Raw genomic sequence first — 62,483 nt, forward strand, 5'->3', positions numbered from 1 at the left:
TCTGTGTCCCTTCCATATCCCATTAGGAGCTCTGTGCCCCTTACATATCCCATTAGGAGCTCTGTGCCATTACATATCCCATTAGGAGCTCTGTGCCCCTTCCATATCCCGTTAGGAGCTCTGTGCCATTACATATCCCATTAGGAGCTCTGTGCCCCTTCCATATCCCATTAGGAGCTCTGTGCCCATTACATATCCCATTAGGAGCTCTGTGCCCCTTCCATATCCCATTAGGAGCTCTGTGCCCCTTACATATCCCATTAGGAGCTCTGTGCCATTACATATCCCATTAGGAGCTCTGTGCCCCTTCCATATCCCGTTAGGAGCTCTGTGCCATTACATATCCCATTAGGAGCTCTGTGCCCCTTCCATATCCCATTAGGAGCTCTGTGCCCATTACATATCCCATTAGGAGCTCTGTGCCCCTTCCATATCCCATTAGGAGCTCTGTACCATTGCATATCCCATTAGGACCTCAACCATTACATATCCCATTAGGAGCTCTGTGCCCCTTACATATCCCATTAGGAGCTCTGTGCCCTTTACATATCCCATTAGGAGCTCTTTTCCATCACATGTCCCGTTAGGAGCTCTGTGCCATTACATATCCCATGAGGAGCTCTGTGCCCCTTCCATATCCCATTAGGACCTCTGTACCATTACATATCCCATTAGGAGCTCTGTGCCCCTTCCATATCCCATTAGGAGCTCTTTTCCATCACACGTCCCATTAGGAGCTCTGTGCCCATTACATATCCCATTAGGAGCTCTGTGCCCCTTCCATATCCCATTAGGAGCTCTTTTCCATCACACGTCCCATTAGGAGCTCTGTGCCCATTACATATCCCATTAGGAGCTCTGTGCCCCTTACATATCCCATTAGGACCTCTGTACCATTACATATCCCATTAGGAGCTCTGTGCCCCTTCCATATCCCATTAGGAGCTCTGTGCCCCTTCCATATCCCATTAGGGGCTCTTTTCCATCACACGTCCCGTTAGGAGCTCTGTGCCATTACATATCCCATTACGAGCTCTGTGCCATTACATATCCCATGAGGAGCTCTGTACCATGACATCTTCCATTAGGAGCTCTGTGCCATTAATTGTGTTGTCAGACTCTTTGCACCCTTGGGAGCTCTCTGCTCATATTTTTCCGGCCCAGTGAAGATCCCAGTGCTCTTACTAGCCCAGTAAGATTGTCGGTGGTTGTGGGGTGACTGCCGTGTGAGTGGAGTGACCGGCGTGGACAGGTCTGTGAGTCCCGCACACTCTGGGACAGGGGACAGGGGACTGAGTCCATCATAGTATCCAGCTCTGTTCCACACAGAGCCCTAGAACACGAGCATCTCAAGACGACCCTTGTGTCATTAGCACTTGCAAGACATTTAAGACCTGGAACACGTTTCCTTTTCAAAACGAGATCATTCAGCGTTACAGGTAATGTGTCGCATATGCAGGGAAACCGCACGCCTGCAGACACCTCTGTCACTTGACTCACTGTTGTAAACTCCTACTTGACAACACCTTCTACACCGAGAACAAAGCGCACGTGGTCTGTGAGTGAATGCGCACAGACAGAAACAGAGGGCCGCGTGCTCGCGGCTCCTCGCGGCTCCTAGCCGGCTCGGCTGGGCTCGGCTCGGCTCGCACGTGCCCTTGCGCTCGCGCCGCAGGTGACACCTGCTGGAACCCGGGGGCTCCCGCAAGTGCGGGAGGAACAGAGCCGGCACGCGCCCGAGCACGGGGGGCGCCATTCTGACAAGCGGAGGAGTCGAGGCACGAGCGGCTCTCGAACTTCTGGGAGGGAATCTGCGCGCCGGCGGCGCGTGCCCGTCTGTCAGCGAGGAAGAGGAGGAACGTGGCGGGCGGAGACGCCCAGTCGCGAGGCTATTGAGTTTAAGAGCTTTATATTAAAACAGAGTTAATATTTCATAAGCAGAGACAAGCACGGCGGACTGAGAACAGTTAGCGAGCGGTAAAGTTTCATTAACGAGGCTGTTTGGCTGCGAGGGAAGGCTTTTGTTGTTCAATCTGCCTTCCAGATGTACCATCGCTTTTATTGTAATAATACAGATATCTTTCTCTCCGCACCCCCCCTCTCCGTCACCCTCTCTCCCCCTCACTCCTTTCTTTTAAATATAGTAATAAAAACATACCAGATCCTTTTTAAATGCACTATTACTTATCCCGGCCTTTTCATATTGTACCATCACAGGCACTTTGGAGACGCTATAAAAGCGAGTCATTCATTATTCAGGAGCGCCGTCGTCTTTTGCATATTCTCGGCGCGCTGGCCCGGCTCGCCAGACTGCCTTTGAAAACGCTCGGCGAAATTGATAACAGCAGACAGCGCGCGCAATAAAAACATCGCCCTGGGCCGAGACACGGACCCCCATTATGCAGATGAAGCAGCAATTTCTCTAACAAAGCACGCGCTCTCATTCTTTATACTTCCTTCTGAAGGGGGGGGGGTCATGTGGTCTTTTCTTTATTTCCCCCTCAATTCATCAGTTTGATCCGCGACCCCCGCACTGCCGCCTCTGCTCTCGGGGCCGCCTCTCCCCGTCTCAGGGACGGCGGGGGTTATGGGAAATGTGGGTGGGGTGGAGTGGGGTGGAGTGGGGTGGGGGGAGACCCATCCATCGGGAGCCCCCGAGATAATAGTGTGACCCTGTCCTGCGCGGGCCGCGGTGCTCGGGAGTGAGCGAGGAATTGAGACAAACTGCTGGAAAGAAAGTGACAGAGGAGGGAGGAGAGAGAGAGAGTCAGTTTCAGGGCCGGCACGCTCCTCTCTCCTCTCTCCTCTCCGGCACTTAGCGGCTCGTAGTCTTTAAATCCAATTAGCGCCACTCCGCAGGAGATCGCAGTAATGAGCGCCCGACACCGCCGCGCGAGCGAGAGGAGAAAATCCAATTAAATCCCCCTTCCGCCTCCCAGGCCGCGCGGGCCGGCACGAGACAGTGCATGGAGGAGTGCTCACTGGACACGAGCAGAGGGCAGGAGTGTGTGACAAACTGTACACACACTGACACGGTGTGTGACACGGTACACACATACACACATATTGATATACTGCACATACTGACACACTGTATACACACTGACACACCCACTGTACACACATACACACACTGTACACACATACTGACACATGGTACACACACTGACACACTGTACACACACACTGACACACTCACTGACACATGGTACACACATACTGACACACTGTACACACACATTGACACACTGACACACGTTACACACATATTGATATACTGCACATACTGACACACTGTACACACACTGATACACTGTATACACACACTGACACACGAATATTTTATTCTCCATGGCTCGTGAGCACCCCTGTGAAACTCAGATTTAGAAACCGGACCCCCTGAGAGCCCCAGCAGCCCTGAGCGGGAACGCGCACGTGAAGGGCACGAGACCGCAAGTGCGGATACGTGTGTCCACCGATACCCCGGCACGCGCACACGGAATGCCCCGGGCCGAAGGGCGACTAGACCCTGAATCCTTCGACCCTACAGATGTAAAACCCAGGTTCAGAGCACACAGAGCCCTCGCGCCAATTTCAAAACCGGACATAATACCAGCTCTGCCGAATAAGATATTCGTCGAAAGGTTCAGGTTGTTTCAGGGCTGGTAAGTTCACTACAGCCACTCGAGTGCGGCATCCAGGCTTCAGGACACAATGTGTGGACCTCCCCCCCCCGCGTGCGCGGCCGCCCGAGTGTCGCGGGCATCGCGTCCACAGACTGACCTGCGCGTTCATGAGGCCCTCGCTCAGCAGCAGACCGCGCGCTCAGCCCTCGCGGACGCCACGTGTGCGCCGGTGCAAGGCAATTGGCGCACCAGACTGGAGGTAACGCGAACACCTGAACAGCGACACGCGCCGAAGCCTGCCTTCAGAGCTCCTTACACCGCGAGCCTTTTTCCGCGTCTGAGACCCACCTGCGCGTGGAGCCTCATCGCTGCCACCGGCTCCCGAACCGCGTTCAGGTCGAGTTACTCAGTTTGGAGCTTCTCGCTCAACAGCGTATCCTAAAAGCAGCATCTGTAATACTAATACATAGAATTCTGATTATAGGTTGTTTTTCCATGGACAGACAGCAAGACCGCAGCGCTAATACCCAGCATACAGATAGATGGCCTACAGACAGATCGACAGGGCGATGGAAGAAGGTTTGGGTTTGACTAACATTAACAATGATTTTTTTACAAAAATATAATAAACTAAATTCTATTTAATACAGACATCAGTTACAGCATCAACATTTAAAGTCGTTTGGCTCTTATCAGAAAAGTCTAGTCAACCATATATTCCACAGCAGACAGACTAGACAAACTGACGGACACACATACTGAGACACACATACTGACTGACAGATATAGTGACGGACAGACTGACTGTCAGACTGACAGACTGACTGACAGTTATAGTGACGGACAGACTGACAGACTAACTGACATATATAGTGACGGACAGCCTGACGGACGGACAGATGCAGCAGATCTGTGCATCAGTCAGTCGGTCCGCCCGCCTGTCCGTCAGTCCGCACAGAGAAGCCAGCAGATTCCACCAGAGCAGGCGGATTCCGCGCGGGGAAGCAGGAAGAGAGAAGCAGCGCGTGAGGACCGCGTGAAAGCTGGCCCTGGGAACGCGGGGTCCTTATCTCAGCGTGGAGCTAATGTCGGCTTGTTCCTCAGCGTGCTTGGGACCTGAAGCGACACTGTCTTCTACAAACAGCAAACCTGTCCAGCCCGCGGCGTCGAGATCAAGACAAGCATCGCGGCGGGAGGAGAATCGCCGGCAGTAAATCGCTCTGATCGTTCCTTCCGGAACACTTTCCTGTGCGCGTGCCCAGGTTCTGAAACCACAGGCGTGGTTCTCATCCGCCGAGAAGGACCCCGGGAGGACTGCTGCTGGAGCGGTGACGTCAGGCCCCCGGGGAGCGGGGCTTTTCGGGATCAGAGCTAACGGGCTGTTGAACTATTAACCACTTCAAAGACGCGACCCTCAGTCCCGCCCCCCGCAGCTCTTCAAGAACGAGGCACCGGCGAAACGGCCGTCATGCGCACCGCCACCGGGCGCTTAGGGCCAGTTGAGGCCCGACCCGTCTAGTCACCTCACTAAGGAAAGAGCTCACATCCCAAGAGAAACAGCACACTGCCACACTGCACTGCTGTAGTCACTGTCTCACTCTGACACACTGTCACACTGCACTGCTGTAGTCACTGTCTCACTCTGCACCTGTCTCACTCTGACACACTGTCACACTGCACTGCTGTAGTCACTGTCTCACTCTGCACCTGTCTCACTCTGACACACTGTCACACTGCACTGCTGTAGTCACTGTCTCACTCTGACACACTGTGTCCCCTGCCCCCTGGACAGGAGACACAGTGTACTCCACACACAGTGTTCAGAGTCTTTAGTATTTTACTCTGTGCTGCAATATACTTTTTACTGTAATCTGTATTAAAATATACTTGTACTTTAGTCTGTATTTTAATATACCTGTACTGTAGACTGTATTCAAATATATATCTTTACAATAGGCTGTATTATAATATACACGTTTCAGGTGGGTAGCTGTGTCAGCATGCGTAGGCTACAAAGGAACAAGTAATAGGTTTATTCCATGCTGAAAAAAGGAGAAAGAGAACACAACGTTTCGGCCGTGGAGCCTTCTTCAGGTGTGAGCCTTCTTCACCTGAAGAAGGCTCACACCTGAAGAAGGCTCCACTGCCGAAACGTTGTGTTTTCTCTCTTCTTTTATCAGCATGGAATAAACCTATTACTTGTTCCTTATGATATACATGTACTATTATCTGTATTACAATATACCTATACTATAGTCTGTATTATAATATATTGTACCTGAACTATAGTCTGTATTACAATATACCTGTACTATAGTCTGTATTATAATATATTGTACCTGTACTATAGGCTGTATTATAATATACTTGTACTGTAGTCTGTATTACAATAGATCTGTACTATAGTCTGTATCACAATATACCTGAACTACAGTCTGTATTATAATATACCTCTACTATAGTCTATATCACAATATACCTGTACTGTAGTCTGTATTACACCTGTCCCATTGTCTGTATTACAATTGACCTGTACTGTAGTCTTTATAACAATATACATGTACTATAGTCTGTATTATAATATACCTTTACTATTTTCTGTATTACAATATACCTGTACTATAGTCTGTATTACAATATACCTGAACTGTAGTCTGTACTATAATATACCTGTACTATAGTCTGTATTAAAATAGACTTGTACTGCAGTTTATATCACAATATACCTGTACTATAGTTTTATTACAATATACCTGAACTATAGTCTGTATCACAATAAACTTGTTGTGCTCTAGTCTGTATTACAATATAGTTACAAATTGTGCGTCCCGGTCAGAGTCAATAACACCACTGATCTACAAAAGAAAGGGCGAGGATGTTTAGTGTCTGTGCTTTTTTCGTGAATTGTGACTTCTTCTCTCGTCTTAAAGCACGTGAGAATGCTGTCAGCAAGCGCAGCTGTAATTATTGTTCCCCGGTGCGCCTCGCACAGTCCTGGACGCCCAGACTCTCTCTCCCGCGCTGGGTATTGTTGGCATGTAAATGCTTCGGCGGTTGTTGTCGTAATTGAATCCGCACCTTTTAAACACTAATAATCCGGCTCGGAGCCCCCGCGCCGCCCTGCCCGGGCCCGTCCCGCGCGCACAGCGCGTGTTCTGACAGGGCTAAACCACATTAGCGGGTCAATTCCAATGCGCTTCTCATTTCACCGTCCTAACGCGGCGGCGATGAATGCCTTCTGAACATGATTTAATTTTTTTTAAACGCCTTTAGCCTCTCGGTCTGCGTGCGTGTTATTGTCTGTGTGTTAGGGGGCGTCTCTCAAATGTGAAGATGAACTGGCCGTGGAGAGGGACTCACCTGCGCTCGTGCCTGGGTGCTTGTTCCGCCCGCGTGTCGTGCCGCGTGGGGGGAGCCGCGCGCCTGACTCCTGCGCAGGAAGTCTCCGGCCATCCCAAGCCAGATCAAGCTGGAGCCCTGGAGTAAATATTCCACAGTCTCCTCCGTGTGCAATGCCCCTGGCCTACTGCTACAGCCCAGAACACCGTCATCTCAGCAACACCACCATCATCATCACAATCTTCAACACCAATATCGTCATCATATTCATCCTCATTGTCATCGTGTTCCTGATCCCCACTAGTATCATTAACATCACCCATCTTCATCATATTCATCATCATCACTATCAATTTCATCATCTTGACCATCATCATTATTTATAGTATAAGCACTAGTAGCAGTACTAGTAGCAACGGCAGATATTGTAGGAGCGATACTTTAAGTAAGAACTGTACAGGAACTGTAGTAACAGTACTAGTAGTAACAGTAGATACTGTAATATCAGTACTTTTAGTAAGTGTAGGAAAACTACATATAGTAGCAATACTTATAGCAACAGTTGAACTGCACTAGCATCAACAATATTACCAGTATTACTGTAGTAGTAGTACTAGTATTAACAGTAGGAACTGTAGTAGTAATAATAATAATTGCTCACACTTATATAGCGCTTTTCTGGACACTCCACTCAAAGCACTTTACAGGTAATGGGGACTCCCCTCCACCACCACCACTGATGTGCAGCCCCACCTGGATGATGCGACGGCAGCCATAGTGCACCAGAACGCTCACCACACACCAGCTATCAGTGGGGAGGAGAGCAGAGTAATGAAGCCAGTTCACAGATGGGGATTATCAGGAGGCCATCATGAGTAAAGGCCAGGGGGAAATTTGGTTAGCCGGGGTTACTCTTTTCGAGAAACGCCCTGGGATTTTTAATGACCACAGAGAGTCAGGACCTTGGTTCTACATCTCATCTCAGGACAGCACCTGTTTTTATAGTATAGTGTCCCCGTCACTATACTGGGGCATTAGGACCCACATGGACCGCAAGGTGAGCGCCCCCTGCTGGCCCCACTAACACCTCTTCCAGCAGCAACCTTAGTTTTCACCAGGTCTCCCATCCAGGTACTGACCAGGCTCACACCTGCTGATTGTGATTGCCATATCACTCTGCAACGCACACCGGCTGCCAGTTGTGCGTTGCAGAGTGATATGGCTGCTGGCTAGTAGTACTAGTAGTAACAGTAGGTACTGTAGGAGCAGTACTAGTAGTAACAGTAGCAACTGTACTAGCAGTACTTGTAGTAAGAGTAGGAACTGTAGTAGCAGTACTAGTAGTAACAATAGGGACTGTAATAGCAGTAGAATAAGTAGTCAGTATAATTTTAATTGTATTTGTTGTTTGTTCGTTAATTATTATTACTGGTGTTATTATACAGCACACGAAATCATCGAAAGCCTGACGCTACTGTTCTTGTCGTTTTATTTGTTTATTCCTAATACAACCGTTTTTTGTTTTAATTGTTAATATTATAAAAAGCTGGCTTATTATGACAAACTATTACTATTACTGTAGTGTTATTATTTTTAGTACTGAGATCCGTATTATTATTCTATTATTCATAGCAATGTATGAAAGACTCTTTAAATGCATTGTAGGGAGGTCCATATTTTACGCGTCTATGTAAGAGTTTTGGTTTGTTACATTAATGCTGACAGTGAAAATAAATTGCGCTAAGCCCAATATGAATTGATAAAAGATTACGAAGCCGAAATACGTCTCCCCCGGAATAACTGACTCTGATCCCGTTATTTCGTTGTTCCTCCGTTCACCAGCATTTCTTCTCACAGGAGATAAGACCACACACACGTAATAAAAACACTGTCCAGACCTACAGAAACAGCCTCTATTTTTCTTGATGCCTGTTCGTTTTTTTGTCGTTTATTGAGCTGTTTTAAAAAACAATTTAGCGCAACAATAAAATACATTAATACATTTATACATTCCTCCCTAAACGTATTATTATTATTATTATTATTATTATTATTATTATTATTATTGTAGGTATCAGTACAAGAATGTTGTTAATAATTTAATTATAGGTGCCAGTGATAGCATTGGTATATTAGTCCCAGTATCAGGGGAAGGGGGGTGTGGTTTTCACTAAGGGTAATTGATGTCTCTAATAAAACAGCGATCATAACATATATATTGCTTCTTGTCCAAGGCTAGGATATCCCGACGCTTAATGAATTTGACCTATTGTGCGCTTTCTTAAAAATGATGTCACTTTGGAACGCTCCCTAAGCTCGGTTCGGTTTCGCCAGTCATTGTTAACGCGCCAGCCAATGGGAGGGCAGGGGCTTGCTGGGCCGGGCCAATGGGAGGGCGGGCCGGGCAGCAAGGAGGCGCGGGGCCGAGGTGGGTGTAAAACAGAGCTGCCCGCCAGCCCCGCTCAGCCCTGCTAAACTTTCACTCGCGCATCCCGGCCGAGGCTCGATGGACCGCGCGGTCTGGCGGAGGAGGGTGCCCGGGCCGGTGTGACACGAGGCGGCGCGCTCACCTGCTCAGCCTGTGCACGCGTGAGCCTCTCGCCCAGGCGGAGGAGCTGCGGCAGGACAGTGGGGAGATCGGAGAGACACGCGCACCAGTTTTTAGTTGGATTTCCTTCCCGTCCTCCCCCCTGCACCCCACCCCACCCACCCCACCCCTGTATTTTCCGTGCCTCCCCCCCCACCCTTCCTCTTGTCTGTTCCCTGTGTGCGGGGCGAGCCGAGCCGGACCGCTGCCGGCAGGAGCACTGGGACGGGCAGGATGGACGAGTCACCCAACCCCGGCGCCGGCGGGCCCAGCCAGGCTCCCGCGACCGCCCAGCACGAGCCCATCAGCTTCGGCATCGACCAGATCCTCAGCGGCTCCGACCCGGAGGGCCCCCCGCCGAACGGCGCCCGCAGCGGCTCGGACAGCACCGGCGGGACCGGCAGCGGCGGCTACCACCTGGGCAGCCCGGCCGGGGCCGCCTCCGCCGCGGCGCAGTACCCCTCGCTGCCCGCCGCCTTCCCGGGCCTGGCGGCGCCCTTCGAGGAGTCCGGCTCGTACGGGGTGAACCTCAGTCTGGCCCCCGGCGGGGTGATCCGGGTGCCCGCGCACAGGCCCCTGCCCGGCGCCGTGCCGCCGCCCATGGCCAGCGCCCTGCCCACCGTGCCCGGCTTCGGCAGCCTGAGCTTCCCCTGGATGGAGAGCAGCCGGCGGTTCGCCAAGGACAGGTTCACAGGTGAGCGGCTGAGCGGCGCGTCCTGACCCACCCGGGCGGCGAGCGTGTGAGCACCTGTTCGGGCAGGGCTGGCCAGCAGAGCGGTGATATTATTATTATTATTATTATTATTAATAATAGACTAACGCGCACTCTTGCGAGAAAGCAGGACCAGTTCTTCCCGGACTCGCGCGAGCGGGTGGACCGCGAGGGGCGGCTCGCGGGTCGGACGCCGGTTCTGTCGCGAGCTCTGTCGGAACCCTGACAGGGACGTTTATTCGAAATGGCCGTTTTTTTTCGTTTATATTTAAAGAAAATAACAGCTTTGTTTCCAGGCGAGATAGTTGTCGGTTCGTTGTCTTTTTTTTTTCGTTCGGAGAGGTTAGCTGTGTGATTTTTCGCAGTTTCTCCTCTCTGGAAGAGCGCGTGTAATCACCGAGCGCTGCGGATAATTGTTGTCAATTTTGCCGGAGGAGACATCTCTAATTCCTCGTCCTGCCGTTAATTACGACCAGAAAGGCTTGTCAGCGAGTAGTGACAGAGAGAGTTGGAGTGGGAGAGAGAGAGAAAAAAAAAACAGCGAAAGCAACTTTATTCCTCCAAACTTCTCGCTCCAAACTTCCTTTTGGCGAAATTCTCCGCTCGAAGCAGCAGCCCTCGCTGCAGGGCCGGTCCGGCTCGGGAGCTCTCCAGACGCTCTCGGGTCGCAGTCGAGGAGGGGACGATGGTGGTGGCGAGGGTCCGAGGGAGACATCACACTGACGGCGGGCAGGTGGCAGCGCCGCAGACACTCGGACAGAAACGCGCCGAATCGACCGACCGCTTCGACGCGCTGAAACGATTCCCTGTCTTCCTGAAAAGCCCCTCGGACGAAGCTGGAAACCGCAGAAAGTCTGTCTGGGCTTCACAGCCGCCGGGTCACTGTCTAAATCTCGCTTTCCCCCTATTACTGAAGCCTTTTGAACCCACACACAATATTCGGTGGTTCTTCTCCTTATTATAAAAATTATTTAACGGAAAATATTTGTAGAGTATTTTATTCCCGCACACGGCCGCGTGTTTATTTTTACACAGCGGGCCCGTCTGCGGTCTCGTCTCGAGGCCTCTCGGCGCCTGGGTCCGGGTTCGGCCGCGCGCGCCTTCGCTCAATCCCTCCCCGGGAGTCTCGCTCGTGCCCCCCTCGCCCCGCTGCAGGGGAACCCGCCGGTACCCCGCCTGGGCGCTCGGGCGCCAGCACCCACCTTTCGGTTCGGGGTGGTTTTTCAAATCTGTCCCCGAGCAAACCCGTTTCACCGGGAGCGACCGTCCGCTTAGACATGTTCATCACACTCGACAGAAAGAATTTCGATGAGAGTGAATTGGGTGCGGAGATTATTATTATTATTAATAATAATAATAATAATAATAATAATAATAATAATAATAACATCGATATTATTATTACCCTTATTATTGTTATTATTAATAATAATAATATTTTGTTTTGCCCATCAAATTGAATTCCACACATCACTGTTCTATTCTTAAAATTGTCATCTCGAATTGAAATTTCGCTCGTGATGGGATGGTCGCGTCAGCGCGAAGTTTCCTCCTAAACGTTCTAATTCTGTTATGCTGGCGGAATGAAATGAATTGAAACAGATGTGCCGAATTGAATAAAAAACATGTTTTGAAATGTTTATTGATAAAAGGAGAGCAAGAGTATTATTTCAAAATATTTATTTTTTTAAAGTAAGTACATATTGTGTGACAATAACCGCTGTAAAGAAATTTTGTTCAAGATGTTCCTATTATTATTATTATTATTATTATTATTATTATTATTATTATTATTATTATTATTGGTGTTTGTGTTGTTGTTGTTGTTGTTGTTGTTGTTGTTGCTGGGGTCTCTTTGCTGTCCGCGCGGAATGCGTGAGCGCTCACGCGCCGAGGCTGTGCCCTGGGAGTCCGGGCGGCCGGCGGCTCGCTCTGCTCTCGAGCTCTCTCACAACACAGCATCCGCTGGGCGGAATTTCTTAATAATAATAATTATAATAATAATAATAATAATAATAATAATAATTAATCGAAATTCTTATAAAACATTCAAATATCAAAGAACATAGCAGATTCTATGTAATATACAATGTTTATTTTTTCTTATAACACACATGATAATGTTAAAATGTTACTGTGTAACTGAAAACCCAGACTATAATAATAATACTTTTTATTTATTATTGTTGTTGTGATTTATTACAAATAATCACATAATCCGAAGCACCGGTTACGCAGTATGTTCGCTTGCCGTTTTGAAATAGTTTTGTCTCTGTAACACTGTCCCAAAAAACACGTATTAAGATAAAAGTATGCTTATAAAATATATTTAATTCCACAGATTTCGGAACGCATTTAGCATACTGTTTATTTCAAATAAACAACAAACATAGACAAACATAAACTAAAAATATTTAGAAATAAAACATTAAACATAAATACAGCCTTGGTCTACAAGGAGTAACTTTTTTTTGCGAAAGTTAAAATAGCATTTGTAAATATTTTGTTTTGTGTTTATGTCGGAATAATATGAACTGCCCTATAGATATTCTACTTCACAAGCAGAATCGACTCTGCCTGGTTCCGACTCCGTGTCATTGTTGTCAGCCACGCAACACGACCCGCTTCACCCCCGAACCCGGGCCACGCGCTGCCCTCGCGCCCCAGGGCGACCGACGCGCGGAACCTGCGCGTGGAGCACCGCAGCTCTGCGGAACCGAATTTCCTGGACTCAGCGGGCTACTCTGAAAATTGATTTTAGTCAGTTGGTGTCCCCGTAGCTGTTACTTTCGACCCGAGTCTTTCTTGTTAGACCTGCAGTGTTGAATTTGAGTTTCAGGGGTGGTGTCGTCCCCGGTTGCTCTCGCGGCGCGGGGCCAGGGGCTCTGGGGGCTGGCGCGTGCAGGGCGCGAGGGTCTCGCAGCTGCACGAGCAGCCGCCACGCTCCTGTCGGAAGCGCTGCTCGGTGACAAATACGCGGATTTTCACTCACAACAGCGGCTGTCTGCTGTAACTCAATCCGCCCGAATTAACCCCGTGCAGGGTCCCAGAGCCCCGGGCGCTCGCGGCGGCTTGTCTCTCAGTGCCTGTAGCCTCGAAGCGGCTCAAAAATTATTTCAGTTTCAGTTAACACACGGGCGCCTTTCAGACAGTTCGGTTGTTTGTGTTTCGGTATAATATTTGCTCCGTTATTTCGAGTACATAGATATAGGTACATATATTATTATACCTAGAAACGCCAGCGAATAATTCTAAATATTAAATGAATAATAAAAAAAAATAATTTCTCGTATGCTCGTATTTTATAATACTCTGTACATTAATTTGTAGATTGTTAAAATTTGTTTTCTGTATGTTTTTTTTTTTACATTTTGTACTCTGGACGATTTGGTATAATTTGTACTCGACATTGACTCGAAGAAATCAGCGTGTGCGCGAGAACAAAACTCGGGGTCCTCGTGCCAAAACCCGCCAACCGCCGATGGATGCGACTCGCGCGACTGTTTTTGCTCAAATCGATCAATTCTTGCATCTTCTTAAACTGAAAGATTCACTTTTAAATTGAAATAGCTACCTATGATCAATTACTTTATTATGTAATATATTATATCGTTTTTATAAATGTTTTTTTAGAGAGAATGAGGAGAATTTTAGAGAAATTTGGAGAATTCCCTTCCTGCAAAAAAGGACAACGAAAATTAAGAGCAGAAGTGCGACATGCGATGGGTTTTGAAACAGTCTAGTTATTGAAATCAGTTATATAATGAAGTACAACTCACGATTCAGGCCTTTCAAATCACATTTCTACGAACGAGAAAAAAAACAGTGGGAATCCTATCGAATAAGTACAATTACAGCGTCGAAATGTGACCGTTCAGACACCACAAGAAAGACCGCTATGGACAGAGCGGGACTCCTCTCGGCTAGATAACAGTCATCTGTGAAGCATTTTAATCTTGCGCGCTGCACAAAAACGAACGCCGCACAAATTTCGTTTTCGGCCTGAGTATTTCTTTTAATAAGTACAGATGAAGGGAGAAATGGATCGGCAGTCCGGGAGAGAGGTTATATCGGATCAGTTCCGTCCCGAAAACCGGCGTTTCGCACAGCGGGATGCGCTGGAGTCCGGTTCTCCCGTGTTCTACAGATGTTCCGACCCGCTCTCGGGTACGAACACGGCCCACGGGACCCGGGTACCGTTACTCCGGAATCCCGAATTCGTTTCCTGTTTGACCACCGACTGACATTTTTTTTTAAATCCCTTTTCTGTAAAAAAAAAAAAGGACTAAAACCGAAATAATGCGATTTCATGCTCATAATGTTCTCAGGTTTCTCCTGCAACAGCGCGCCGTGCCCTGTAATTGTGCCACTAGGCGTCTCGTCCCCCGCGTGAACACGGATTGTATTAAACATAATTCAATTCGCTTTTTTGAGAGCGGGAGAGTTTACACTGACAGCTGCTTCATCTCAGCCGGGTTAAAACACACACATATATTCAACGTCATCGGTTCCGCTTTCCCGTTTCAAACCTCAAGAAATCCTTTTCCTAGAAATTCCGTCCCGCGCCGCTTATATACCACGTAGTTACACTGACGTTCCAAAATCTATTTCTGTTCTTTTACAATTATTACAGTTTTTTAAAAAGTAAGTAATTTAGCACACAGGTTGGATCAGTAAAATAGTATAACAGCGGAATAGCCCGACACGCCGCGTAGTGAAAAGATGTCTGACAAATACCCAGTCTATTATTATTATTAGTGTTGTTATGGTTATTATTATTAATACTAAATAGCATAATACAGATATTAATATTTAAGATATGTTAAGTATATTAACGAACGTATATTATTTGTGTAACAATAACAGCTGTAAAATTTGCATTTTGCGCAAGAGTATTATTATTATTATTATTATTATTATTATTATTATTAATCTGAACACGGTGGGATTATGTGACAGTCACTCAACGTGGACAGGACTCAAGACAGACGGCAGACCTCAGGATTGCAATGTGGATTGTGGGTAATATCGCTAAGAACGCCGGTTAGGTGTCAGAGAGCGGAGAGTATTTTGGATAGAGGCGAACGCCTGAGCAGAGGGCAGTTATTCACAGAGGCCAGTAACCAGGGGCACACAAAGTATTGTTGTCATATAGCACAGGTGCTGACGATCTGGCACAGACTCGCAGAGCTGGGCTGCAGGTTAGAAGGATATGTCCTAGGGCAGGTGGACAGGTACACTGTGTGACCTCTGGTGTCCACCTGCTGGGCACAGTGAGGTCAGGGTCTGGCTGGACACTGCTGACCCGCAGTGGGGCTCCCTCTCCTCCTGTGAATGACCAGCTGAAGAAATGACCATCCATCTGGCCACAGCACAGCCATTCTGCCAGCCCTGAGCTGACCACAAGCCCTACAGCCCACAGGTAGATATTCAACCCCACTCACTCTCCCACCCCACACCAGATACCCCACACACTCACCCATCCCCCACACCAGATACCCCACACACTCACCCATGGGCCCAGGGGAAGTGGGTGGCGCCAGTGTGGCAGAGCTGTGTCAGTACAGCTGAAGGGGTCTCTCTGCTCCAAGCCAGAGCAGATCCAACAGTCCAACATGTCCCCAATCTCCCACTGGCTCACTGGCGCCCCCTAGCAGGGCAGGCTGTTGTCTCTGCTGTGCTTGGCGTAGCCTCAGGCCTGTGTCACTCACCCTATTCTGAGAAGAGCAGACGCAGGGCTCCTGTCAGGGGTATGTGAGGCACGGGGAGGCACTGTGCTCTGGGGTGCCCACTGCAGGAAAGGCGCTATATAAAACCATCCCACACACCCACAGTTCCCAGTCCTGGGACGAACACAAGCTATAGGTGCTGAAGAGCTGGGGCTCCTCCCTGCAGGCAGCTTGTAAGGCGCTGTATAGTCTTAAAGGGGAACTGCAGTGCTATTTTTATATTTCAGGGTTAGAAAGACTCAGCATTGATGAGCGCATTTCAAACCGCAATGAAAGTAAAATGTAACACAGTAACGTGTAAAACCTCCAACTATCACAAAATAGACAACATTTCCAGGTATGCGCAGCACCTTGTTCTGCGATTCAGAACGGGGCAACAAAACTTCCGGTGACGAGTTTCCATTGTAAACCAGCAGGCTTGGGAATATATCTCTTTGAATCCAATAGAAATAGTGCTCTGGACTTCTAGACAGTTTTGCCAACAAATACAATTTACTTGTTAACTCTGCATGCCAATCACATTGGAACACGTCTGCGGCACAGCCTGTATTTATATGGCCCTACATCCCACGACATTAGTTCTTACAGGGACTAGTGAGCAGGAAGGGCAGCATCCCATTGCAATCCGTAGGAACTCAAATGAGGGTTGGCGACAACAAAGCGACTTACAGTACTTTCACAAAGCTCACGATTCTGTGCTAAATTCGAAATGTGTCATTTTTTTTCCCCTGTAACGTCAATTTATTTTGTTGCCGAGGTTCGAGAACCGGTCGGAGGGATTAGGACTGCTGCCCCCCTCTAACCCGACCCCTGCTCTCTGCCTGTCCCCCCCAGCTGCGCTGACGCCCTTCACGGTGTCCCGGCGGATCGGGCACCCGTACCAGAACCGCACGCCGCCCAAGCGCAAGAAGCCGCGCACGTCCTTCTCGCGGGTGCAGATCTGCGAGCTGGAGAAGCGCTTCCACCGGCAGAAGTACCTGGCAAGCGCCGAGCGGGCCGCGCTGGCCAAGACCCTGAAGATGACCGACGCCCAGGTCAAGACCTGGTTCCAGAACCGCAGGACCAAGTGGAGGTACCGGCCCGCTGGGACGCTGCCGGCCGGGGGTGAGGGGAGGAAGGGGATGGGGCCGCAGGGCTGAGAGGTTGTGCACATGAACATGATGGTATTGCCAGTAATACTGTACCTGATGCCACTGTTACTGCTGGTCTGTTAATACTGCTGCTGCTGTTATCACTAATACTGCTCCTGCCGCCACCGTTACTGCTGTTAATACTGCTACTGCTGGTTTCACTAATACTGCTCCTGCTAATACTGCTACTGCTGGAATCACTAATACTGCTCCTGCCGCCACCTTTACTGCTGTTAATACTGCTACTGCTGGTTTCACTAATACTGCTCCTGCTAATACTACTACTGCTGGAATCACTAATACTGTTCCTGCCGCCACCGTTACTGCTGCTAATACTGCTACTGCTGGTCTGTTTATACTGGTACTGCTGGTATCACTAATACCGTTCCTGTCGCCACAGTTACTGCTGCTAATACTATTAATGCCGCCACTGTTACTGCTGCTAATACTGCTACTGCTGGTCTGTTAATGCTGCTACTGCTGGTATCACTAATACTATTAATGCCGCCACCGTTACTGCTGCTAATACTGCTACTGCTGGTATCACTAATACTGTTCCTGCCACCACCGTTACTGCTGCTCATACTGCTACTGCTGGAATCACTAATACTGTTCCTGCCACCACCGTTACTGCTGCTCATACTGCTACTGCTGGAATCACTAATACTGTTTCTGCTGCCACTGTTAGTGCTGCTAATACTGTTCCTGCCACCACAGTTACCACTGCTAATATTGCTACTGCTGGTACTACTAATACTGTGACTGCTGCCAACAGTTATAATTACAGTCCTATTGCCACTGTTACTGCTACTATACTGCTACTACTGCTATTACTAATACAGTTCCTGCCACCACTGTTACTGCTACTTATTCTGCCAACATTACTGCTACTGTTACTGCAAATTCTGGAATTGCTAATACTCTACCTGCTGCCAACATTACCGTACTAATACTGCATGTGTTCTTACAGCTGTTAATATTGTTACTTCTACTAATACTGCTAGTGCTGCTACCGCTATTAATACTGTTGCTACTACTAATACTTCCAGTGCTGCTACTGGTATTAATACTGTTACTACTAATAATATTGCCAGTGCTACTATTGATATTAATAATGTTGCTACTTCTAATACTGCAATGCTACTGCTGATAATTATATTACAAGTGTTATGTTACTGCTAATATAACTGTTACAAGTATTCTAGGAACGCTACTGGTTATAAATACTGTAACTATACTATTAGTGCTGGTACCGTTATCAATACTGTTACTACTATTAATACTGCTAGTGCTGTTACTGAGAATAATTAAAAACGTTAGTTTACGAACTTAAGACACAGACAAAATAATAATAATAATGATAGTGCTGCTACCCTTTTAATACTGTTACTATTACTAATACCTCCAGTACTGCTCTTGCTGTTAATACTGTACCTGTCACCACAGTAACTAATAATAATACCACTAATGCTGATCATAATATACTCACTACCATCACAGTTACTACTAATAATACTGATGCTGATAATGTACTCGGTACTGCCACTGTTAGTACTAGCAATACTCGTAATGGTGCTTCTGCTGTTATTACAGTACCTACCGCAGTTATTACTGATAATCATCCTGCTAATTGTCACTGTTATTACTACTGTTATTCCGGCCTCTATTACTTCAAATACTATGAGTAATGCTACTACCATACTGTATTTTCCACTACTGCAGCGTCTCTTATCACAACTGCTGGCACTGCTGCTATCATTCCTGCTCTCACCACTGTTTGCTGCTTAGGATGTCTGCTTTCAGTAATAACACTTATAAACTGAAACAAACCAGAATTCCACTTTAGGGTTTTGTAAACCATTACAGGTGGTTGTAAAGCCTGTAGTGGATCAGACTGCTCTGCACTGGGAATTGGATTGACAGCACTGTAAAGCCTGGAGTGGATCAGACTGCTGTGCACTGGGAGTGTGACTGACAGCACTGTAAAGCCTGGAGTGGATCAGACTGCTGTGCACTGGGAGTGTGACTGACAGCACTGTAAAGCCTGGAGTGGACCAGACTGCTGTGCACTGGGAGTGAGACTGACAGCACTGTAAAGCCTGGAGTGGATCAGGCTGCTGTGCACTGGGAGTGTGACTGACAGCACTGTAAAGCCTGGAGTGGATCAGGCTGCTGTGCACTGGGAGTGTGACTGACAGCACTGTAAAGCCTGGAGTGGATCAGACTGCTGTGCACTGGGAGTGTGACTGACAGCACTGTAAAGCCTGGAGTGGATCAGACTGCTGTGCACTGGGAGTGAGACTGACAGCACTGTAAAGCCTGGAGTGGATCAGACAGTTATACAGTGGAAGTCTTGTCTGTTACTCTGAATTGTGTTGGTAGTTGTAGCAGTAACAGTGCTCCAATATAGCTGCAGATCCAATAGTGATGACCCAGGCGTGGTGCAGAGGAAAGTGTCTTTTTTTCAGGATGCGCTCTCCCACATACACACAACTCACCGGCTCAGGCGCATTATTAATGGATTATTGTGTTCGTTGTTAATATTGTAAACGAACTTATTTCGCTCGCGGTGTGCAGCTGTCGGCTCTTGCTCTGATGTTTTCTGCGGAAGTGGGAAAATCTGAACTCGCGGCGCACGCGAGACCCACGTGGGTAGTGCTCGAGCGCGGGCTGTGGCGCTCGTGCAGTCACACGTCACACCTGTGAACCCCGTTGTAGACATCAGGGAAGAGGCGGACACAGCTGAGCTCGGTGAGGCACAAGGACACCGGCGCTCCGCTGCGCACGGTATTCATTGTGATTTAAATTCACTCTTACAGGTTCTATTCCGACAGGTCTGTGTCAGTGGTGTCATTACTGTTATTATAGCCGGAACGCAGCGCGGATTCTCGGGGCTGAAGGTCCGGGCCCAGCCAGCGTGCCCGGGGGGAGGGGCGGCGCTCCAGCTGCCGGCAGCTCGGGGAGGGGGGAGGAGGGAACGGCCCCGGGCTGTGCCGGCTCTCACCTGCGCCAGATGGCCGTGATGGAGGGTCGGCTGCCCTCGCACCCGCCTAGCAGGTGACCCTGCGTTATTAGGCGCTGCGCGGCAACAGCTGCCGAGATATATCACTGGGGGGCTCGCTAGTAAGCCCAGAGGTCACTGGCTGAGGCGAACTGAGCGAAATACAGGCATGCATCACTATATACTATATATCACTATATACAGAGATATTGCGCTATATATACAGACGTGTGTCACTATGTATGGGAAATATCACTATATGTACAGCGCTATATATACAGACATGCATCACTTTGTATGGGAAATATCACTATATATTCAGAGATATTGCGCTATATATACAGACATGCATCACTATATGTACAAAGAAATATATCGGTATATATAGAGACGTATCACTATATGTAAATAGAAATATAGCACCATATATACAGAGATTTAGAACTATATTCAGACGTATCACTATATATACAGAGATATAGCGCTATATATACAGGCATGTATATCTGTAAAAAGAGATATATGTACAGGGATATCTGGACAGACCCATAGACAGGTAGACAGACAGGCAGAGAGGTAGATGTGATAGATACGCAGACACAGGCAGATGTACCGACAGACAGATGGATTGTAGAGCTATAACCTGTAATACTTGGCAGTGTGCTGTGGTAATATGTGTCGGAGAATATTCCAAGTACAGAACTGATGACACTGGAACTGAAAGAGAGAGCAATGCAAACGAACCGGTGTCGCGTCGCCCTCGGTAATTTACCCTCGGCTCAGAGTGGGAGAGACTGGGGGGGACGAAAAACAGAATCTGGTAGACCTCGCTGCTTTTCACTCGGTTGTTATAGATATATTATTAATATCACCTATTGTCTTACGATAACGAAATCTAAACTAAAACTAAAGACACCATGAAATATTAACGATGTGTATCTCTCGCCTCTATCTGCTCCATAATATAACGTCAATAACCCGCCATCAATAATTGACGCCTTTCAGGTCGTGATAAATGAAGAAAGACGCCCCCGTTAAGGATGAATTGGTGCGCGCTCACGCGGAGCTGGCGGGAGCGCGGACTGCAGCGCGCCCCTTCCGGAGGTGAAACCCGGCAGCCGGCTGGACTGCCCGGGACTGACTCGGGAAAGAGAGACAGGGGGAGGAACGGGCGGATAACGGGAGAGAGGAGAAAGCGGGAGATATTGAGACAGAGGGCTAGAGAGAGGAAGACATGGGCAGATAATGCGAGAGAGAAGCAGAGACAGAGATACACTTTCTGCGGCACTGTGAGAAATACTCTGGGATGAGACAAACAGTATTCCCTAAAATAGCGAATCTAATCCCAGAATTTCTGCCAGAACCAGAACAGCTTCCGATCCTACTGGGAGAGGAAACTCAAGAGAGCTGCAGCCCAGCGTGTGATCTCCTGTCACAGCCTGAGGACAGACAGTGAGCCCGTCTCTCAATACTGCTCTTCTGTGTTTGATGTGTTGTAACTGTCCAACTACATGCCTGTATTGTGCAGTTGATGTTGTTAATTGTATTCGCTTTGGCAACAGATCATAGCGGAAGATTATAGTTCAACCATAATCTTCCGCCATTATCTGTCGGTGTGGCTGAGACAACTGTGGCACCGTGACAGAATCGCGTACAGGGCCGGACACGCAGACATGAGCGACGCGCCTGGTTTCCCCGCTGGGAGTCCGTGTGTTCAAGCAGGCAGCATTCGTCTCCGGTACGGGTTAACGCCGCGTGGAAACAACACACGCGCTGAGAGGATTAAGGAGACAAAAACGACCATATCCTGTGTGCGCGAGGTGGTCAAGGGCTCCGCGCTCACAGGGGGGCTCCGTGGCGCGTGGGGTGTGAGAATGAATACACCCGTGAATCAACTGGCACGCGTGGCAGCTAAAGTCAGGTCAGACATGTGCATTCGTGGAAAAATTCCGCTCATACGAACTGGGCGCTCAGCCGAGACCCCATCCCCACATTAGACCAATACCAGCAATAGCTGTTATCATCTTGTATGTCAAAGGATGAAGAATTGGACGGATTTAAGTGAAAAACGAAGAGAAATAAGCGAATCCAGTTAAATTAATTAAAAACAGTAATCTGGCAAAAGAAAGCATTCTAAAACTGTTATTGAGCCGTTTTTTTAGAAGTTCTGATCTGCGATCTCACGCAGCTCCTCTGACCCGTGAACAACACGACAATGTCATTTTCAGTCGGACTCGTGTGATGTGTGCTCTTTTGAGTAGGCGCTATACAAAGTCTAATGAGCGGCACATGAAGTCGATCGCCAGGAGTTGAAAAGCTCATATTATTTCTTGCACTTGTGTGTTGGAGATTTTGTTTCTTTAATTTGGGTTTTAATTCTCAGCTTGTTGGTTTGTTTTATCACAAAACTTGTGTGGCGCTTCATCAGGTGGATACTATCTGACTGACCTCTGTGTGTGTGTTTGTCTGTCTCTCTGACCTGTGTGTCTGACCTGTCTGTCTCTCTTACTTGTGTGTGTGTCTGACCTGTCTGTCTCTCTTACTTGTGTGTGTGTCTGACCTGTCTGTCTCTCTTACTTGTGTGTGTCTGACCTGTCTGTCTCTCTGACCTGTGTGTGTGACCTGTTGGTCTCTCTGACCTGAGTGTCTCTCTGACCTGTGTGTCTGACCTGTCTGTCTCTCTGACCTGAGTGTCTGTGTGTGTCTGACCTGTGTGTCTCTCTGACCTGTGTGTCTGACCTGTCTGTCTCTCTGACCTGAGTGTCTGTGTGTGTCTGACCTGTGTGTCTCTCTGACCTGTGTGTCTGACCTGTCGGTCTCTCTGACCTGAGTGTCTGTGTCTGTCTGACCTGTCTGTCTCTCTGACCTGAGTGTCTGTGTCTGTCTGACCTGTCTGTCTGTCTGACCTGAGTGTCTGTGTCTGTCTGACCTGTCTGTCTCTCTGACCTGAGTGTCTGTGTCTGTCTGACCTGTGTGTCTCTCTGACCTGCGTGTCTGTGTTCTGTCTCCCAGGCGACAGACAGCGGAGGAGAGGGAGGCGGAGCGTCAGCAGGCCAATCGGCTGATGATCCAGCTGCAGCATGATGCCTTCCAGAAGTCCCTGGGCGATTCGCTGCCGCCCGACCCGCTCTGCATCCACAACTCCTCCCTCTTCGCCCTGCAGAACCTGCAGCCCTGGGCAGAGGAGGGGGGCAAACTGCAACCTGTCACCTCGCTAGTGTGAGAACGGACCCTGACCACTGACACACTGACCAGCACACTGACTGACACACTGACCAGCGCACTGACCGACACACTGACCAGCGCACTGACTGACACACTGACCAGCACACTGACCAGCGCACTGACCAGCGCACTGACCGACACACTGACCAGCACGCTGACTGGCACAGAGACTGACACACTGACCAGCACGCTGACTGGCACAGAGACTGACACACTGACCAGCACACTGACTGGCACAGAGACTGACACACTGACCAGTGCACTGACTGGTACAGAGACTGACACACTGACCAGCGCACTGACTGACACACTGACCAGCACACTGACCAGCGCACTGACCGACACACTGACCAGCGCACTGACTGACACACTGACCGACACACTGACCAGCGCACTGACTGACACACTGACCAGCGCACTGACTGACACTCTGACCAGCACACTGACTGACACACTGACCAGTGCACTGACTGACACACTGACCAGCACACTGACTGGCACAGAGACTGACACACTGACCAGCACACTGACTGACACTCTAACCAGTGCACTGACTGACACTCTGACCAGCACACTGACTGACACACTGACCAGTGCACTGCCTCACACACTGACTGACACACTGACCAGCGCACTGACTGGTACAGAGACTGACACACTGACCAGCGCACTGACTGACACACTGACCAGCACACTGACTGGTACAGAGACTGACACACTGACCAGCGCACTGACTGGCACACTGACTGACACACTGACTGACACTCTAACCAGTGCACTGACTGACACTCTGACCAGCACACTGACTGACACACTGACCAGTGCACTGCCTCACACACTGACTGACACACTGACCACCGCACTGACTGGTACAGAGACTGACACACTGACCAGCGCACTGACTGACACACTGACCAGCACACTGACTGGTACAGAGACTGACACACTGACCAGCGCACTGACTGGCACACTGACTGACACACTGACCAGTGCACTGACTGGTACAGAGACTGACACACTGACCAGCGCACTGACTGACACTCTGACCAGCACACTGACTGACACACTGACCAGCGCACTGACTGACACACTGACCAGCACACTGACTGACACACTGACCAGTGCACTGACTGGTACAGAGACTGACACACTGACCAGCACACTGACTGACACACTGACCAGTGCACTGACTGGTACAGAGACTGACACACTGACCAGCGCACTGACTGACACTCTGACCAGCACACTGACTGACACACTGACCAGCGCACTGACTGGTACAGAGACTGACACACTGACCAGCGCACTGACTGACACTCTGACCAGCGCACTGACTGACACACTGACCAGTGCACTGCCTCACACACTGCCTCACACACTGACCACTGCACTGCCTCACACACTGACTGACACACTGACCAGCGCACTGACTGGCACACTGACCACTGCACTGCCTCACACACTGACTGACACACTGACCAGCGCACTGACTGGCACACTGACCGGCACACTGACTGACACACCTCTGTCCTATGACACACCTCTATCCTATCGAAAACACACTGTTCTCTCTTTGTGCTCCTCTTTCTCTGAAAGAAAGAGAGGAAAGGAAAACTGTTTTAGAAACTAAAAAGATATTAAGAAGATATCTGAATGCATGAACTCACCCCTAAAAAAAGCAACAGAAACGGGGATACCCGAGCATCCTCCTCCAGCTGCATTGCTGAGAGAGGGACCCATAGCGCCGCCCTGCTGGGCCATGTGGTACCATGTGGACTTCCAGAAGCACTCATGCTGGGGAAGGGGCAGCAGTCCAAACCAGGAGCCTACATCCAGCTGCCCCCCTCCTCTGTCCTGCAGAGGGTGGCATTGTAACCATGGAGCAGATCGGCCCCCCGAGTCACAGCTTTTCTCCCTGGGTAGGGCCCACAGTGACAAGGGAGCTGCTGGGAGCTCGGCGAGAGACGTGCCTGACGTGGACACTAGGGGGCACTGTGGATCACAAAACTGCCTGGATTCAAGACTGCTGCAGTATGACGAAACTGTCCAACCGCAGGGGTGGATCCACCCTGGACATTTGAAGGGTGCTCCAGGAGTCATATGCCAGTGACCTGTGCATCGTGGGGCTCTGATTGTGTTTGTGGGGGGGGGATATTGGGCTTTGATACGACAGAGGGCTCGTAGATACTGTATCTCAGCATCATCTCTGAACAGGTGGAGCAAATCAGAATGTTGACCAATAACGCCAATTAATTACCAGATAATTAATGATGCAGAACATGAATGAAAACCAGATAATCTCGAACTAATATCTGCCTCCAGCCCTGAAAAAGTTCTAGATTTTACCTTGAGTCCATTTTTAGTACTTCACATCCTTCAAAAAAAAATACAGTAATGAGTTCAATTGAGGTAAGAATGTTTAAAGTTAAGAAAACGCATTTAGAACTGAGACTTGGGGTGGGCGGGGAGAGAGGGAGAGACGGACATATCTACACAGAGTTGTGGGAGTGTGGAACAAGCTGCCCAGCCATGTTATTGAAGCCGATACCCTGATGTCTCACAAGAAATCCTTCTGGATGGCAGCTGGATGAAATCCTGGGATCAATTGTCTACTAACGATTAAATGCACTGGATGGGCTGACTGGCTCCTCTTGTCTGCGACAGAGTGATTTTCTCCGATAGACTCAGCCTCGACCCACAGCAAGGTCTCCCTGTTTATCAGGTTCATTTGGGCTTTCCTGGGGTCTAAAACGGAGTAGTGGCGAATGAGTGTAAGGGTAAAGGGAGGCAGGAAGAGGAAAAGAAGACTATTGTAATTACAAACATTAATTTGATTTTGCATTTTAAAATGTCCTTGGGTTGTAAAATCACGCTACTGTGGACTCCGAGTGACAGGGTGTGGAGTTACACTGAAGACTTGTATTATAATTTGTATTTGATAAATATGTAAATAAAAGTATGTTCTTTTTTTCTTTAAAAGAGAAAGAAAATTGTCTCTTTGCTTTACTGTACCTATAGCACTGATCTAAAACTCATCGGTGTACCTGCAGCACAGCACCGATCTCAGACACACCTGTACCTGCAGCACAGCACCGACCTCAGACACACCTGTACCTGCAGCACAGCACCGACCTCAGACTCACCTGTACCTGCAGCACAGCACCGACCTCAGACTCACCTGTACCTGCAGCACAGCACCGATCTCAGACTCACCTGTACCTGCAGCACAGCACCGATCTCAGACTCACCTGTACCTGCAGTAGATCACCGATCTCAGACTCACCTGTACCTGCAGCACAGCACCGACCTCAGACACACCTGTACCTGCAGCACAGCACCGACCTCAGACTCACCTGTACCTGCAGCACAGCACCGACCTCAGACTCACCTGTACCTGCAGCACAGCACCGATCTCAGACTCACCTGTACCTGCAGCACAGCACCGATCTCAGACTCACCTGTACCTGCAGTAGATCACCGATCTCAGACTCACCTGTACCTGCAGCACAGCACCAACCACAGACTCACCTGTACCTGCAGTAGATCACCGATCTCAGACTCACCTGTACCTGCAGTTCAGCACCGACCTCAGACTCACCTGTACCTGCAGTACAGCACCGACCTCAGACTCACCTGTACCTGCAGTACAGCACCGACCTCAGACTCACCTGTACCTGGAGCAGAGCTTCAGCCTTTACATACACAACCACACTCTTACACACACATACTTGCCTACATACACATGGACACAGAAAATACTGACAGTCAAAACGTTTTATTGGCATGACCAATAAATTACGTTGTTGTGAAAGCAAATGAAATACACACAGCTTTTACTTAAAATTCCAGTACAAACATGCCATTGGACATTTCTGTAGATCACATAGGAGACTCAGAAATGCGGTCCCTGACTAAGCCTGTGTTGATTCCGTCTGTCGGGATATGATCTTTCCATTTTCTTCTGGGGGACAGAGACAGACACAGAGAGCCCAGTCAGCCCTAATGACAAACATAACTCCCAGCCAGCATTGCACAGGACTGGGCTGAGCTGAGTCCCTCCTTCTCTGCCTCCCCCTCTATCCCTCCCCATCACTCTGCCTCTCTCTTCTATCTCTCCCCCTCACAAACCCTCAATCAGCCTCACACACTCTCAGTCACGTTCCAGCAGTAAAGCCCTGTTCTGCAGCGCGCAGCAGGAAAACCACTTTAGTCCGGAGTGTAAGAGCTGGGATCAAGTCCACAGGGAGCGGCTAAGAGCCTTCCCCTCCCCCTCCTCTCTGCAGGCCCATCACCCCCAGGGCTGCCGACACACTCAGCTGCTGTGTGTGTGTGTGTGTGTGTGTGCTAGGCTCAGTCCCACCATAGAGCCTCCCCAAACCAGACAAAACCAGGCACAACACAGAGCCTTCACAAACACTGCAGCCACTACAAGTGAAAGCCGACGGACGAGAGGAGGTTATTTGGATCAGGTTGTTTATCCAGGGATAGAGGGCAGAGCCGATTCCTCTTCCTGCCTGTGACAGAGGACTGGGTGAGAGCGGAGAGCTGGCACTCTGAATCCCTGCTTCCCCAACGGAGCACAGGGCCGGGGTGGGAACATGGAGGCGAGAGGAGACCGGAGAGCCATCACTCCTCCTCTCCAATCCCCAACAGAGGACAGGGCCGGGTAAGAGTGGAGTGTCGTCACTTCGAATCCCTCAGAACAGAGTAGTTACAAAATTGGGCAGCGGAATCCCAGCACCTTGAGTAAGACTACAGCCAGAGAGCCTCTTCTTCTAAAGACACATTTGGTATTTAAGCAGAAGAGACAGTCACAGCTTATAAAGTATTTGCGTGTCAGCACTTGCATCAGTTTTTTCTAAAACTATTTTACCGAATTACCATCCTCACTGCAGACGCTGTTTTACCACATAACACTGCACGATTGACCATAGCAAGACCATAGTAATACATGTGAACACAAACTGCTTCAGCTTCGCAACAGTGCCCCCTAGTGGACTATCATGCCACAACCTGCAGTCTCACTGGCTGCTCAACTACAAAGACCACAATGCCTTGCTCTCCTACAAGCACAGTACAGCAGCTTCCATTAGAAATCCTTCAGCAGCCTTATAAACTGCATAGCACCTCACTTCTCTACATTGGGGATCCCACTGTCTGCCACGGTTCACCTATACAGCACCCAGGGTAGAGAATTGAGGTTTGTGTGATGTGGGGTGTCAGGAGCCGTACTCCACAGTCCCCAGGATGACCCCTGTGAAAGTGAACCCCAGTACCTGAGGGGTGTGCAGTCACCCCAGATTGAGGTCCCAGGGTGTGAGAGAGACGGTCATAAACAGACCTACTGACCCAAAAGACAAACAGGGAGACAGCTGACATTTTATTTCGGCAGTAAAAACACTGAAGAGGGACAGCTGGTCCACTGGACGTGCTGGACCCCTGACCCCTCACAAAACCGGACGGCACTGGTCGGCAGGAAAGGGGAGCTTCCCCCCGGGAAAGGGCAAACCCGCCCCATGTGGACAGACGGACAAAGGAGCAAAAAAAATAAAAACTTAAAAATAATAAAAAAAAATCCAATCATTTCTTGTCTTTCACAGTCTGTCTCCACTTCCAGAGCTCCTGAATCGTCTGTAGGAGGGGGAGAGAGAGAGAGGAATAAGTCACACACCGGCCACAAGGGGGAGACAGCACAAAGACATGGTGGCGGCCACAAGGGGGAGATGGCGGGACAAAAAATTAAATGCTCACATTTTTATCGTCCACCTTGAAACCGTTCTTCACAAAGTTCTCAAACTTGGCTTCCACTTTGGGCAGCATGACTCCCTGCGGGGAAAGAGAGAGAAACGGACAGGATGGCTGAGGACCAGGGGGGCCAGCGCGGTCAGGGAACTGGACACAGGGCCACCACGGCACCCACACTGACCTTCTCCACGCCAACCATCATCTTGGCCTTGATCTCGGCCAGGCTGAGGGGGGCACGGGGCGTCTGGGGCTTCCGGTCTCCTTGGCCCTTGGTGTTGGGGGTCTTCGGGGTCTTGGGAGTCTGCTGGAGATGGGGGAGAGTGTGGTCAGCATCCCCAATACTAGCCACACAACTGGGCTGCTAGCCCACAGGGGAAGGAAAAGAGGAACAGAACGCTTCTGGGTCAGAACCCCCCCCCCCCATCAGTGATCAGACTGAATCCGAACAGAACCAACTCCAACTGTTCCTACCCCCACTGCTCCGAACCGGGCCGGAACGCTAACTGAACCAGATTCCTTAGACTGCCGCACCCAAGGACTCCTCTCCCCAAATGGGAAGGTTCAGATGTCCCACAGGTTACCCCACCTCTCCCCCCAAAGCAGGGGCTCATGGTCCTGGCTGGGGGACCCCTGGGTGAACGAGGTTCTCAGAAGAGCATTGTGTGTGTGTGTGTGCGCACCCCTCCTGCCTCTAGCTGGCAGCTCCAGCCCAGCCACTAAAACCCACTGGAAAGAGCTCCCCTTTCACACCACACCTCTTTCAAAAACCACTTGACCCAGTACAGAGTCACGCCTGCTGGTTAGGCTCCAGCCCCCCAACAGACAAACCAGGGTACAGACGGGCTCAAACACACCCTCACCCGGGGCCAAAACTGCTCATGAACCTGCCAGCATGTCTCAGGCCTGCGATAGGAACACACAAACTCCAGTTCACCACCCGAGCATCACAGCCGGCTAACCGACGGACCCAGATCACTACAGGAGACCGGGAAGCGTGCGAGGAAGGCGTGCACAGTTGTCGCACGAGGAAGATCTCGGGGGGCCCCTGCAGGAGCAGCACTGATCCCCCCCACCAGTCTAAACTCTCCACCCCACAACCCAATGGCCAATCCCAGCAAACTACGACAGCCGGTGGACCGCCCTCAGCTCGAACCCGCAGCCGCGCGCTCGGGGACAGGGGGCACACCGGGAGTCAATCACTCGCAGACCAGCACAGCTCTTCGCACTCGGCTTTATTGTCCTTCTGTTTCAGTCGGCAGCGACACATCGGCACCGTTCCCCCGCGGCCTGACGATGCAAACAGCTGCCCCTGGGGTTAAACGACTCCGCGGGGAGGAGAAATAAAATAAAACGTCATCGCAACGGGAAGACGTGTCCGAGGAGAACTGGACACTGGAGAACTCCCGTCTGCTGAGGGCACCCAAGGCGGGGGGCTCCCCACTGTCCAGCCGGTGTCACGGGTCACCCCACGGATCACGGGTTCAGCTGAGGCAGGAGTGGAGGGCCCCAAAGCTTCATGGACCGTTGAAATGGGCGACTCGCGAGAACAGAAGAGTCTCCAGGCGCCCAGACAAGCGGGCCCCGTGCGAAACGGGCCACACTCGGCGCCTACACCTGACACCTCCGGCTCGGGGCTTTCCGGGCCACGGGACCACTGGGGAACCCGGTCAGTACCTGGTTCTGTTTCGCGGCAGGAGTGGCTGGGGTCTGCATCTTCCCATTCTGACTGGGGGTCTTGGCTGGTGTTTTCTTCTGGGGCTGAAGGAGAGACAGAGAGAGATGGGGGGAGATGCATCAGCAGGCAGGAGGTCAGTGAGACAGGGGCAGGCCAGAGAAACCGGACACAGGCGGATCAGGCTCAGTGAGCCCATGCACCAGCAGGCAAGAGGTCGGTCTTACCTTCACTGGAGTTTCTTCTTCCTCCTCACTCTCCTCTTCGTCATCCTCGTCCTCATCGTCCCTGTTGGAGAAGCCAGGTGAGAGGGTTAGACACCAGGGTGCGTATCAACAGCAACAGGGAGGAAGACAGGCCAGGGGGCAGACACAAGACTTACTCATCGTCATCCTCCTCCTCATCTTCATCGTCATCATCATCCTCATCGTCCTCTTCCTCCTCCAGCTTCATCTTTTTCTATGGATACAGTGGGGGGTTTAGGTGAAAAAGTGAGGAATTATAAAGCAGGGTGTGAACTGGGATGAAGGACAGGGGGTCTTCACTGACCTGCTGCGGTTTGGACTTCACCGCTCCAGCAGGCCTCTTGACAGACTTCCTGGACTCTTCTTCCTCTTCCTCATCCTCCTCCTCCCCAAAGCACATGTCTTCCGACACTGCAGGAGTGGACAGGGGTCAACACCACAGGACCCAGAACATCAGCTAATTAAACCCCAAAGCCCACCCACTTTTAAAAGCCTTACAATACTTGTTTAGAAACCACAACATTGCTAACAAAGAAAGAAGCACTTTAATCCTACAATAAGGCACCATGGAATATTTTAAATTTTATATTTTAAAACATCTACAACTGCAGTGTATTTCTAGTGCATAGTTTCCCATATTTATATTCTTACTACCTGCATGCAGAACCCTAAATTTGTGTATATTAAACTTCTTGAACTTGATCCATGTCTTTCAGAGTTTGGTGCGCTGCTTCTACAGCGCTTGCTTACCCTTTCAATGGAATCATCATTGAAATCTAGCAAAAACTAGATTGTTGGTAGAAATTAGGTTGAGCAGTGATCAGAGCACAGTGTTGACAAAGTAAAGATACCATATTGTACAGTCAAGACCAACTTCTAGCTCTTTGCTGTCCAGACTATTCATTTTCTGAGATCCTAACACTGGCTATTGTGTAGCCAGATGCATTGTGGGAACCCACAAGCACCAAAACACTGTGCCCCTCCCCCCCACGCCGGAGAGTTGGACTCACCCATCAGATGCTGTCCGCTGATGTGAACCGGACCAGAACCCGCCTTCAGCCGGAAAAGCACTGGAGGTGTGATCTCAAACCCGCCCAGGCACACCTGTAAGTCAGACAAGACTGGTCAGCCGGGACGGACCACAGCAGGAGCCCTGGTGGACAGGCGGGTCTCACCACCCAGGGGATGTGCATCAGGCCCTACGCCCCTTGGCCAAGCGTCGGCAGGCTACATACTGCCCACCTGCCCCAGGGTCACCCTCCCTCAGCCAGGCCCACAGGGCCGTTCCCTGGACACTCACGCTGGGCAGGGTGGACGGCCGCAGGGAGGCCAGCACTGTCCGCACCGTCTGGCCCTCGGAGTCCTGCCCCTCCACCTCCACCACGTGCAGCTCGTCCTTCGTGCTGGGGTCAACGCACACCTGGGGAGACAGAGAGGATGAACAGGCTGCGCCGGGGTCAAAGGTCACCCACTGAAGCCAACCAGAGGACACTGCTGGCAAGCGGATTCAACACTGAGAACAGGAGGCACTTCCTGACGTCTTGACACAGAGCTGTGGGAGTGGAACAAGCAGCCCAGCCATGTTGCTGTAGCAGAGACCCGGAGCTCTTTCAATAGAGGGCTGGATGAGATCCAGCCCAGTTTTAGCCTGTCGCGTCTTTGGTAGTGTATGTTTGGCTGTCTGTATATGGTAGTGTTCTTAAGTTTTTTTTACAAACACTGGAAATTTAACAGTGACCTTAGAATTTCTTCCAGGTAGGCCACCAGTTTTCATACAACTCAAAACTTCACAAAAAATAAGTAAATATCAGCACACATTGTAATGTATAAACCTTAAAACAGGCAAATTATTGTTTTTAATTAAATATCGACCTGATTCATTCAGTATGAAACTGTTCGGCCGCTTCAGTGAGAAAAGGGGGCTCTTTACACAAAGGGTGGGGAGAGTGTGGAACAAGCCCCTGTATTCTCTCAGGAAACGGCTGGGCCGGAGAGGAGAGACTCACCATCCTGAGGGACAGCTGGTGCTCATATTCGTCGTCCTCGGGGTTGAAGACGGTATCCTTGCCCGCCTTCAGTTCACACCCTGGGAAGACAGACAGCGGGTAAGCAAGGGTGCCACTTCCCGGCAGCCTCCCCACGGCGGCGCTCAGCCGTCGCCACGGAAACGGGGGGGTGGAGTGGGGGAGACCGCGACTCGGGAGCACGTGGTAGCCACGTGCGCGGTCTGGGGTCCGAGTGGGTAAACCGAGGAGTCCTCTCGCGGGACAGCAGGTTTGGAGAAAAGGGCCTGAAACTCCGCCTGCGCAGAGAACCGACTTCTTATCGTCGAAAACCGGGTCCAAATCAGAGACCCCCTCGATCTCGGCGCAACGCGGCTCCTTGGTCACCCGCGCCAGTGCAATCAAATGCCTTTGCTCCTTCTCTCCCTTACTTTACTCACCGCGGAGTTTTTTTAAAGCAGCTGCCCCGTGGCGTCCCGAGAACCGGCGCCACGCACAGCTCCCCGAGCCGAGGAGCCAGGTCCCGGACAGCCCCCGAACCCCGTAGGCGCCATTCCCCCCACCCGCGGCACAGCGCACACGTGTTCGCCCGCTTCCTCGCCACACGGCCAGCGGCTCACTTGGAAACCGACATTTCTGGACTTTAAACAAAAGGACAAAAGAGAAGCGACGGAGGGTCGCTCCTCTAGCGCCTACGCCGCTCCCAGGCCACAAACAGCGATCAATCAGGTCTCCTCTGCCCGCTGCGGGGCGCACGACTCCCGGACCGCGGCACCGTGGCCCCCCGCTCGGCTCGGAGCGCGGAGACCAAAGAGAAGCCTCGGCTAGAAGACCACTACAGGACGGCCTCAGATGTTGCGCTTCCCAGCTCCGCTCAACTAAACGAGCTCGCCGGCTCCTTACCGTACAAAAAGTTCTGCGGGCCCATCTGCTCCGTATCCATGCTGCTGTCCATCTTCAACTCGCCACCCCTCCACAGGTCAAAATGAGCTCCGCAGCGACGCACACGTCCCTGACTCCCGCGGAAATACGCCCCGCAGGCGCAGGGAGAGTGACGTCCCGAGCTGATTATCCAATCACAAGCCTTCTTTAGGGCAAGCCACTCCCACACTAGTGGAAGCGGCTGCGCTCTTTGCTTCTCCCCAATCGCAGCGTTTCTTCGCTAGACGCCACACCCCCTAAATCCCCTCTGATTGGACACAGGCAGACTGTGCCAAAACGATGGAGAGGATTCACCGTTGTAATGGCCTCGCTGCAGTAGAAGGAATCAAGAGGCCATATTGGGTGGGTGTGAAGGTCAGTACAAGCAGCAGTGTTAAAGATAAGAGTTGCCTAATAATCATTAATTAAAAAAGCATGCCCAGGGGAGGAAAGAGAACACTTCACCAGCAGAAGTAAGAGGAGTTCAGTCCTCCTGCAGCCCCACGACACACAGATCAGGGGAGGAGAGAGAAACTGTACAAGACCAGAGTGGGGTTCAGTCCTCCTGCAGCCCCACGACACACAGATCAGGGGAGCAGAGAGAAACTGTACAAGACCAGAGTGGGGTTCAGTCCTCCTGCAGCCCCATGACACACAGATCAGGGGAGGAGAGAGAAATTTCTGCATGAAGGGGAGACTTTAGGGAGGACAGGCTGGCTGATCTCTGTGGTTTTGCCATGAGAGCACACTTGGAGTATCCTGTGTTGGAGGAAATGGCCTCTGATGGATTTACCTGCTTCAAGACAACAGTTGAACACAACATGTGGAGAGGACACGTGTGTGTCAGTGTATCAGTATTTCTATCAGTGCGTTTATGTTAGTCAGTGTGTGTAACAGTTTGTCAATGTGTATCATTGAGTGTATCAGTGCATGTTTGTGTCAGTATATCAGAGTCTCAGTGTATGTGTAAAAGTGTAACGATTTGTGTTTGCATAAGTCAGTGTCTATTAGTGTGTGAATGCGTATCAACGTGTATGTGTTGGTCTGTTTCAGTTTGTGTCAGTGTGTGCTTGTGTCAGACAGTGTGTGTAGCAGTGTATGAACGTGATTTAGTGTATGCAACAATGTGTATCAGTCTGTTTTTGTGTGTGTCAGAGTTTGTATATCAGTGTGTGTCAGTCTGTGACAGTTGTGTGACAGTATATGTATCAATGTACAGTGTGTGCCTGTTAGTGTGTGTGAGCATGTCAGTGTGTGTAACACTATGTACTGGTGTGTAACAGTGTTTCAGTGTGTGATTCAATGTGTCAGTTTGTGTATCACTGTGTGTGTTAATGTGTGTACCAGTTGTGTTTCAGGGTGCTAAAGTGTATAACAATTTGTGTTTCAGTGTGTGACAGTGTAAGTATCAGTGTGTAATAGTGTGTTTCAATGTGTGTAACAGTGTGTATCACTTTTTCAAAGTGTGTCATTGTGTCTCAATGTGTTTTAATGTATCAGTGTGTAAGTGTGTAACAGTGTGTGTGTCAGTGTGTTTCAGTGTGAAACAGTGTGTATTAGTGTGTGTTTAAGTATGTATCAGTGAGTGTATCTGTGTGTATCAGTGTGTGTTTCAGTGTGTGTCAATGTGAAATAGTGTGTATCAGTGTGTGTTTAAGTATGTATCATTGAGTATATCAGTGAGTGTATCAGTGTGTTTCATTATGTTTCAGTGTGTAACAGTGTGTGAGTCAGTGTGTTTCAGTGTGAAACAGTGTGTTTCAGTGTGAAACACTGTGTATCAGTGTGTGTTTCAGTGTTTATCAGTGTGTGTTCCAGTGTGAAACACAGTGTATCAGTGTGTTTCAGTGTGTAAGAGTGTGTGTGTGTCAGCGAGGGAGGAAGAATAACAATCCCAGATCTCTCCTCGGTGTCCGGGGACGGAGGGGCGGATCAAAGCGGCGGTGCTGGGAATGTGGGAATGTGGGAATGTTAGTGCTGGAGCGGAGCGCAGGAATGCAGACGGAGGAGTGTGAGAGTCTGACCCAGACAGCGGGCCACTCCCCGGCCCTGGCAGAGCCCGGCAGAACAGAGCGCGGATCCTTTTTCACCTCGCCTCTCCGCCGGGAGCGCCTGTTTGCGCAGCTCAAATTGGCATCAGGTGTGAGCCGGGGGGCCCGGTACGGGGGGGGCACAGCGTTCCTCCTCCCCCCGGCCGCGAGCACAGCTGCAGCCCCAGCCTGCCAGCTCTGAGTCAGAGCCCCTCTCCTCTCCCACCCCTCCTCTGGCACACCCGCCGACACACTCCGTCTGGGGGCTCCGTCTGGAGCGGGCTGCCAGCAGACTGCCGAGCCTCCCCGGGGCCCGGCGACATTAAACATGCAGTTCGCCTTGCCACCACAAGGTGGCGCTGGTAGACTACATAAAATAGCGTGCAGAGACCAAATAGAAACACCAGGGGGCGACAAAACTGCTCTCCCGTTCTTGGCAGGTCAACTGAAGTTTTTGTTTCAGAATCTGACTTGGTTCCAACAATATTAAACTCTCCCTGGCATAAAGAGATTACCAGACATTTTATTTCTTTTTTGGATTGTTTGGTTTCCTATTTTAGTCCCAGTTATCTTTCACCATTTCAGAATAAAAGTTTTCCTTCAACTCGAATGACTGGTCTTCTGCGCACTGGTAGCTCAGCATGGCCTCAGTTCATAGGAAAGAGTTTTTCACTCCCTAATCTAACACAGGTGTTTCCAGCCAAGAAAAAGATTCCGAAATTTCCTTGAAAATGAATGCGCTCCCACGCTGACCACCTGCTGGACAGAGAGCGGAGCTGCTGAGAAAAATCTAAATATTTACTCTCTCACAGGTGTCAGGATGAAGGCTGGTCAGCATGTTCCCCTGCCTGTTGATCAACTCTGTGCCAGGACAGAGTGTCTGGCCCTGTGTCAGCACAAAGTCCAGAGCCCGGGAGATTCCTGGGACACAGTGAGGAGATTCCTGGGACAGAGGGACAGTGGTGAAGAGACACAGTGAGGGGATTCCTGGGACAGTGGTGAAGGGACACAGCGAGGAGATTCCTGGGACAGAGGGACAGTGGTGAAGGGAGACAGTGAGGAGATTCCTGGGACACAGTGAGGAGATTCCTGGGACAGAGGGACAGTGGTGAAGGGACACAGTGTGGAGATTCCTGGGACACAGTGAGGAGATTCCTGGGACAGGGGGACAGTGGTGAAGGGACACAGTGAGGAGATTCCTGGGACAGGGGGACAGTGGTGAAGGGACACAGTGAGGAGATTCCTGGGACAGGGGGACAGTGGTGAAGGGACACAGTGAGGAGATTCCTGGGACAGGGGGACAGTGGTGAAGGACACAGTGAGGAGATTCCTGGGACAGGGGGACAGTGGTGAAGGGACACAGTGAGGAGATTCCTGGGACAGGGGGACAGTGGTGAAGGGACACAGTGAGGAGATTCCTGGGACAGGGGGACAGTGGTGAAGGGACACAGTGAGGAGATTCCTGGGACAGAGGGACAGTGGTGAAGTGGTGTAGAGATTTCTCTTCCTACTTCCTCCTACTGAGAGTAACAAACACACTTCTCTCCCAGACTCTTTTCCATTAGCATTTTAATGATTGAGGCAGTAATAATTGCTTTAAAGGGACAGCAATATACAGAGGTGAAATAAATAGTTTTATAATAATAATAACATCAATAATAATATTTTTACTTATTCCCTTTATTACTGGTTTATGAGGCGTTGGTAAATTCCACCGAATGTCTTTGTAGCAGCATTCTGTACTCCGATAAATACAGGAACATTTTGCTCCCGGGTCCCGTTTACAAAAAACACAAGTATAGAGATAATTGCCCCCCGTTCAGAGTCAGGGCGCTGATCTGCCCCTGCAGCGTTCCCCTGTAAGCCCCCCTGCCGCTTCTAGGGGTCTCCCGGGGGGGGGCGATGTCAGTAACATCCAGTTTCTTTGGTCGATATAATTTTTGGTACGATTCCCAGCTCCCAGGTTCAGTCCAGGCAGTGCTGTTCTGGGATGGGATACTGGGGGGAAGAAGAGGAGGGATCTTGTGTGGTGTGTGTGTGTTGTGGGGGGGGAGCTCCCAAAATCCCCTCTCCCTGCCTCCCTGCGGCCCCTCAGTCTCAGTTTTTCATTTCTGAAAGGCATAGAAGTCAGTGGTGGTGGGCGGGGCATCCACAGCCTGGCTTCTCTCTTCTGTACTGCAGCTCCTCTCCGGTCTAGTCCAGTACCACACTTTACTATCTACTCCACTCCAGTCCAGGCTGGTGGTAGTCCAGTACCACACTTTACTGTTCACTCCAGTTCATCCAGTACCATCATTTTGCTGTCCACTCCAGTACTGCTTTTTACTGTCCACTCTAGTTCAGTCCGGTAACACACTTTACTGTCCACTCCAGTTTAGTCCAGTCAAGTCCAGTACCACACTTTATTGTCCTCTTGTGCCCAGGACTGTGCTGTATTGTCCACTCCAGCCCAGGACTGTATTTATTGTCCACTCCAGTCCCGGACTGTGCTGTACTGTCCACTCCAGTCCAGGACTGTATTTATTGTCCACTCCAGTCCCGGACTGTGCTGTATTGTCCACTCCTGTCCAGGAATGTGCTGCCCTTAGAGCTTTTGCAGTTTAAATAACCTTCTTCACTTGTAATACACTACAGAGTAACATGTATATGCAAAGCAGTGTCTATACATTCCTGTTCATGCTATACTTACGATCTGTTCCTTTTGTATCAGTGAAACAGTACTATGACCTCTATAGTACTCTAACTGTAAACTGTACTGAATTGTCTCTTATATAACATACTGTCTAGTGTGCACTGTACAGTCATTAGTGCACAGTACTGTCTATAGTGTGCTGTCTTCTGCACACTGTCTACACAGTACTATCTGTAATGTACAGTCTTTAGTAATTGTCTGCACTATACTATCTATAGTATACTGTCTTCTATGTAGTGTCTGTAGTATATTCTCTACACAATACTATCTACTGTCTTCTGTAGACTGTCTAAAGTGTACTGTGAACAAAGTACTGTCTATAGGGTACTGTCGATAATGTACTGTTTATACTGGAATATCTCTTGTGTGCTGTTTCCTCTCTACTGTCTATAATGTACTGTCTTCACAGACCTATCTACTGTTTGCTGTGTTCTGCATACTGTCTAGAGGATACCATTCGCATTGTACTATTTATAGTGTACTGTCTTGTGTGTTCACCCTACACTGGACCATCTACATTGTGGTGTCTTCTCTGTAATGTCTACACAGGATATCTATAGTGTACTGTCTTTTCTGTATTGTCTAATAATGTACAGCCTTCTGTGTACTGTCAACTCTCTACTGTTCTGTTTAGTCTGTTTTGTATTGTCTTCAGTGTAATGTCTTCAATGTATTGTCATTGTATCGTCCAGTCCTCTCTAGTCTTGGACTATGCTGTACTGTCCACTCCAGTCCAGGACTGTCCTGTATTGTCTACTCCAGTGCAGGACTGTGTTGTATTGTCCACTCCTCTCCAGGACTGTGCTGTACTTTCTTCTCAAGTCCACGACTGTGCCGTATTGTCCACTCCAGTCCCGGACTGTGCTGTATTGTCCACTCCTGTCCAGGAATGTGCTGCCCTTAGAGCTTTGCAGTTTAAATAACCTTCTTCACTTGTAATACACTACAGAGTAACATGTATATGCAAAGCAGTGTCTATAGAGTATCGTCTACACTGCAATATCTTCAGTGCACTGTCAACACTATTCTATCTGTACTGTCTACACTGTACTATCCATAGTATACTGTCTAGTGTACTGTCTGCACTGTACTATCCATAGTGTACTGTCTGCTGTGTCCTGTCAACACTGTACTATCCATAGTGTCCTGTCAACACTGTACTGTTTATACTGTGCTGTCCATAGTGTACTGTCTGCAGTGTCCTGTTAACACTGTACTGTCTATACTGTACTGTCAACACTGTACTATCCATAGTGTCCTGTCAGCACTGTACTGTCGATATTGTACTGTCTACACTGTACTGTCTATAATGTGCTGTCTGCACTGTACTATTTATAGTGTACTGTATACACCATACTATCTATAGTGTACTGTCTACACTGTACAATCTAAAGTGTACTGTCTATAGTGTATTGTCTACACTGTACAATCTATAATGTGCTGTCTACACTGTACTATCCATAGTGTTCTGTCTTCAGTCTACTGTCTACACTATATTGTCTATAGCTTACTGTCTACACTGTCTATTCACTATCCACTATAGTGTACTGTCTATACTGTAATGTTAATAGTGTACTGTCAACATTGTACTATCTACAGTGTTCTGTCGTCAGTGTATTAACTACACTGTACTGTCTATAGCATACTGACTATCTTGTACTATCTATGATATACTGTTTTCATTGTCCTCTCTATACTGTACTGTTAATAGTGTACTGTCTACACTGTTCAATCTATAGTGTACTGTCTACACTGTACTGGGTATAGTGTACTGTTCAGTGTAGTAACTATAGTGTCCTGTCTATAGTGTACTGTCTACACTGTACTGGGTATAGTGTACTGTTCACTGTAGTAACTCTAGTGACCTGTCTACTGTGTACTGTCTTCAGTGCATTGTCTACACTGTTCTATCTATAGTGTGCTGTCTACACTGTACTGGGTATAGTGTACTGTTCAGTGTAGTAACTATAGTGTCCTGTCTATAGTGTACTGTCTACACTGTATGGGGTATAGTGTACTGTTCACTGTAGTAACTCTAGTGACCTGTCTACTGTGTACTGTCTTCAGTGCATTGTCTACACTGTTCTATCTATAGTGTGCTGTCTACACTGTACTGGGTATAGTGTACTGTTCGGTGTAGTAACTATAGTGTCCTGTCTATAGCGTACTGTCTACACTGTATGGGGTATAGTGTACTGTTCACTGTAGTAACTCTAGTGACCTGTCTACTGTGTACTGTCTTCAGTGCATTGTCTACACTGTTCTATCTATAGTGTGCTGTCTACACTGTACTGGGTATAGTGTACTGTTCGGTGTAGTAGCTATAGCGTCCTGTCTATAGCGTACTGTCTACACTGTCCTCTCTATAGTGCAGTGTCTTAGCAATATGAGGACAGCACACACACAGCAGAAAGAGAGAAGAATCACACAATGCACTGGCTGGAGAAGCATGGGTGCTGCACGCTCTCCTGTGTACCTTCCTGTCTGCACTGCCCAGGGCCGTGGGGCAGAGAGGGGCTCAGCAGTTCGCAGTGCTGCCTGCGGGGGGCGCTCTATCGGGGGCTGGGCGTTCGCAGCCTCTTGGTGCGCTTGCTGACGGTGGTGAAGCGGAAGGGCTGGGGGTCGGGCTGCTCTCCCGAGGGGTACCGCTTCATGAAGTGGACGTCCTGCTGGTTGGGCAGAGTCTGGGGGCCCCGACGCGGGCGCCCCTTCTTCGTGAAGCCCACGTACCAGTCCTTGTACCTGGCCGACATCAGGGCAGTGTAGTTATTCTCCAGCACCTTCTCCACAAACACGCAGTCGTCACTCCTGTTGTTGGGCTTCTGGGGAGACAGACACACTGGTGGACACTGGTCTTCAGGTGTCACGCCTGAAGATCGCTCCACGGCCAAAACGTTGTGTTTTCTTTCTTCTCTTTTCAGCATGGAATAAACCTTTACTTCTTCCTTTGCACACCAATACACACTGAGATACACTGATGCACACACTCAGAAATACACTAATAAACACATACTGATACACTGAGATACACGCACTGATACATACTGATATATACACACTCAGATACACACTGATACACACTGTAACAGTAACACTCACATTGTAACAGTAACAAGCTCATACTGTGACAGTAATACACACACTGTGACAGTAACACACACACACTGTGATGGGAAAATACATACTCACACTGTGACAGTAACACTCACAAACTCACACTGTGACAGTAACACACAGACTGTGACTATAACACACACTGTGACTGTAACACACACTGTGACAGTAACACACATACTCACACTGTGACAGTAACACACAGACTGTGACTGTAACAATCACACTCATACTGTGACAGTAACACATTTTCACACTGTGACAGTAACACACTCACACTGTAACATAACAGACTCTGACAGTAACACATTCTCACACTGTGACAGTAACACTCACACTGTGACAGTAACACACACACACACTCACTCTGTGACAGTAACACACATAATGACACTCTTAAAGTAACACACACTGTGACAGTAACACACATTCTCACACTGTGACAGTAACACACACATTGTGACGGTAACACATACGCACTGTGACAGTAACACACCCTGTTTAGCCAGTTGTTTGTGTGTATATCTGGCTCTGGTTCGGGGGGTGACATGCTCACGATGGCTGACAGGGGGCGCTGCTGAGCAGGAAGCTACAGGCTCTGTGGCTGCCCAGCGCTGTCCCCTCGGTCTGAGGCCAGGGACTGGGCTCAGAACCAGAACCAGCGCCAGGCCTCTCCCGTGCCTCACCTTGCCCACCAGCTTCCCGCGCCGGGTCATGCACAGGTAGAAGTTGGTCTCCTTGCCTCGGATTCGCACCTGACTCCCGAAGGTGTCGGCCTCCACTACGAGCTGGGCTTGTGAAGAGAGGGGGGGGGAGAGAGAGGGGCGTTAGAGGGCACTGGGCGCGAGATGGAGCTCAGCAGGACTGCAGGGGGCACTCTTGTGTTGTGTGTGTGTGTACCAGCGGATGGGGTACTGGTGTGTGTGTCCCAGTGGGCGAGGTAGTGTTGTGTGTTGTGTGTGTTTCTCAGTGGGGGAGGTAGTGTTGTATGTGTATCCCAGTGGGTGAGGTAGTGTTTTGTGTGTGTTCCAGTGGGTGAGGTAGTGTTGTTTGTGTTTTGTGTGTGTCCCAGTGGGTGACCTAGTGTTGTTTGTGTTTGTGTGTGTTTCTCAGTGGGTGAGGTAGTGTTGTGTGTGTTTGTGTGTGTGTCCCAGTGGGTGAGGTAGTGTTGTGTGTGTCCAGAGAGGACAGGCTCAGTGACCACAGCCTGGCATTGAAACTGGACACAGACAGACCTGACTGTCCAGAGAGGACAGGCTCAGTGACCACAGCCTGGACATAGAAACTGGACACAGACAGACCTGACTGTCCAGAGAGGACAGGCTCAGTGACCACAGCCTGGCCATAGAAACTGGACACAGACAGACCTGACTGTCCAGAGAGGACAGGCTGTGCTCCCACTGCCAGCATTGAGAATCAGAGACATTTTCTGCTGCAGTTAAGAAATACTCTGGGATTAGACAAACATTCTTCCAGAAAATAAATCTAATCCCCAAATTCCCACATCTGCCAGAATCAGAATCCAGTCCATTTGGGAGAGGAAACTCAATTGAGCTGCAGCCCAGTATGTGACCTCCTGTCACAGCCAGAGGATCAAACCGAGAATGGCAAATATTGTTTTGTGTTATTTTTGTCTGTAAATAATAATATCAATGTTTTTACTTAAAATATCTGAATGCTCTGTAAATGGTATCTGCTTTGGCAACACTGTAATTCATCAGCCATGGCAATAAAGCTCTTTGATTTTGAATTTGAGAAAGAGCCATAGAGGAGGGGAGAGACAGAGAGGGAGAGGAGCACTGAGCAGCAAGCAGGAGTTTAACACCCAGCTGACAGGAAGGAACACACAGAGAATATAGGAAATCAATATGGTGATCGATGGAGAGATTGTGTCTGAGGTCCGGGGGGAAGTCACTCAAGCACTGATAAACACATAGCCTATCTCTCTCTCTCAGTATACCGATAAACACACAGCCTGTCTCTCTCTCAGTATACCAATAAACACACAGCCTATCTCTCTCTCTCAGTATACCAATAAACACACAGCCTGTATCTCTCTCAGTATACCGATAAACACACAGCCTGTCTCTCTCTCAGTATACCGATAAACACACAGCCTGTCTCTCTCTCAGTATACCAATAAACACACAGCCTGTCTCTCTCTCAGTATACCAGTAAACACAGCCTGTCTCTCTCTCCCAGTATACTGATAAACACAGAATCTGTCTCTCTCAGTATACCGATAAACACACAGCCTGTCTCTCTCTCAGTATACCGATAAACACAGCCTGTCTCTCTCTCCCAGTATACTGATAAACACATAATCTGTCTCTCTCAGTATACCGATAAACACACAGCCTGTCTCTCTTTCAGTATACCAATAAACACGGAGCCTGTCTCTCTCTCAGTGTTCTGATAAGCACACTGGCTGTCTCTCTCTCCCAGTATACCGATAAACATACAGCCTGTCTCTCTCTCAGTATACCGATAAACACAGAGCCTCTCTCAGTATACTGATAAGCACACTGGCTGTCTCTCTCTCCCAGTATGCTGATAAACACACAGTCTGTCTCCCTGTACATCTGTACTGTGTGATGAGTGTGTCCTGTGTGTGACTGGTGTGTACTGTGTGTGACTGTTAGTACAGTGTGTGTCTGGTCAGCACAGTGTGTGACTTGTCAGTACAGTGTTGTCTGGTCAGCACAGTGTGTGACTGGTCTGTACTGTGTGTGACTGGTCAGTACAGTGTGTGTCTGGTCAGCACAGTGTGTGTCTGGTCAGCACAGTGTGTGACTGGTCTGTACTTTGTGTGACTGGTCAGTACAGTGTGTGTCTGGTCAGCACAGTGTGTGACTGGTCTGTCCTGTGTGTGACTGGTCAGTACAGTGTGTGTCTGGTCAGCACAGTGTGTGACTGGTCTGTCCTGTGTGTGACTGGTCAGTACAGTGTGTGTCTGGTCAGTACAGTGTGTGACTGGTCTGTATAGTGTGTGACTGGTCTGTCCTGTGTGTGACTGGTCAGCACAGTGTGTGACTGGTCAGTACAGTGTGTGACTGGTCTGTCCTGTGTGTGACTGGTCTGTACAGTGTGTGACTGGTCTGTCCTGTGTGTGACTGGTCAGTACAGTGTGTGTCTGCTCCGTACAGTGTGTGACTGGTCTGTACAGTGTGTGACTGGTCAGTAGTGTGTGACTGGTCAGCACAGTGTGTGACTGGTCAGTAGTGTGTGACTGGTCAGCACAGTGTGTGACTGGTCAGTACAGTGTGTGACTGGTCTGTCCTGTGTGTGACTGGTCAGTACAGTGTGTGTCTGGTCAGTACAGTGTGTGTGTGGTCAGCACAGTGTGTGACTGGTCTGTCCTGTGTGTGACTGGTCTGTCCTGTGTGTGACTGGTCAGATTGATGTTTAACAGGCCTGGGTGAAGGGTCTAGGATCAGCACTAGGGTTGCAGCTGGACAATGGCTCTGGTCAGGAGTAGGAAGAGGCTCCCTGTTGGCTTCCGTCAGCGCGCCTCAATCCCGCCCGGAGCCTGCCTGTGTCCTGTGGACTCTGGGTCTTACCATATTTGTCTCCGTCTTCGCCGCGGGCGCTGATCCTGCGCCCCAGGACCTGCACGTGCTTCCCGCTGGTGCGGCTGTACAGCTGGTAAACGCGGGGCTGCCGGCGGCTCATGGGATCTCGAACCCGTGTCTGGTTCTCCACGTGCACTCGGAAGTTATCACTGTCCTCGCCCAGTACCTGCTGGGGCACAGAGACGGGGAGAGACAGAGAGGAGGAGGTGTAGAGAGACAGAGAGGATGAGAGAGAGAGATGGAGAGGTACAGAAGGAGAGAGATGGAGAGAGAAAGGGATAGAGAAGAAGACAGAGAGAGATGGAGAGATAGGAAGGGGGAGAAATGGAGAGATTGAGAGGAAGAGAGAGAGGGGGAGAAACAGAGATGGAGAGAGAGCTGTTAAATAGCAGGAGGTACTCGCACTCTGTTATCACACAAATTAGTCTGGTCTCTCTCACATCTGCTCTCTTGAACAAGTTCATCTTCTGGTTTTCACTGCACTCTGTATACTTGTTACAGGACAGTGACATTTCCCGGGCTGGACATCGTGAATTCATGGCTGCTAAGATTTGTAGACAGATGGTGACAGATGTAATGGCAACATAGTGCACAGCGCCACCTACCTGCAAAGGACTGCACACCACCAGAAAAGCCTGGACACATCTGGAAGAGACACGCAGGGTTAGGTTTAGGGTTAGGGTTAGACAGATATCAGTATAAAACAGTCACAGATCACTGTCTGTGCAAAAACCATCAATAATTCTGATCAACACAGCTGTCAGACAGCCCTAGCAACCATAATCAATTATTGAGGCTGTCAGGGAGCCTCAATAATTCTAATCAATAATACAGTCAGACAGTGCCATGCCAATAAAGCTGATCAGGTAAGGTGTCAGACAGGCCCAATAACCCCTATCAATAAAGCAATCAATAAAGCAGTCAGAGGTCCCCAATAACCCTGATTAATAATGGTATCAGACAGGATAAACAACCTTGATCAATAAAGCTGTCAGATGGGATCAATAGGCATGATCAGTAATGCTGTCAGACAGTATTAATAGCCCTGGCCAATAAAACTGTCAAACAGGATCAATAACCCTGATAGATAAAGCTGACAGTCAGTATGAATAACCCAGATCAATAACACTTTCAGATAGTATCAATAGTCCTGATCAATACGGCTCAGGAAGGATCAATAACCCTGCTTGATAAAGATGTCAGACAGGATCAATAACCCAGATCAATAAAGCTGCCAGACAGGAACAGTAACCCTGAGTGATATAGCTGTGACAGAGCAGCAGAGCTCCAGCTCTCCAAGGTACCCAACCCCAGACCTGACCTTTGACACTGGGGGAGACCCTGAGGCCTCAGCACTGACACCCACAAGGGCTGAGCTTACCTACAGAGTGAGGAGCCAATGACAGCGAACTGTACTCAAGAGTAACTGTAGCACATAGAGTAACTCCGCAGGTCTAAGAGTAACTGAGCAGTAGTCAAGAGTAACTGTGTAGCACAGAGAGTAACTGTGCAGTAGCTAGAGTAACTCTGCAGGTCTAAGAGTAACTGAGCAGTAGTCAGAGTAACTGTACAGTAGTCTGAGTAACTATGCAGCAGTCAGAGTAACTGTGCAGTACTGAGTTGACTTCCTCCACAGTGCCAGCAGAGACTGTGGGGTTTGATGGGATTGTGCATCAACACCTACTCTGACAACAGGAACTCAATACTCTGACACCGTCAACCCAGCAGACGTCTTCAGATCCAGACACTGAGGGGACAGCAGTGGAAACTACAGGGAACGGGCTCTTCGACAGACTGGACGCTGCAGCAGCTCCAGCTCTCCGCTTATAGCCCCGCACCGGACAGAGTGGGACAGGGGTCTGCTGCTCCCTGTCCTGTCTTCAGGACAGTGAGCGATCCACTTCAGCTGAACCAATGGGCAAAGTGCTGCAGGAGCGGACCGGCGTCCCCCTGTGACAGACGCCCTGCTAGTGAGCTCTGGGAGTCAAGCCGCAGAGAGACACACGTGGAGCATGCAGTCGCCCAAGCCGAGCCCCGCCCCTGCTCCCACCCCTCTGCACTTTTGCCACTCTCGAAGAGTCACCCCAGCTTCATGCCCCTGTCTGGGATTCTCCTGCACCCCCCCTCCCCCAGTACCGCCCCGGTCAGCCTGCCAGGACACGGCGTGAGGACACAGTCCGCTCCGCGCCGCGCGGTGACAACGCAGCTCCGCACATCTGTTCCCTTACTGCCTGCAGATGTGAGCTGCGCTTGGAACCCAGCCCACAGCTGGGCTAAAACGAAGACAGATGTTCAAACGTTCTTGCGTGAAACATGGAACCAGAAACGGCACCACAGCCAGGAGCTGTGTGGTGTTCTGGCCCGAGGTGCGGAAATGTCGCCCCTCTTTGGAGTCCGGACCGGGTGTCTGACATCAGCTCGCGCCGGAAGGGACAGGACAGCCCGTTCCCTTCGGAGACTGGAGCTCTGCTGTCGCAGTGGGGGAGTATCCACCCCTGGGTGAAGACCCTCAGGGGTTCTGCTTCCACAGACACACCAAGATTCCCAGATCCATCTCTCTGTGCCCCCTGCAAAGCCTGGCCCTCAGAATATCCCAGGATGCTTAGTTGCCTCCGGGCTCGACTAGTCCTCATCGAGCAGAGGGCCAGGAGGAATTACTGAGATTGATTGATTAAGCAAAGGTTTCAGTTTCGATCTTGAACCTGATGTCATTTCCTGTTTAAAGGACAAATCAAAAGCCCTTCCATGCTCTCAGATGGTGATTTATGGTCAAGGGTCAGGGGTCAGGGGTCAGCTGGGTCAAAGGTCAAACCGGAGGTCATACAGCCCTCTGTCTGAAGAGAATATCTCAGCAACCTGGATCTAGCACTTTCACCAAAAACCTTCGGTTTTTCCCAACAGACACTTACAGAGGTCAAGTTAGTGCAGATACAGTATGTGCGTGGAGCCTAACTGTACAGTTTGCAGGTCACTATGATAAAAAATAAAGAATTGCCCAGGGCGAAACGAAACGTCTAACTTGACTATTTGCCAGGCTCTGTCTCCCCACGCGTGACAGCAGAGTTTCGCGTGCTCATCGCTCGAATTCCCTCGCGTCTGGGCAATTGACGGTCCGACGCTTGTAATAGGGGCTTCCCGGTTCGAACCCGCAAGCTATGCCCCCACCCCCACCCGGGCTCCATCAGTCAGGGTGCACCTCGGGCTGAGGTCCTGCCGGCCGGCAGACTGTCCGACAGCTGTCGGTGCCTCAGTTCACCGGACGTCCCGCGTCTGAGCCGGCCTACAGCTGGCGGTTTGCATCGCGAATCCTGAGCCCGTTTGCGCCCGCTGACTGTGGACGAGCTGCGAACAGACACGATTACGAGGACGACTGTTATTTCCTTACAGAAAGGCCAGTGTGGAGAGAAGGGACCGCATCGCTCTGGCCCGTCGCTGCCCCCTCCCGACCCCAGCGAACCGGACACGGAGCGACTGGACTCCAGGCGGTACCGGTCCCAGGTCCGCCTGGTTGTGGTTCGGACGGCGCCCTGGGTCAGAGACGCCCTTCACAGGACGGGTCGCACCGGAGAGGTCTGGATCTTGTCGTCGCGGCGCGGGCGATCCGGAGAGCGGGGACCGGGCGCCTCTCCGGGGCTCATGCCCCCCGGGTGGGTCGGGTGGGGGGCGGGGCGGGGTGGCGGCCGGGTCCGTGTCCTCCGAGGGCTCAGTCCTGAATTCCCGCCGCGGGAACGACAGGTAGACGGGGCGACAGGTGAAACCCAGATCCAGGCTGTGTGCTGCTCAGGCAGAACGACAAGTATTCACGGCTCTTAGCCCCAGAGGCCCGGGCGGTCCGCCGTTATAATCCCTTGTGTTCCTCCTGGACAGCTCCGGACTGGGGTCTCCAGGGGCTGTTGTCCGGCCCCTCGGTGATGGATCTCTCCGCCACCCGCGCGCCCCCCGCCCCCCTTCCAGAAGCAGGTCCCCCGAGGCTGATCGCGAGCGCTGTCCGGGAGGCAGAGACGGGCAGAGGGACCGGAGAGAGAGGCGAGGGGAGGGGAGGGGGCGGGGGCGGGGAGATTCGGCTACTCCTGTCCCGGCGGCGCAGGGGTCAGCGCCGGCAGCGGTCGGGTCCCTGTTTCCGGGGCAGGGAAGGTCGGCGAGAGGACGGCGGCTCCGGGGTGGTCGGCTCTGCGGGCTCCGTGAGCAGCAGTCTGGGCTCGTTCATGGTGATGCCCGCCCGGGAGGCTGGGCAGGCGGGGGAGAGAGACCCGCAGCGACCGGCAGGCAGCATCTACAGCCCGAGCCGGTCCAGCTCAGAGGAGGAGGAGGAGCGCAGGAGGAGGAAGAGACGGGGCAGGAGGAGGGGTGGTGGTTATGGTGGGTGGGGGTGGGGGGGGGCAGGTCAGGCAGCCCCGCCGGCACGGGACGGTGACAGCGCGCGGGCAGCTCCGACCTCCCGCGGTCCCGCGCGCCGGGCTCCCGCGGCAGGCTGAACGGCGGTCCGCGCGCCGCTAGGAGAGGGAAGAGGCCAGCAGACGGGCGGATGACATCACCGGCAAAAATTCCCCTTGAAAAGGCAATCCGGGCTTCCAGGAGGAAAAAAAGTTCGCAGGAAAAGGAGCGCAGGCAGGCAGCTCAGCGCCTCGGAAGACGCCGCCGAAGATCGCGTTCCGGGCGGAGGTGCAGGACAAGAAGCATCCGCGCCCCGGTGACAGGGCGGCTGGCCGCACTGACAGATCGCGCCCCCGATTCCTCCCCGCGCCTCTGCCCCTGCACTTCCCGCAAACCGCACAGATCGCCGGCACCGCAAGGTGCGTGTTGTAATCGGCGGGCGAGTTTCAAGAGTCAAGTTTCTGTTTTGCCCTTCTTCCCACCCCCTGTTCTTTATTGCAGCCGAGGCTTTGTACCGAGATGGCTCTCGGGGAGAAAGCGAGCGCAGCGCCGGACCGATCCCTCTCTCCCTCTCTCTCTCTCTGTCTCTCTGCCCCGCTCTCCACACACACCGCCGGGGTGCAGGGCTATCCGACCGGCCGCTCTGACACTATTGTCACGGCAACTTGAACGATGGAGACGAGGCTGCGAGCACACATCCGACAGGAGCGAGGCAGGGGCGTAGAAACCGGGGCTCCCGCCTGCTCCCCGCTACTTCTCCTGGAGAGCTTTCCCAAAGAGCCGAGCACGGCGGTGCGATCAGTGGAGGAGCGCTGTGGTGAAGTCGGGTTACCCCGAGAGAGCCCTGGGCGTTCAGAGACAGAGAGAGAGAGAGGAGGAGGAGGAGGAGGTGGAGGGGGCGGGCAGCGCTCGGCACAAAATCCCACCCCCCCTCCTCCCCAGTTCAGACTTGAAAGCAGTCTGCAGAGCGCAGCGCACACCGTCCACCGAGCCGCGCCGGGAGGGAGAGAGAGAGAAAGAAAGAGAGAAAATTACGACTCGCACCAGTTCAGTATGAAACAGGAAGCGCTCGCTGTAATTACGACTTTGAAAGTGCTGCGCCGCGATCTCCCGTTTCAAGGCAGGACTTGGAAAGAACAGAAAAAACAGTCAGAGGAATGAGAGGGCGTGAGGCAGGTATGTAAGCAGGGATCCAAAACGAATATTTCCCGCGGCCGATCAGACGCGCCGCCCTGGGACCGACCCGCCGGACCGCAGCTCGGCGCGCCCCCCACCAGCGCCTGAGCCGCAGACTCCCGGGCCGGCCAGCTCGCCTGCCCCGCTCTCACAGCCCGGCAGAGAGGAGGGGGGGCTGGTCGGCGCGGCACTGCCGGCTCTCCGCGCCAGGCTGGTGCCCCAGGACAGTCAGGTCCTGCAGGTCTCCCACTGGGGCTCTGTGTGGGCTGGGAGCAGGGAAGAGAGTGGATCTGCAGGCCGGCTCCTCAGCCCTCCTCTGTCGCTCACCTGGGGATCTGTGTCATGTTCTGGGGTGTCGGTCAGCTGACATGCTGTAACTGGACTCACTGGTACCCTGACTGACTCCCCGACTCTGTCTCCTTGACTCCAACTCTCTGACAGCCTGACAGGCACACTAACACCCTGACTGACTGACACCCTGACAGATACACTCACACACTACACCCTGACTGACTGACACCCTGACAGATACACTCACACACTACACCCTGACAGATACACTCACACACTAACACCCTGACTGACTGACACCCTGACAGATACACTCACACACTAACACCCTGACTGACTGACACCCTGACAGATACACTCACACACTACACCCTGACTGACTGACACCCTGACAGATACACTCACACCCTACACCCTGACAGATACACTCACACACTAACACCCTGACCAACTGACACCCTGACAGATACACTCACACACTAACACCCTGACTGACTGACACCCTGACAGATACACTCACACACTACACCCTGACAGATACACTTACACACTAACACCCTGACTGACTGACACCCTGACAGATACACTCACACACTAACACCCTGACAGATACACTCACACACTAACACCCTGACTAACTGACACCCTGACAGATACACTCACACACTACACCCTGACTGACTGACACCCTGACAGATACACTCACACACTACACCCTGACTAACTGACACCCTGACAGATACACTCACACACTACACCCTGACAGATACACTCACACACTAACAACCTGACTGACTGACATCCTGACAGATACACTCACACACCACACCCTGACAGATACACTCACACACTAACACCCTGACCAACTGACACCCTGACAGATACACTCACAAACTACACCCTGACAGATACACTCACACACTAACAACCTGACTGACTGACATCCTGACAGATACACTCACACACTACACCCTGACTGACTGACACCCTGACAGATACACTCACACACCACACCCTGACAGATACACCCACACACTAACACCCTGACTGACTGGCACCCTGACAGATACACTTACACACTAACACCCTGACTGACTGACACCCTGACAGATACACTCACACACTAACACCCTGACTGACTGACACCCTGACAGATACACTCACACACTAACACCCTGACTAACTGACACCCTGACAGATACACTCACACACTACACCCTGACTAACTGACACCCTGACAGATACACTCACACACTACACCCTGACAGATACACTCACACACTAACACCCTGACAGATACACTCACACACTAACACCCTGACTGACTGACACCCTGACAGATACACTCACACACTACACCTTGACTGACTGACACCCTGACAGATACACTCACACACTACACCCTGACAGATACACTCACACACTAACACCCTGACAGATACACTCACACACTAACACCCTGACTGACTGACACCCTGACAGATACACTCACACACTACACCCTGACTGACTGACACCCTGACAGATACACTCACACACTAACACCCTGACAAATACACTCACACACTAACACCCTGACTGACTGACACCCTGGCAGATACACTCACACACTACACCCTGACAGATACACTCACACACTAATACCCTGACTGACTGACACCCTGACAGATACACTCACACACTACACCCTGACAGATACACTCACACACTAACACTCTGACAAATGCACTCACACACTAACAGCCTGACTGACACCCTGACAGATACACTCACACACTAACACCCTGACCGACTGACACCCTGACAGATACACTCACACACTACACCCTGACAGATACACTCATACACTAACACCCTGACAAATACACTCACACACTAACACCCTGACTGACTGACACCCTGGCAGATACACTCACACACTAACACCCTGACCAACTGACACCCTGACAGATACACTCACACACTAACACCCTGACCAACTGACACCCTGACAGATACACTCACACACTACACCCTGACAGATACACTCATACACTAACACCCTGACAGATACACTCACACACTAACACCCTGACTGACTGACACCCTGGCAGATACACTCACACACTACACCCTGACAGATACACTCACACACTAACACCCTGAAGGATACATTCATACACTGACACCCTGGCAGATACGCTCACAGACTACACCCTGACCGACTGACACCCAGGCAGATACACTCACACACTGAGTGACTCCCTGACTCCCCGACTCCCTGATTGTCTGACTGACACGCTGTCTGAGATACTGTTTCCACACTGTCAGGTGAGACATGTTCCAGTCTACAGGACAAGAGCCACTGATCCTGAACCTCACCCAGCCCTCTCCTGAAGTCCTGGAGGACAGAGAGTCACCCTCGGCTGCTCACAGCAGTGTGAGAGACTTGAGAAGCCTCTGCCTCATCACTTACTCTCTCCTGGCGGCTGGGGTATCGATCGGTGAGCGTCTCTCTCCCTCACAGTCCCGCTATTGATCTCTGCTCAGACACGCCCCCCTGCACACAGCCGCACACACACAGAGCCACACAAACACACACACACTGCGAACCACACGCACACAGCCACAAACACACACGCTGAGAACCACACTCACAGAGCCAGACAAACACATACATGCAGAGAACCAAATGCACACAGGCACACAAACACACACACGCTGAGAATCACACATACACACTGAGAACCACACTCACAGAGCCAGACAAACACATACATGCAGAGAACCAAATGCACAAAGCCACACAAACACATACACTCTGAGAACCACATGCACAGCCACACATACACACACACGTTGAGAACCAAATGCAAACAGGCACACAAACACACACACACACTGAGAACTTCATGCACACAGCCACAGAAACACACACACACTGAGAACTACACACACAGCCACACAAACACACACACTGAGAACTACACACACAGCCACACAAATGGAAACCCACTGCGAACCACACATGCAGCCATAGACACACTGAGACACACCCAATGAGAGACACAGTTGCTCACAAACTCTGCCACCCTCTCATACCCTGAAACACACTCACACTAACACACACAGCCACAGTCTTTGACAGCCTCATACCCACAGTTACTCTTACACACTGACACAGTCATGCAACACACATCTGGCACACAAAATGAACACAGTCATACACAATGACACAGTAACACTGACACACTGTCACACACAATAACACACAAGCACTGACTCACTGTGACGCACTATCACACACACTGACTCACAAACATTACCGCTAATCACTATACTGACACACAACATGACACACACAAACTGACGACAAACACTAACAAACTGACTCACAAACACTGACTCACACACATTGGCATCATGACACAGTGTAAGACTCACTTCTTCCCAGCCCTTGATGTTCCTGCCAGCTGTGAGATCACAGATTATCCCCATCAGTCACTGGTCTCTGCAGTTTGGGGGCAGCAGCCTTGTAGCAGGGCCACTGGGGGCCACTGGGGGCCGCTGGGGGCCGCTGATAGTCATGTTGGTCAGGATCAATCGCCTGGACAGTGTGATGGAGAGCACAGGGGGTAAGGGAGAGGTGACTGTCGTGCAGGGCCGTCGGGAGAACTGACATGCACATACACTCACTCTCACACCGCAACACCTGCGTGTACACACTCCCGCTCCTGAGCTCTTTCCATCAGTCTGTCTGTGATCCTCCTGCTCCTGAGCTCTTTCCATCAGTCTGTCTGTGATCCTTCTGCTCCTGAGCTCTTTCCATCAGTCTGTCTGTGATCCTCCTGTTCCTGAGCTCTTTCCATCAGTCTGCCTGTGATCCTCCTGCTCCTGAGCTCTTTCCATCAGTCTGCCTGTGATCCTCCTGCTCCAGAGCTCTTTCTATCAGTTTGCCTGTGATCCTCCTGCTCCGGAGCTCTTTCCATCAGTCTGTCTGTGATCCTCCTGCTCCTGAGCTCTTTCTATCAGTCTTCCTGTGATCCTCCTGCTCCTGAGCTCTTTCCATCAGTCTGTCTGTGATCCTCCTGCTCCTGATCTCTTACCTCCTGGATGCTGCTGACTCTCTCAAGTCCAGGTTTTTCTCTTCTTAGCTTAGGCTTCTGCTCAGCAGACAGCTTGTTCTGATTGTCATGTCAACAAAAGATTTGTTTACTTGACAGTTCATTTTTTCTCTTTCTGCATCATTTTAAGGTCTGCCTGATACTACAGGATCAAGTGAATGAAGCTACAGCTTCACAACTTCATGTCAAGGTTATTGCAGTGAGTGGGGGGCAGTTGGACATGGCTGCCCTCACTGCTGTAGTGTGCATTGGTATGATGTGTGAGGTATCACCTGTCCCCGGCTCTCTCTTTTCCCTCTGCTCTTGCTCTTTCTGTCTTTTCTCCCCCTCTCCTTCCCTCTGTCTTTCCTCTCCCTTCTCCTTCTCAGATTCCAATTCGAAGAGGCTTATTGGCATGAGCAAAAAGTTAAAACAATACCAATTATAAGGCGTTAACATGGTATAGAGAGTCTGACTCCCTGCTCCTCAGGCAGTGACAGGAGATCACACGCTGGGCTGCAGCTCTATTGAGTTTCCTCTCCCAGTAGGATCAGAAGCTGTTCTGGTTCTGGCAGGAGTGGGAATTCTGGGACTAGATTTGTTATTTTAGGGAAGAATGTTTGTCTGATCCCAGAGTATTTCTCACAGTCCAGTATCCCCCTCTCTTGTGTCCAGTGTCCACTCCTCTCTTCTGTCCTCCTCTCTTCCTTTCATCTCTCCTCCTCTCTCATATCCCCCTTTCCTCCTCTCTCTCCTATCCCCCTCTCCCCCACTGTCTGCTCTTTTCTATCCCCCTTCCTCCTCCACCTCACTCTACGCTCTCTTCTATCCCTCTTCTCCTCTCTCATATCCCCCCTCCTCCTCTCTCTCCTCTCCCCCCTCCTCCTCTCTCTCCTATCCCTCCTATCCCCCCTCCTCCTCTCTCTCCTCTCCCCCCTCCTCCTCTCTCTCCTATCCCTCTCCTCCTCTCTCTCTCCTCTCTCCTCTCCCCCTTCCTCCTCTCTCTCTCCTCTCTCCTCTCCCCCTTCCTCCTCTCTCTCCTATCTCTCCTCTCCCCCCTCCTCCTCTCTCTCCTCTCCCCCTTCCTCCTCTCTCTCCTATCTCTCCTCTCCCCCCTCCTCCTCTCTCTCCTATCCCCCCTCCTCCTCTCTCTCCTCTCCCCCTGTCCTCCTCTCTCTCCTCTCCCCCTGTCCTGCTCTCTGTTCCTGCTCCCCTCTCTCTGGTAGAGTCGAAGAGGTGAGACTGCTCTGTTCTGCTAAGCTCACATTTGTAAGACAAATATTATAACAAATTAAAGAGTGCAACAATGGCGAGTGTCAGCCTTACGTCAGCGGGGTTTTTATTAGGAACACCTGTGGTCCTAACGGGTTCCATATGAGCCCCACTGGTCCATACTGGTCTGTGTGCTGTGTGCTGGAGCAGGCAGGGCCCGGAGAATGAAGTCATCTTTAATTTGGCCTTTGTTCCAGATTACCTGACACCTACACTGTGATTGCATAACCTTTTGTCCCGAGGAAACTCTCCTTCTCTCCCACTCTCCCTGTAGAGGAAAGGAAGAGGAGTCGAGAGTGTTCAATGGCTCAGTGTCACAGTGCCAGGCTGCAGTGTGTTCAGTGGCTCAGTGTCACAGTGCCAGGCTGCAGTGTGTTCAGGGGCTCAGTGCTGGGCTTCAGTGTGTTGAGTTGCTCAGTGTCAAAGTGCCAGGCTGCAGTGTGTTCAGGGGCTCAGTGCTGGGCTGCAGTGTGTTGAGTTGCTCAGTGTCACAGTGCCGGGCTGCAGTGTGTTCAGTAGCTCAGTGTCACAGTGCTGGGCTGTGGTGTGTTCAGTGGCTCAGTGTCAGAGAGCTAGGCTGCAATGTGTTCAGTGGCTCAATGTCACAGTGCCGGGCTGCAGTGTGTTGAGTTGCTCAGTGTCATAGTGCCGTGCTGCAGTGTGTTGAGTTGCTCAGTGTCGCAGTGCTGGGCTGTGGTGTGTTCAGTAGCTCAGTGTCAGAGATCTAGGCTGCAGTGTGTTCAGTGTTTGTCGAGATCTCCCAGCAAGCCCCAGGTGACTGCCCCCCTGTGTGCGAGGTGTCAAGGCTGGTGCTGAACACGGGCCAGGCCCAGGCCTGTGAAACCCTGTGCTCCACGGCCCTGCTAATTGGACAGCGTGTAAACACTCCGCAGCTGTTTATGGCTGTAATTAATGTGCCGGGACCCGTCAGCCTGGCCCTGCCAGTCTGCTCTCTAATTACTGGCAGCCCGCAGTCAGGGCTTCCTCTCCAGCTCGAACCGAAGCCATCGAGGTCCGTCTGCCATCCGCTCGTGCCCCTCGCACCAGTCGCCTGCCCCTCTCCCAGAAGGTGTGCAAGTCAGACTGCGGGAACAGCCCGGCAGCCTTCCCGCTGGAGCGCAGCTGAAGCCATTAGATTAGGAGTGTTTACAGAGCTCAGGGCTTGTTTAGTCTGAATCTCTGCAGGGTTAAGTGAGCTCAATCTGGCCTCCCTGCAAGCCGGAGACTGACAGGCAGAAGGGCAATGAGTCTGGACTGCACAGCACTGCGCAACACAGCTCTGCTCTGCACAGCACTGCGCAACACAGCTCTGCTCTGCACAGCACTGCGCAACACAGCTCTACTCTGCACAGCACTGCGCAACACAGCTCTGCTCTGCACAGCACTGCGCAACACAACTCAAATCTGCACAGCACTGCGCAACACAGCTCTACTCTGCACAGCACTGCACAACACAGCTCTAATCTGCACAGCACTGCGCAACACAGCTCTACTCTGCACAGCACTGTGCAACACAACTCGAATCTGCACAGCACTGCGCAACATAGCTCTACTCTGCACAGCACTGCACAACACAGCTCTGCTCTGCACAGCACTGCGCAACACAACTCGAATCTGCACAGCACTGCGCAACACAGCTCTACTCTGCACAGCACTGCACAACACAGCTCTAATCTGCACAGCACTACGCAACACAGCTCTGCTCTGCACAGCACTGCGCAACACAGCTCTACTCTGCACAGCACTGCACAACACAGCTCTGCTCTGCACAGCACTGCGCAACACAGCTCTGCTCTGCACAGGACTGCGCAACACAGTTCTACCCTACACATTACTGCACAACACAGTTCTGCTCTGCACAGCACAGCACTGTGGAACATAGCAACAACACAATGCAACACAGGAGCACAGTGCTGAATGCGGAGAGACACAGGACACACTGCAGGGTCAGTCTCTGTCTTGAGAAAGAGTCACAGATAATCCCAGCGCTGTCAACGAGTGAAGTTACCGCATCACCATGCTCACAGAGTGCAGACATCAGCGACAGAGGGGCTGAGTCTCTTTAGTCGTGGGCCAAGGAGACCACAGGGGATCCGGCTGAGATGTTGTGTCCTGACAGAGGTCGACTCCAGGGAGTCACTCCGCGGGGAGTGAGACAGAACGGGGAGCTCTCCTCTCCTGTGTTTGTGTGTGCGCATGCAAGTGTGGAACCCGAGCCAGAACTCCTGTCTTAAATCAGGACTTCTGGACCCCAACTTACTGGGACTCTTTCCCAATCGGTTAGATTGACTGAATAATAAACCTCTGAGTCCTAGGTGAGCCCCATCTTTTGTGTACCCTGAAATCACCCCCCCCACATCCGACCCTGGAGAAGTCCCCCGCGCACACACACACACACACACACACACACACACACGCGACTGCTCTCGCTTGCGCAAGCCCCCTTGTCAGGGCTCCAGAACCCCCCACCCCCCAGGAGAGCAGCTGCAGGGGTGATGTCATCGGGAGCAGGCTGACACCCCCCGACTGGCGAGCCCTTATTGAAAGCAGAGCTCTTTGTTTCTCTTTAAATCACTAATAACACTGAAAACCTGCACAGCTCCCCCCGCCCGCAGCCTTCCTGACTCATGACAGCACACAGCTGCAGTCAATATCACACTGGTACTCGAACACACACACTGATGCACTAACACTCCGCAGGACAGACCCTGCTCCCGGGTCCCGATCTGGGACGGGACAGTCCCAATCCAGGACAGACCCTGCTCCCGGGTCCCGATCTGGGACGGGACAGTCCCAATCCAGGAGAGGACCCTGCTCCTGAGTCCCGATCTGGGACGGGACAGTCCCAATCCAGGACAGGACCCTGCTCCCGAGTCCTGATCCGGGACGGGACAGTCCCAATCCAGGACAGGACCCTGCTCCTGAGTCCCAATCCGGGACAGGACCCTGCTCCCGAGTTCTAATCTGGGACAGGACCCTGCTCCCGAGTCCTGATCTGGGACAGGACAGTCCCAATCCAGGAGAGGACCCTGCTCCCGAGTTCCGATCTGGGACAGGACAGTCCCAATCCAGGACAGGACCCTGCTCCCAGGTCCCGATCCGGGACAGGACCCTGCTCCTGAGTCCCGATCCGGGACAGGACAGTCCCAATCCAGGACAGGACCCTGCTCCCAGGTCCTGATCCGGGACAGGACCCTGCTCCTGAGTCCCGATCTGGGACAGGACAGTCCCAATCCAGGACAGGACCCTGCTCCCAGGTCCTGATCTGGGACAGGACCCTGCTCCTGAGTCCCGATCTGGGACGGGACAGTCCCAATTCAGGACAGGACCCTGCTCCTGAGTCCCGATCTGGGACAGGACAGTCCCAATCCTGACCCATGACAACATACAGCTGCAGTTAATATCCCACTGGTGGCAGAATTCTGATACAGGACAGGTCCCTGCTCCAGAGACCCAGTCCGGTACAGGACCCTGCTCCTGAGTCCCGATCCGGGACGGGACCCTGTAGCCACAATGCTAATTTAGCCAGGAGGCTACAGGCAGTGTCCCCCTGCTCTGCCTCTCCCTCTCTCGCAGTCTCTGCTCGTCTCAGCGCTGTAAGAGGACCTGCTGCTCGGCACACATTCTCAGCCCCAGTGCCAGGACTCCAGACATGCTTTGAATTTAGTGCTGTTTCCCCCTCTCTCTCACAGGGCAGCAATGCACACATCCCTGCCACTTGGAATGGCCTCAGTCTTTCCAAGCTTTGAAGACAGTTCAGGCTTCTAATAAAAGACAGGTCCTCACCACAACAAAAGCCCCAGCTTCAAGTTTGAATAAACAATCTTTTTTTTATTCCTTCTCTCCCCTCTCCCCTCACTCTCCCCTTCCCTCTGTATTTTTCCTGTCTTGGCTGCAGCAGAAATATGTGCACTTGTTATGCTTTTTCCATGGGTTCACCATCCTCTGGAATAGATTATCTTGGAGAGGGAGGGAGAGAGGGGGAGAGAGAGAGAGACAGAGAGGGGCATCAGAGAGCAGTAGGGTGAGTGTGGGCACACTGCCCCAGGGGGCAGAGAGAGAGGGGCATCAGAGAGCAGTAGGGTGAGTGTGGGCACACTGCCCCAGGGGGCAGAGAGAGGGGGGCATCAGAGAGCAGTAGGGTTGCTGTGGGCACACTGCCCCAGGGGGCAGAGAGAGAGGGGCATCAGAGAGCAGTAGGGTGAATGTGTCTATTACTCTATCTTTTCCTCTATTCCTCCTTCTCTCCTCTGCTACCTGTCTTTGAACTGTTTTCTATCTACCTCCCTCTCTCTGTCCTACCCTGAGCAGGACTGGTGTAGCTGTCCAGTCCAGTGGTGTGTACAGCAGGAGGAAGTGCTGTCTCTGTCCTACCCTGAGCAGGACTGGTGTAGCTGTCCAGTCCAGTGGTGTGTACAGCAGGAGGAAGTGCTGTCTCTGTCCTACCCTGAGCAGGACTGGTGTAGCTGTCCAGTCCAGTGGTGTGTACAGCAGGAGGAAGTGCTGTCTCTGTCCTACCCTGAGCAGGACTGGTGTAGCTGTCCAGTCCAGTGGTGTGTACAGCAGGAGGAAGTGCTGTCTCTGTCCTACCCTGAGCAGGACTGGTGTAGCTGTCCAGTCCAGTGGTGTGTACAGCAGGAGGAAGTGCTGTCTCTGTCCTACCCTGAGCAGGACTGGTGTAGCTGTGTCCAGTCCAGTGGTGTGTACAGCAGGAGGAAGTGCTGTCTCTGTCCTACCCTGAGCAGGACTGGTGTAGCTGTCCAGTCCAGTGGTGTGTACAGCAGGAGGAAGTGCTGTCTCTGTCCTACCCTGAGCAGGACTGGTGTAGCTGTCCAGTCCAGTGGTGTGTACAGCAGGAGGAAGTGCTGTCTCTGTCCTACCCTGAGCAGGACTGGTGTAGCTGTGTCCAGTCCAGTGGTGTGTACAGCAGGAGGAAGTGCTGTCTCTGTCCTACCCTGAGCAGGACTGGTGTAGCTGTCCAGTCCAGTGGTGTGTACAGCAGGAGGAAGTGCTGTCTCTGTCCTACCCTGAGCAGGACTGGTGTAGCTGTCCAGTCCAGTGGTGTGTACAGCAGGAGGAAGTGCTGTCTCTGTCCTACCCTGAGCAGGACTGGTGTAGCTGTCCAGTCCAGTGGTGTGTACAGCAGGAGGAATTTGGCCACGCCTGGATGAGCAGACTCTCCCACAGTCTAAGAGCGTCCTCCGTCTGCCAGCACACTTGTTCCTTTCCTCCAGCTCTGCCTGTATCCTGCTCTCACCTTCTCTCTCTCCCTAATTAAAACCACGACCCTCTCCCCCCACCCTCTCTCGCATACCCCTCGTTCAGCTGGCAGCCGCCCGTAACCACGGCGATGGAATTCAAAGAAAATAAATTGACATATTTTTGCCACTTTCCCAGTGTGAGGAGTGGGGGTGCGAGGCAGAGGCTGCAGTCTGCCTGTGATCATTACCGGCCGCACAGGCAGCGGGCTGGGGCAACAGCTGGGACTGCAGGCCCACACGCCCACTGCTGCACACATCTGGATAAAAGGGATCTCAAGACTGCACCCCGACACACTGACACACTCCGGACTGTACCCCAACACACTGACACACTCCAGACTGCACCCCGGGACACACTGACACACTCCAGACTGTACCCCGACACACTGACACACTCCAGACTGCAACCCGACACACTGCACCCCCACACTGACACACTCCAGACTGCACCCCGACACACTGACACACTCCAGACTGTACCCCGACACACACTGACACACTCCAGACTGCACCCCGACACACTGACACACTCCACACCACACCCCCACACTGACACACTCCAGACTGCACCCCGACACACTGACACACTCCAGACTGTACCCCGGGACACACTGACACACTCCAGACTGCACCCCGACACACTGACACACTCCACACCGCACCCCGACACTGACACACTCCAGA

At 51.2% G+C, this 62,483-nt stretch overlaps 3 protein-coding genes and 1 long non-coding RNA gene across 7 annotated transcripts; 2 read left to right on the top strand and 2 right to left on the bottom strand.

The window, feature by feature from the left end:
- Nucleotides 1-9,086: 9,086 nt before the first annotated feature.
- Nucleotides 9,087-23,352, top strand: tlx3b (T cell leukemia homeobox 3b). Of its 3 annotated transcripts, XR_011191174.1 has the most exons (5): nucleotides 9,087-10,246; nucleotides 16,828-17,065; nucleotides 19,992-20,180; nucleotides 21,130-21,576; nucleotides 23,137-23,225. XR_011191174.1 is itself a non-coding variant. In XM_069196072.1 (3 exons), the coding sequence occupies exons 1-3, from the start codon at nucleotides 9,787-9,789 to the stop codon at nucleotides 20,182-20,184; spliced, it is 891 nt and encodes a 296-aa protein (XP_069052173.1). In that variant the 5' UTR covers nucleotides 9,088-9,786; the 3' UTR covers nucleotides 20,185-20,283. The 3 variants fall into 3 exon arrangements, 2 of the variants coding, with proteins under 2 accessions (XP_069052173.1, XP_069052172.1); XM_069196072.1 differs by lacking the exons at nucleotides 21,130-21,576; nucleotides 23,137-23,225 and having other exon boundaries at nucleotides 9,088-10,246; nucleotides 19,992-20,283; XM_069196071.1 differs by lacking the exons at nucleotides 19,992-20,180; nucleotides 21,130-21,576 and having other exon boundaries at nucleotides 9,102-10,246; nucleotides 23,137-23,352.
- A 5,364-nt stretch (nucleotides 23,353-28,716) lies between these two features.
- npm1a (nucleophosmin 1a) lies at nucleotides 28,717-34,030 on the bottom strand. Its single transcript, XM_069196070.1, has 11 exons — nucleotides 33,918-34,030; nucleotides 33,018-33,097; nucleotides 32,312-32,431; nucleotides 32,022-32,115; nucleotides 31,316-31,422; nucleotides 31,149-31,225; nucleotides 30,994-31,054; nucleotides 30,769-30,852; nucleotides 29,276-29,398; nucleotides 29,101-29,175; nucleotides 28,717-28,980 (listed from the first exon to the last, which is right to left on the bottom strand). The coding sequence occupies exons 1-11, from the start codon at nucleotides 33,967-33,969 to the stop codon at nucleotides 28,930-28,932; spliced, it is 924 nt and encodes a 307-aa protein (XP_069052171.1). The 5' UTR covers nucleotides 33,970-34,030; the 3' UTR covers nucleotides 28,717-28,929.
- Nucleotides 34,031-37,548: 3,518 nt separating this feature from the next.
- Nucleotides 37,549-49,712, bottom strand: LOC102686339 (fibroblast growth factor 18-like). 2 transcript variants are annotated; one of them, XM_069196074.1, is made up of 5 exons: nucleotides 48,729-49,712; nucleotides 45,949-45,988; nucleotides 45,332-45,509; nucleotides 42,458-42,564; nucleotides 37,549-41,479 (listed from the first exon to the last, which is right to left on the bottom strand). In XM_069196074.1, exons 1-5 carry the CDS (start codon nucleotides 48,758-48,760, stop codon nucleotides 41,210-41,212), a joined length of 627 nt encoding a protein of 208 aa, XP_069052175.1. In that variant the 5' UTR covers nucleotides 48,761-49,712; the 3' UTR covers nucleotides 37,549-41,209. The 2 variants fall into 2 exon arrangements, with proteins under 2 accessions (XP_069052175.1, XP_069052174.1); XM_069196073.1 differs by having other exon boundaries at nucleotides 45,332-45,512.
- Nucleotides 49,713-50,806: 1,094 nt separating this feature from the next.
- LOC138241889 (uncharacterized) lies at nucleotides 50,807-57,894 on the top strand. The gene is made up of 3 exons (XR_011191175.1): nucleotides 50,807-50,893; nucleotides 53,495-53,667; nucleotides 55,418-57,894. It is a non-coding gene; the product is annotated as an uncharacterized lncRNA (long non-coding RNA).
- The last annotated feature ends 4,589 nt before the right edge of the window (nucleotides 57,895-62,483 follow it).

The sequence above is a fragment of the Lepisosteus oculatus genome, chromosome 11 (genome assembly GCF_040954835.1).
Source record: "Lepisosteus oculatus isolate fLepOcu1 chromosome 11, fLepOcu1.hap2, whole genome shotgun sequence".
NCBI lineage: Eukaryota > Metazoa > Chordata > Actinopteri > Semionotiformes > Lepisosteidae > Lepisosteus > Lepisosteus oculatus.

Excerpts from the sequence above, each read along its gene's own strand:
- tlx3b (XM_069196071.1), top strand. The coding sequence starts at position 9,787 with ATGGACGAGTCACCCAACCCCGGCGCCGGCGGGCCCAGCCAGGCTCCC. Across the intron at positions 10,247-16,827 it reads CGCCAAGGACAGGTTCACAG|CTGCGCTGACGCCCTTCACG; the intron begins GTGAGCGGCTGA and ends TGTCCCCCCCAG. Across the intron at positions 17,066-23,136 it reads AACCGCAGGACCAAGTGGAG|GCGACAGACAGCGGAGGAGA; the intron begins GTACCGGCCCGC and ends TCTGTCTCCCAG.
- npm1a (XM_069196070.1), bottom strand. The coding sequence starts at position 33,969 with ATGGACAGCAGCATGGATACGGAGCAGATGGGCCCGCAGAACTTTTTG. Across the intron at positions 30,853-30,993 it reads AAGAAGAAACTCCAGTGAAG|CCCCAGAAGAAAACACCAGC; the intron begins GTAAGACCGACC and ends TCTCTCCTTCAG. Across the intron at positions 28,981-29,100 it reads TCAAGGTGGACGATAAAAAT|ACGATTCAGGAGCTCTGGAA; the intron begins GTGAGCATTTAA and ends CCCCTCCTACAG.
- LOC102686339 (XM_069196073.1), bottom strand. The coding sequence starts at position 48,760 with ATGCGGTCCCTTCTCTCCACACTGGCCTTTCT. Across the intron at positions 45,513-45,948 it reads TGGTGTGCAGTCCTTTGCAG|CAGGTACTGGGCGAGGACAG; the intron begins GTAGGTGGCGCT and ends TCTGTGCCCCAG. Across the intron at positions 42,565-45,331 it reads CGAAGACGGAGACAAATATG|CCCAGCTCGTAGTGGAGGCC; the intron begins GTAAGACCCAGA and ends TCTCTTCACAAG.